This window comes from Salmo salar, unplaced genomic scaffold (assembly GCF_965601325.2).
Source record: "Salmo salar unplaced genomic scaffold, fSalSal1 ptg000221l, whole genome shotgun sequence".
Lineage (NCBI taxonomy): Eukaryota > Metazoa > Chordata > Actinopteri > Salmoniformes > Salmonidae > Salmo > Salmo salar.
In genome coordinates this window covers 2,298,579-2,370,667 of record NW_027675333.1, presented here as the reverse complement: position 1 = coordinate 2,370,667, position 72,089 = coordinate 2,298,579, and the positions used below count along the sequence as shown (strand labels likewise).

Genomic DNA, 72,089 nt, shown 5'->3' with positions numbered 1-72,089 from the left:
AAACAATCAGCTGTTTCCAGCTACAATAGTCATTTACAACATTAACAATGTCTACACTGTATTTCAGATCAATTTGATGTTATTTTAATGGACAAAAAAAGTGTTTTTCTTTCAAAAACAAGAACATTTCTAAGTGACCCCAAACTTTTGTTACACCATGTAGGAGCAGTATAGACCTAGTCTGTTCATTATATACATCTACATGATGTATTGTTACACCGTGTAGGAGCAGTATAGACCTAGTCTGTTCATTATATACATCTACATGATGTATTGTTACACCGTGTAGGAGCAGTATAGACCTAGTCTGTTCATTATATACATCTACATGATGTATTGTTACACCGTGTAGGAGCAGTATAGACCTAGTCTGTTCATTATATACATCTACACGATGTATTGTTACACCGTGTAGGAGCAGTATAGACCTAGTCTGTTCATTATATACATCTACACGATGTATTGTTACACCGTGTAGGAGCAGTATAGACCTAGTCTGTTCATTATATACATCTACACGATGTATTGTTACACCATGTAGGAGCAGTATAGACCTAGTCTGTTCATTATATACATCTACGTGATGTATTGTTACACCATGTAGGAGCAGTATAGACCTAGTCTGTTCATTATATACATCTACGTGATGTATTGTTACACCATGTAGGAGCAGTATAGACCTAGTCTGTTCATTATATACATCTACATGATGTTTTGCTACACCATTTAGGAGCAGTATAGACCTAGTCTGTTCATTATATACATCTACATGATGTATTGTTACACCATGTAGGAGCAGTATAGACCTAGTCTGTTCATTATATACATCTACATGATGTTTTGTTACACCATTTAGGAGCAGTATAGACCTAGTCTGTTCATTATATACATCTACATGATGTATTGTTACACCGTGTAGCAGCAGTATAGACCTAGTCTGTTCATTATATACATCTACATGATGTATTGTTACACCATGTAGGAGCAGTATAGACCTAGTCTGTTCATTATATACATCTACATGATGTATTGTTACACCATGTAGGAGCACTATAGACCTAGTCTGTTCATTATATACATCTACATTATGTATTGTTACACCATGTAGGAGCAGTATAGACCTAGTCTGTTCATTATATACATCCACATGATATATTGTTACACCATGTAGGAGCAGTATAGACCTAGTCTGTTCATTATATACATCTACATGATGTATTGTTACATCATGTAGCAGCAGTATGGAGGTCAGTGGGGGACAAAATTGTTGACACCCTTGATAAAGATGAGATAAACGACTCTATTAAATAAATAATTAAAATACTGAGCTATATTGTATGTAAAAAATAAAGAAATTATATTATTTTATACTAATAGAATTGCTCAGAGAAAGAGATTTAGTTTAACATGTAATTCTCAAAAGGCTGGGGTCTGAATTATTGCCTCCCATGTTTTCAATACTCCAGCACCCTCCCCTTGGGAGGATAACGACACTGAAATGTTTAATGAGATTAGAGAACACATTGGGTGGGATCTTAGACCCTTCCTCCAAACAGAATCTCTCCAGGTCTTTGATTTATTTAGTCTGTCTTATGGACTGCCCTGTTCAATTCAAACCACAGGTTTTCAATGGAGTTCAAGTCCGAAGACTGAGATGGCCATTAAAAATGTTGATTTTTGTGCCCAATTAACCATTTCTTTGTGGATGTTGATGTGTCTTGCTGGAAGATCCACTTATGGCCAAGTTTCAGCCTCCTAGCAGAGAGGTAACCAGGTTTTTGGCTAAAATATCCTGGTAGTGGGTAAAGTTAATTTATTTATTTCATACAGTAATTTTTGCTCATCATTATCAAGGGTACCAATAACTAGGTGCTAATTTTGATATCTAGTTATTTGACTGAATCAGAAATACAAATGTGGAGTAGATGTAGAGTTTGTTTTAAATTCTCATAAAAAATATGTACTAATCAAACAACACTTGTTGCTCTTTGTACGTGTTGATATAATATTAATATTTAATGGAGAGAACAAAACGTTTCCCTAAACTGCTTTATAATATTATAATTCAATGAAGAATAAAAATAGTTTTCCCTCCTCAACTGCGTTTCCTCCCTCCAGACAGCAGATGGCGATATGTGTCTTTCAGGCGATGTTTCTAGTGTGACGTATAATCTAGTGGACGGAACTCTTCAACAACTGCAGCCACCTCGGTAGCTCGCTAGCCGACAAAGTCTGAACATTCAAGTTCTTTAGACACTTTCCTGGTTTAACTGTAACTGTGATTTAAACATACTTATGTGTTAACAACTAGCTACCCCATTTAATTTCATATTTACGTTGTAAGTCAACTATCTGGCTGGTTAAGTTAGCACTAGCCTAGCTAGCTAACATCCCCGACCATGAGTTCACTAAGCTACTCTCCTCCTGCTAAAGAAGAGGTCTGTTGGACGGAGAAAGAAGCTCTGGTGAAAGAGGAGGCTGTTACAATACAAAAACAAGTAGAGGGTGAGGCTGTTACCGTGAAAAAAGAAGAGAAAGACGTTACAGTGAAAGAAGAGGAAGACGCCTTCAGAGTGAAAGAGGAGGAGGATGTTACTGTGAAAGAAAAGGAGGAAGATGCAGTTTTTGGAGTGAAAGATGAAGAGGGGGAGATTACTGTCACATTAGAGGAGGACGAAGAAGAGAAGACTGGAGAACTGATTAACACTAGTAAATACAGTGAGTACTATCTAATAAAACAGGGACATTGATCTGATTAACACCAGTAAATACAGTGAGTACTATCTAATAAAACAGGGACATTGATCTTTTATTTTATTTTTTTCACCTTTATTTAACCAGGTAGGCAAGTTGAGAACAAGTTCTCATTTACAATTGCGACCTGGCCAAGATAAAGCAAAGCAGTTCGACAACATACAACAACACAGAGTTACACATGGAGTAAAACAAACATACAGTCAATAATACATTAGAAAAATAAGTCTATATACAATGTGAGCAAATGAGGTGAGATAAGGGAGGTAAAGACAAAAAGACAGTGGTGGCAAAATAAATACAATATAGCAAGTAAAACACTGGAATGGTAGATTTGAAGTAGAAGAAAGTGCAAAGTAGAAATAGAAATAATGGGGTGCAAAGGAGCAAAATAAATAAATACAGTAGGGGAAGAGGTAGTTGTTTGGGCTAAATTATAGATGGGCTATGTACAGGTGCAGTGATCTGTGAGCTGCTCTGACAGCTGGTGCTTAAAGCTAGTGAGGAAGATAAGTGTTTCCAGTTTCAGAGATTTTTGTAGTTCGTTCCAGTCATTGGCAGCAGAGAACAGGAAGAAGAGGCGGCCGAAGGAGGAATTGGCTTTGGGAGTGACCAGAGAGAGAGATACCTGCTGTAGCGCGTGCTACAGGTGGGTGCTGCTATGGTGACCAGTGAGCGGAGATAAGGGGTGACTTTACCTAGCAGGGTCTTGTAGATGACCTGGAGCCAGTGGGTTTGGAGACGAGTATGAAGTGAGGGCCAGCCAACGAGAGCGTACAGGTCGCAGTGGTGGGTAGTATATGGGGCTTTGGTGACAAAATGGATGGCACTGTGATAGACTGCATCCAATTTATTGAGTAAGGTATTGGAGGCTATTTTGTAAATGACATCGCCGAAGACGAGGATCGGTAGGATGGTCAGTTTTATGAGGGTATGTTTGCAGCATGAGTGAAGGATGCTATGTTGCGAAATAGGAAGCCAATTCTAGATTTAATTTTGGATTGGAGATGTTTAACCTGTTAGGGCTAGGGGGCAGCATTGACACGGCTGGATAAAAAACATACCCGATTTAATCTGGTTACCACTCCTACTCAGTAACTAGAATATGCATATACTTATTTCATATGGATAGAAAACACCCTAAATTTTCTAAAACTGTTTGAATGGTGTCTGTGAGTATAACAGAACTCAAATGGCAGGTCAAAACCTGAGAGATTCCTTTACAGGAAGTGGCCTGTCTGACCATTTCTGGAACTTCTTTGCCATCTCTATCATTTACTAAGGATCTCTGCTCTAACGTGACACTTCCCACGTCGTCCATAGGCTCTCATAGCCCGGGAAAAAAGAGAATGTCGTCATTCCAGCCCCAGGCTGAAACACATTATCGCCTTTCTCAAGTGGCCCATCAAGAGACACTAGCTTATGCGCGTGACCCCGACCGCCCCCGCCTTTGGGATTTTTTCCTCTGTTTGCCGAAAAGGAGATTCCCTGTCGGAATTTTATCGCTTTTCTACGAGAAAAATGACGTAAAAATTGATTTTAAACAGCGGTTGACATGCTTCCACGTACGGCAATGGAATACTTTGAATTTTATTGTCAGGAATTGCGCCAAGCGCGCGACACTTCTTTACTATTTCGGATAGTGTCTGGAACGCACGAACAAAACGCCGCTATTCGGATATAACGATGGATTATTTTGGACCAAACCAACATTTGTTATTGAAGTAGACGTCCTGGGTGTGCATTCTGACGAAGACAACAAAAGGTAATGACATTTTTATAATAGTAAATATGATTATGGTGAGTGCTAAACTTGCCGGGTGTCTAAATAGCGAGCCCGTGATGCCTGGGCTATCTACTGAGAATATTGCAAAATGTGCTTTCACCAAAAAGCTATTTTAAAATCGGACATATCGAGTGCATAGAGGAGGTCTGTATCTATAATTCTTAAAATAATTGTTATGCTTTTTGTGAACGTTTATCGTGAGTAATTTAGTAAAATGTTAGCGAATTCCCCGTAAGTTTGCGGGGGGTATGCTAGTTCTGAACGTCACATGCTAATGTAAAAAGCTGGTTTTTGATATAAATATGAACTTGATTGAACAAAACATGCATGTATTGTATAACATAATGTCCTAGGGTTGTCATCTGATGAAGATCATCAAAGGTGAGTGCTGCATTTAGCTGTCTTCTGGGTTTTGGTGACATTATATGCTGGCTTGAAAAATGGGTGTCTGATTATTTCTGGCTTGGTACTCTGCTGACATAATCTAATGTTTTGCTTTCGTTGTAAAGCCTTTTTGAAATCGGACAGTGTGGTTAGATTAACGAGAGTCTTATCTTTAAATGGCTGTAAAATAGTCATATGTTTGAGAAATTGAAGTAATATGATTTTGAAGATTTTGAAAATCGCGCCACAGGATGGCAGTGGCTGTTACGTAGGTGGGACGAATTCGTCCCGCCGGTCCCATAGAGGTTAATATAAGTCTGGAAGGAGAGTTTACAGTCTAACCAGACACCTAGGTATTTGTAGTTGTCCACATATTCTAAGTCAGAACCGTCCGGAGTAGTGATGCTGGACGGGCGGGCAGGTGCAGGCAGCGATCGGTTGAGGAGCATGCATTTAGTTTTACTTGTATTTAAGAGCAGTTGGTGGCCACGGAAGGAGAGTTGTATGGCATTGAAGCTCGTCTGGAGGGTTGTTAACACAGTGTCCAAAGAAGGGCCAGAAGTTTACAGAATGGTGTCGTCTGCGTAGAGCTGGATCAGAGACTCACCAGCAGCAAGAGCGACATAATTGATGTATACAGAGAAGAGAGTCGGCCCAAGAATTGAACCCTGTGGCACCCCCATAGAGACTGCCAGAGGCCCGGACAACAGGCCCTCCGATTTGACACACTGAACTCTATCAGAGAAGTAGTTGGTGAACCAGGCGAGGCAATCATTTGAGAAACCAAGGCTATTGAGTCTGCCGATGAGGATGTGGTGATTGACAGTGTCGAAAGCCTTGGCCAGGTCAATGAATACGGCTGCACAGTATTGTTTCTTATCGATGGCGGTTAAGATATCGTTTAGGACCTTGAGCGTGGCTGAGGTGCACTTGCTGTTTGAGGTGAAGAAACATTTGCTTTGAGAACCTCCACAACTCATTAGTGGTGGTGCATTAAGACAATCAGAAATACTATCAGACATCCCCAAATGGGCACATTTATAGGCCTACATTTGCACACAGGCAAGGTAGACTAGTCCTACTTCTATATGCGTATTCAGGTGTGCGTCCTTACTCAACATTGACAGGAGTGTTTCAAACAAAAGACAATTAATAAATTGACAAAACTGGCACATCTTGCGGGGTCAGGTCTGGGTGGTCTGCCAGGGGCCGTTTCATTTAGTATCCGTTTGGGTCGGCATGGGGAATGATTGTATTGTCCCATAGTATGTTGTACAGAAGTTGACCGACTAAAAGGGAGTGTAACTTTATGACTATTGTTGGATTCTAAACTTTGATCATATTAAAGACATGATAGATCAGACACAGAGTATATAAAGGAGTGAGATCTGTAGAAAGACAGAGTGGCTGTGGAATGTGCTGGGTGGACGGGAGGAGATCACAGGATTGCTTTAGGGGAAGCGGATGGACATCTGTGGATTAGGCGAAGGAGGGGTTGAGGTCAGGAGGTCAGGTCAGATCCCCTGAAGGGAGTAATAAGGGTTTAGTATCCTGTTACCCTCTTCCTGTTGAACCAGAAGATGTAAGGATTGGAGAGAAGGAGTGTCCAAAGTGGGGTGTTTATACTTGTGATGGTGAGAACATGTTTTTGTCTGAATTACAGTTGTAACGACCCTTTGGGAAGAATTAAACTTGGTTAAGCTTCTCTAGTGTCCGTGAGTTATTTACTCTGAAAAATTAGAACCTAACACTATAATTACTGTTCCCTGAAGGAGGGAAATGAGGTGCAACACCTGTTTGGCCCCACCCCTTCCTGGGTCGATGAAGAGCGGTATTAAATTTAAGGAATAAATCCGAGCCTCACGCTCATCACCTGTGGAAGGCGGGGCTTCCAGCGAGGCGTGAATGAAAATGCACTCGACCTTCGTATCATTTAGTGTCTCCTTATGTTACGCTGGGAAAACAGTTTGTGGGCACAGAAATACTAAATCATTTGAGTTTGCTGTATCCAATGTTTTTTAACTGAGTCATCTTCTAATCCAAGATGGCGTAGCAGTATGACGTGATTGTTGTTGTAAATGTTGTTTTTTGTCTTTTTGTATATATTGCAAAATATTTCAATCTCTTTTTCCATGTTCAAATTAAATATACCTTCCGGCAACCCGCCTCACCCAATGTGATACGGATCTTCTATTTTTAGACCTTATAGCTAGAACCTCCATCAGAACCTAGCCATCAGGAGCTAACCAGCTAATTAGCTACTAGCTATTTAGTCATTTTTAGCCACTGCTTTACCTTTTTAGCTCAGACACCAGCCGCTTTTTGCCTGGATTATACCTGCCAGTCTGCACAGCACGTTATCAACCCTGAGCATATTGGACTTTTTTTCTCCACTACATCACCGTATTCCTGCCGTAAGCTCTGGACCATTACACCGGATAATCACGGCTAGCTAGCTGCTACCGAGTGGCCCAGCCTCGAAGCTAGCCTTGAGCCAGGCCCATCTCCCGGCCTGCTCAGTGGACCCTATGATCACTCAGCTACACAGCTGATGCCTCCCAGACTCTTCACTAAGACGACTAGAAGCCAATACATCACCGGATTCCTGCCGTAAGCTCTGGACATTTGCACCGGAGTGGCTATAGTGGCTAACGCCCTTGTCCCGAAGCTAGCACCAGTTAGCCTCGAGCCAGGTGCATCTCCCGGCTAGCAAACAAAATTACTCCAGCTACAATACCTCTTTTGCCAATTGGCCTGGACCCTTTGTAAACATGGAGCCCCAACGATCCATCACGACTGGTCTGCCAACGTAATTCCGTCCGATGTGCCCTCAACTGGCCTTTGCAGGATGTCGGTGACGCCCTTGTCCCGAAGCTAGCACCAGTTAGCCTCGAGCCAGGCGCGGAAGATGCTAGCGTAGTAACAACTACCTAACTGCTTCCATGTTTCATATATTCCTGTTCACTGGACCCTATGATCACTTGGCTACATAGCTGATGCCTGCTGGATTGTTCATTAATCACGGGTCTCCATTTTGTTTATCTGTCGGCCACAGCCTCGAACTCAGGCCCCGTGTGTAGTTAACTGACCCTCTCTGCCCATTCATCGCCATTTTACCTGTTATTGTCTTAGCTGATTAACTGTTGTTGTCTTACCCGTTGTTGTCTTAGCTAGCTATCCCAATCAACACCTGTGATTGCTTTATGCCTCGCTTTATGTCTCTCAACTGTCAATATGCCTTGTATACTGTTTCTTAGGGTAGTTATCATTGTTTTATTTTACTGCAGAGCCCCTAGTCCCACTCAACATGCCTCAGAGAACTCTTTTGTCCCAACTCCCACACATGCGGTGACCTCACCTAGCATAACTGGTGCCTCCGGAGATGCAACCTCTCTTATCGTCACTCAATGCCTAGGTTTACCTCCACTGTACCCGCACCCTACCATACCCCTGTCTGTACATTATGCCTTGAATCTATCCTACCACGCCCAGAAATCTGCTCCTTTTATTCTCTGTTCCCAACGCATTAGACGACCAATTCTGATAGCCTTTAGCCGTACCCTCATCCTACTCCTCTGTTCCTCGGGTGATGTAGAGGTTAACCCAGGCCCTGTGTGATGTCCTGGCCGTGTCTGAATCCTGGCTTAGGAAGGCAACCAGAAATTCTGAAATTTCCATCCCCAACCACAACATTTTCAGTCAAGATAGAATTGTCAAAAAGAGAGTAGTTGCAATCTACTGCAGAGATGTCCTGCAAAGTTCTGTCATACTTCCCAAGTCCATAGCCAAACAGTTCGAGCTTCTAATTTTAAAAATGAATCTCTCCAGAAATAAGTCTCTCACTGTTGCCGCCTGTTATAGACCCCCCTCAGCTCCCAGCTGTGCCCTGGACACCATGTGTGAATTGATTGCCCCCTATCTATCTTCAGATTTGGTTCTATTAGGTGACCTAACCTGGGATATGCTTAACACCCCGGCCGTCCTACAATCCAAGCTAGATGCCCTCAATCTCACACAAATTATCAAGGAACCCATCAGATACAACCCTAAATCCCTAAACATGGGCACCCTCATAGATATTATCCTGACCAACTTGCCCTCCAAATACACCTCTGCTGTTTTCAATCAGGATCTCAGCGATCGTTGCCTGCATCCGTTATGGGTCCGCGGTCAAACGACCACCCCTCATCACTGTCAAACGCTCCCTAAAACAATTCTGCAAGCAGGCCTTTCTAATCGACCTGGCCCGGGTATCCTGGAAGGATTTTGACCTCATCCCGTCAGTAGGGGATGCCTGGTTGTTCTTTAAAAGTAATTTCCTCACCACCTTAAATAAGCATGCCCCTTTCAAAAAATGTAGAACTAAGAACAGATGTAGGCCTTGGTTCACTCCAGACCTGACTGCCCTCGACCAGCACAAAAACATCCTGTGGCGTACTGCACTAGCATCGAATAGTCCCCGCGATATGCAACTTTTCAGAGAAGTCAGGAACCAATACACACAGTAAGTTAGGAAAGCAAAGGCTAGCTTTTTCAAACAGAAATTTGCATCCTGTAGCTCTAACTCCAAAAAGTTCTGGGACACTGTAAAGTCCATGGAGAATAAGAGCACCTCATCCCAGCTGCCCACTGCACTGAGGCTAGGAAACACTGTCACCACCGATAACTCCACGATAATCGCGAATTTCAAGAAGCATTTCTCTATGGCCGGCCATGCTTTCCTCCTGGCTTCCCCAACCCCGGCCAACAGCTCCGCAGCTACTTGCCCAAGCCTCCCCAGCTTCTCCTTCATCCAGATAGCTGATGTTCTGAAAGAGCTGCAAAACCTGGAACTGTACAAATCAGCTGGGCTAGACAATCTGGACCCTCTCTAAAATTATTTGCCGCCATTGTGGCAACCTCTATTACTAGTCTGTTCAACCTCTCTTTCGTATCGTCTGAGATCGCTAAAGACTGGAAAGCTGCCGCGGTCATCCCCCTTTTCAAAGGGGGTGTCACTCTAGACCCAAACTGTTACAGACCTATATCCATCCTGCCCTGCCTTTCTAAAGTCTTCAAAAGCCAAGTTAACAAACATCACTGACCATTTCAAATCCCACCGTATCTTCTCCGCTGTGCAATCCGGTTTCCGAGCTGGTCACGGGTGGACATCAGAAACGCTCAAGGTACTAAACAATATCATAACCGCCATCGATAAAAGACAGTACTGTGCAGCCGTCTTCATCGACCTGGCCAAGGCTTTCGACTCTGTCAATCACCGTATTCTTATTGGCAGACTCATCAGCTGATAAGAACAACCGATCAATCAACAACCGATCGCTGCCTACACCCGCCCGACTAGCATCACTACTCTGGATGGTTCTGACTTAGAATATGTGGACAGCTACAATACCTAGGTGTCTGGTTAGACTATAAACTCTCCTTCCAGACTAATATTAAGCATCTCCAATCCAAAATTAAATCTAGAACCAGCTTCCTATTTCGCAACAAAGCCTCTTTCATTCACTCTGCCAAACATACCCTCGTAAAACTGACTTTCCTACCGATCCTTAACTTTGGCGAAGTCATTTACAGAATAGCCTCCAACACTCTACTCAGCAAACTGGATGCAGTCTATCATAGTGCCATCCGTTTTGTCACTAAAGCCCCATATACCGCCCACCACTGCAACCTGTATGCTCTTGTCGACTGGCCCTCGATACATTTTCGTCGCCAAACCCACTGGCTCCAGGTCATCTGTAAGTCTTTGCTATTCCACCTTAACTCAGCTCACTGGTCACCATAGCAACACCCACCCATAGCACGCACTCCAGGAGGTATAGCTCACTGGTCATCCCCAAAGCCAACACCTCCTTTGGCCGCCTTTCCCTCCAGTTGTCTGCTGCCAATGACTGGAACGAATTGCAACAATCGCTGAAGTTGGAGACATACATCTCCCTCACTAACTTTAAGCATCAGCTATCTGAGCAGCTTACCGATCGCTGCAGCTGTACATAGCCCATCTGTAAATAGCACATCCAACTGCCTACCTCATCCCCATGTTTTTATTTACTTTTTCTGCTCTTTTGCACACCAGTATTTCTACTTGCATATCATCATCTGCACATCTATCTCTCCAGTGTTAATTTGCTAAATTAATAAATTATAATTACTTCGCTACTATGGCCTATTTATTGCCTTACTCCATTTGCACACACTGTATATAGACTTTTCTGTCGTGTTATTGACTGTTCGTTTGTTTATTCAACGTGTAACTGTTGTTTGTGTCGCACTGCTTTGCTTTATCTTGGCCAGGTCACAGTTGTAAATGAGAACTTGTTCTTAACTGGCCTACCTGGTTAAATAAAGGTAAAATATATATATATAGTAACTTTATTGACAACACCCAAATGGATACTGTCATTAATGTGGTTCTTCAATATTTACACATAATTCTTAATACTGTAGTTGTTTAGTTCCAGTCACATGTTCAACTATCATCAGCTGATCCAGGAAATCATTTTCTGAATGACAGTCACATGACAAACATCACGACATGCAACAACAACCAAAGTGCTTCTTTATTCATTACTCTGGTAAAGACTGTTATGCCGTGCTCCACGTTGGATCCAACATTCCTACTTTGGTCATAATGTGTAGAGAACTGTTTCTTGATGGATAGGCTATTGTACAACACGCAGAGCTATTTTCCTATATTTGTTGTTAGGTGAAGTTATGGGTCCTACAGTAGGTCTATGTTGTTAGGTGAAGTTATGGGCCAATTTTGCAACCAAACAGTGTACAAACCCTCATTGTCAGGCTGATGGAAAAGCCAAAGAGCATTTTTTCTGGTTGTAGTGTTTTTTTTAAGTGTAAAGCGGTTGATTTGCGACAATAACACAAACATATTAAGCAGGAGATTCAGATGAGCTTTACAATTATAATCCAAAGTAGTGTGAAATGCACTCATAAGCAACCTGGAAATGGAGGTTACTCCCCTGAATTTCCCCCATTCACATTCAGAATACATTGTGAAAAACGAAAATCTTTTCTCACCATTTTTGCTCCAGGCAGATATACTACATCCATAACTATCGGTTTCCTCATTAGCAGGGAGGAGTTTCTGCAATCAATTTGCATCGCCCTCATGCCGCAATTTTAGCAAACATAGAAAGGGGCCTATATTGGAGACCGAAAGTCGTCTGGCACACTGCTTAGGATTTCAACAACTTTAATAACTTATTTCTAGCCTACAATCATCGATGTTACTACTAATGTGAAAACAAGACAAAATAAGGCTATTGTTGCTCATTTTAAGACAAATGTCAAATAATCATTACATTCATTACAGACGTCAATTGTTGTCCAACATCATGGCTACGCTGTTGGCATCACCTTTTACAGTGGATTACCGCTGTTGTGGGCCTTTAATCATCTGTCTGACTTTGTTGTTCACACAGGAGAGAGGCGGGACTATCGTGGATCCTCTGGGGAGCCTCAACAACCTCATGATGCTGACGAGGCAGAGAAGAGTCTCTCCAGATCAGAACACCTCAAGAAACACCAGCAGAGATCCACAGGGAAGAGAACTCACTGCTGCTCTGACTGTGGGAAGAAATTCAACTCATCAGGCATTAAAATTCATCAGAGAAGCCACACAGTAGAGAAACCTTATTGCTGTACTCAATGTGGGAAGAGTTTTGATAAATCTAGCCATCTGAAGATGCACCAAAGAACACACACAGGAGAGAAACCTTATAGCTGTGATCAATGTGGGAAGAGTTTTACTCAGCTAAGCCACCTGATTTCACACCAGAGAATACACACAGGAGAGAAACCTTATAGCTGTGGTCAATGTGGGAAGAGTTTTGGTCAATCTGGCGATCTTACAGTGCACCAGAGAATACACACAGGAGAGAAACCTTATAGCTGTGGTCAATGTGGGAAGAGTTTTACAACATCTGGCTCTCTGACTCTACACCAGAGAACACACACAGAAGAGAAACCTTATAGCTGTGATAAATGTGGGAAGAGTTTTACTAGATCTGGCTCTCTGACTCTACACCAGAGAACACACACAGGAGAGAAACCTTATATCTGTGGTCAATGTGGGAAGAGTTTTGGTCAATCTTGCCATCTGACTCAACACCAGAGAATACACACAGGAGAGAAACCTTATATCTGTGGTCAATGTGGGAAGAGTTTTACTACTTCTGGCTCTCTGACTCAACACCAGAGAATACACACAGGAGAGAAATCTTATAGTCTTATAGCTGTGAACATTCTCCGATAAGACATCTGATCAAACACCAGAAAATACATGAAGGGGTTGTTTCACGATATCAATGATATGTCACAATGTAGAATGTTTTAACATTGTAGAAGGAGTATTTTAATGATGTCACAATGTAGAATGTTTAACATTGTAGTAGGAGTATTTTAATGATGTCACAATGTAGAATGTTTTAACATTGTAGTAGGAGTATTTTAATGATGTCACAATGTAGAACCCTAAACGTTTGTCCCCTGTTCTATTGATTTCAACATGATATGGATATTAGCCTCAGGGGGAAAATCCAGGCTCTGAATTGGAAGAGTTACTATTTATGAGATTTAATAAAAAGTGACTAACACAAAAGGAGTTATGTTACACTTACCACGTTGGTGACGCACAGGAATCACAATGCAACACTTCAAAATGTAGCTAGCTGTTTTCTACAAATTGTCCTCTAACCAGTGATGTACACATTATTCCCAGATTCCGTGTGGTTTTTGAGCTGTTAATTTTAACAGGACTTGCAACCTCATCTCCCTCCTCTCGGCACAATTGATTTCAACATGATATCGATGAGTTATGACAAATAAGTGTTGCGTTCCTTTGTTTAGGGACCCCTAAATTTAAATGCATCACTCCAAAATGTAGCTGACCGTCTTCTGCAGGTTGTCCTCTAACCAGTGAGGTAAAATACATCTCCATTTCCATGTGTTTTTTGTTTTGTTGTGTTAGTTTCAAGAGCAGGTTCAACCTGATTTCCCCCCTGATCGATATAAGATTTGTGTTTTGCGTTTAGCTAGTGCGTTGCTATGGATCTTTATTTATTTTGACTGCACGTTTTTCCGTATTGGAGATGAGTTTTGTTTGGGCTCGTTCCAAGGGGACGAGAGTTCTAGAAGCTAGTGGGATTTAGAAAGAGGAGAGTTCTAGAATCTAGTGAGTTTTAGGAAGACGAGTGTTCTAGAAGCTAGTGAGTTTTAGGAAGACGAGAGTTCTAGAAGCTAGTGGGATTTAGAAAGAGGAGAGTTCTAGAAGCTAGTGAGTTTTAGGAAGACGAGAGTTCTAGAAGCTAGTGAGTTTTAGGATTCTATAGAAAGAAAAAGGAGAAACAAATAATCCTATTGTATATTATTATTTAGAAATATGTGTTTTTTTTCTTGTTTTTAATTGTTGACATCCAGTAGACACCATGTTTCTATTGGTGAAGGTGAAGCATTGTAGTTGATTATAATGTGAAATGGAAGTTGTTTTCTGTTGGTGGTGAGCAAACTTGTCCATCAAAAATATAGGATATATTTGTTGTCTTAAGGTGTTACAGGCTTTGGTTTTTCCATTTATGTTTTGAGGTTGGACTTTAGCACGTCTAGCTCGTAGCGCGTCTAGCTCGTTAGCACGTCTAGCTCGTTAGCACGTCTAGCTCGTTAGCTCGTCTAGCTCGTTAGCACGTCTAGCTCGTTAGCACGTCTAGCTCGTTAGCTCGTCTAGCTCGTTAGCACGTCTAGCTCGTTAGCACGTCTAGCTCGTCAGCCCGTCTAGCTCGTTAGCCCGTCTAGCTCGTTAGCCCGTCTAGCTCGTTAGCTCGTCAGCCCGTCTAGCTCGTTAGCCCGTCTAGCTCGTTAGCACGTCTAGCTCGTTAGCACGTCTAGCTCGTTAGCCCGTCTAGCTCGTTAGCACGTAGGACGCACTGATTGGTGTCACCTCGTTAGTCAGTATGTGTTACACCTGTGCTGGCTTGTCCATCTCGTTAGTGGGAAGGTGTTTCACCTGAGCTGGTCCAGGTTCTATTTAAGAGTGTCTGGCCCAGTGCTCCAGTTGTCTTGATACATGTGGAGAGTCAACACCTTTAGTTGCTCCACCTTTTTGGTTTACTTCCTGTCTTTAAGTTTGGTGTGGGTTTTTCTTTTGTTTGTCACTTCTTGGGCAGATTTAGTGGGTCTCATGGTGGGTGTCTTTTAGGTCCCAGTTGTTGTTACTAGTCAACTTTCAGTGTCCCAAGCTTATATTTTGGGTTGGATATTGCATCCAATTAACATTTTAATCATTAGTTTTTCAGTTTAGTCTTCTGTTTTTTATCCTCTTATGTTTGTTGTGTACTAAATATTTCTGTTTATTTTCAATGTTTTTAAAAATATTTTTCCTGTGAAGCCATTTTGTTGCATCCATGTCTGAAATGTGCTGTATGAATCAAGCTTGATTTGATTTGACCATATAATAAAACAAATGAACCCAGTGACTGACCAATCAACAGACTGCTGAAGAGGTAAACACCACCCCCGGCTCTACCAGGGGCTTGAGGTGGTCTCCCACAGCTCTGCTTATGTCATGTTCTGTGGCCTTGCTGTTCCATTTCTTGACTGCACCTGCAACACAGAAACACATTTAGTCATATTATATAAACCACTCAAAGTAATGGATATGGAGCATCTATGGCCTCAGTTACACCTGGCACCTAAATGTGACTTCTGTCATCTGATCACTCCAAGCTGCATTAGGTTCAGATCTACCAGGATGGGCTTTTGATATAGTATGGATACAGTCAGGCCACCAAATATGCATCAGCAATGTAAAGAGATGTTGGGAAAAGTACATTATACACAAATGACCTTCGTAATATCAAAGAACAAATGTGTGTGCCTGAGGGGAAATTAACTTCATACAGCCAAGAGGGGTGAGAAATTACACCAATATCAGTGGACAATTTGCACTAATGTAAATAAACATAGATGGAACATATTCCCTTTTGCTGACGTGATGAACCGCTAAGGGGACATAAATATTTACCATCTAAACCATGTGTGACCTCTCACCTCTCTGGCTGTAGAAGTGTTCTTCCTAACCAGTCCCTCAACAGCTCTCTGACTGAGCTCCACCCTCACTGGGTCTTCAGAGGAGAGGAAGGCTGAGGAGGGATGGAAGGATGAATGGATCAGTCAGTCAATAAAGTGTAGAGCTGCTGTTTATGCTGTCTGACTAAATCACTATTTTAGTAGTTCATTAAAGTAAATAAGGCTTTATGACTGCTGAATACCAACTATCAATCACTTAGATCATGTATTTTCAGGTAGAGATACATCCTTGGGACGTCCCTAGCCCGTTGAAGTTGACATTTAAAATGGTTAAGGTAGGGGTTAAGGTTAGGGTTTAGGGTAGGATGTCCCAAGGATCCCAGATAGCATTGACCATTGTGCATTCTTCTGTCTATTTTACATAGCAGGTGATGGGTTCTGACTTCTGAACTTGAAAATATTAAATATCCTTATTATGTGAAATTGAATGAAACAATAATGTATGTTGATGGTCATATAATGTACAATATTCCATGATGTTTCTATATGATAACAATAGAGTAATATATTTAATATGATGTACAATATTCCATGATGTTTCTATATGATAACAATAGAGTAATATATTTAATATGATGTACAATATTCCATGATGTTTCTATATGATAACAATACAGTAATATATTTAATATGTCATATATTTTTTATGACACACCCCTCACTATTGTCATTGGTTGCACTAATTGCACTGTTTGTCTACATAAGCTGGTTCAAGTATTGATGACATCACCCTGAAGAAGGCACAGTGATGCTGAAACGTTGGTAAATACCCATTCAATTGCTGGGAGTTTATACATGGAGTGTGCGACTTTATTTATTTTGATAGTTTATAGTTTATTCGCCGTTAGTCAGCACCTCCTCACAAACTATTTTTCTGGGTGTGCGCCAGCTCATGTTTTTTAACCTGTTAGGGGTAGGGGGCAGTATTTACACGGCCGGATAAAAAACGTCCCTGATTTAATCTGGTTATTACTGCTGCCCAGAAACTAGAATATGCATATAATTTCCTTTGGAGAGAAAACACCCTCAAGTTTTTAAAACTGTTTGAATGGTGTCTGTGAGTATAACAGAACTCATATGGCAGGCAAAAACCTGAGAAGATTCTGTACAGGAAGTGCCCTCTCTGACCATTCCTTGGGCTTCTTGACTCTCTTTATTGAAAACTTAGGATCTTTGCTGTAACGTGACACTTCCTACGGCTCCCATAGGCTCTCAGAACTCGGGGAAAAAGCTGAATGATGTCTTTGCAGCCCCTGGCTGAAAAACATTAGCGCCTTTGGTAAGTGGTCTATCAGAGGACAATGAGACTGAGGCGCGTGCATGAGGCGACACCATGTTTTTTATTTTCTCTCTCTTTATACTAAAACACGATTTCCCGGTCGGAATATTATCGCTTTTTTACGAGAAAAATGGCATCAAAATTGATTTTAAACAGCGGTTGACATGCTTCGAAGTACGGTAATGGAATATTTAGAAATGTTTTGTCACGAAACGCGTCGGGCGCGTCACCCTTATTTACCCTTCGGATAGTGTCTTGAACGCACGAACAAAACAGAGGATATTTGAACATAACTATGGATTATTTTGAACCAAACCAACATTTGTTATTGAAGTAGAAGTCCTGGGAGTGCATTCTGACGAAGAACAGCAAAGGTAATAGCATTTTTCTTATAGTAAATCTGACTTTGGTGAGGGCTAAACTTGGTGGGTGTCTAAATAGCTAGCCCTGTGATGCTGGGCTATCTACTCAAAATATTGCAAAATGTGCTTTCACCGAAAAGCTATTTTAAAATCGGACATAGCGAGTGCATAAAGGAATTCTGTATCTATAATTCTTAAAATAATTGTTATGTTTTTTGTGAACGTTTATCGTGAGTAATTTAGTAAATTCACAGGAAGTGTTCGGTGGGAATGCTAGTTCTGAACGTCACATGCTAATGTAAAAAGCTGTTTTTTGATATAAATATGAACTTGATTGAACAAAACATGCATGTATTGTATAACATAATGTCCTAGGATTGTCATCTGATGAAGATCATCAAAGGTTAGTGCTGCATTTAGCTGTGGTTTGGGTTTATGTGACATTATATGCTAGCTTGAAAAATGGGTGTCTGATTATTTCTGGCTGGGTACTCCGCTGACATAATCTAATGTTTTGCTTTCGTTGTAAAGCCTTTTTGAAATCGGACAGTGTGGTTAGATTAACGAGAGTCTTGTCTTTAAAATGGTGTAAAATAGTCATATGTTTGAGAAATTGAAGTAATAGCATTTCTAAGGTATTTGAATATCGCGCCACGGGATTACACTGGCTGTTGCGTAGCCCAGAGAGGTTTTTTAAGGGTAGGTAATAACACACCCGCCACGCTGATCCTCAACACAGGGGCCCCTCTGGGGTGCTGCTCAGTCTCCTCCTGTACTCCCTGTTCACTCATGACTGCACGGCCAGGCACGACTCCAACACCATCATTAAGTTTGCCCATGCCACAATAGTGGTAGGCCTGATCACCAACAACGATGAGACAGCCTATAGGGAGGAGGTCAGAGACCTGGCCGTGTGGTGCAAGGAAAACAACCTCTCCCTCAACGTGATCAAGACAAAGGAGATGATTGTGGACTACAGGAAAAGGAAGACAGCACGCCCCCATTCTCATCGACGGGGCTGTAGTGGAGCAGGTTGAGAGCTTCAAGTTCCTTGGTGTCCACATCACTAACAAACTATCATGGTCCAAGCACACCAAGATAATCGTGAAGAGGGCACGACAAAACCTATTCCTCCTCAGGAGACTGAAAAGATTTAGCATGGGTCCTCAGATCCTCAAAAGCTTCTACAGCTGCACCATCGAGAGCATCCTGACTGGTTGCATCCCTGCCTGGTATGGCAACTGCTCTGCCTCCGACCGCAAGGCACTACAGAGGGTAGTGCGTACAGCCCAGTACATCACTGGGGCCAAGCTCCCTGCCATCCAAGACCTCTTTACCAGGCGGTGTCAGAGGAAGGCCCCCCCCCCCCACTCTCTGTTATCATCTATGCATAGTCACTTTAATAACTCTACCTACATGTACATATTCACCGTCTCACCTCATACTGTATTGGAGCAGCAGCAGCTGACTGCCCAGTTCAACATCAGTTCACCGTCTCACCTCATACTGTATTGGAGCAGCAGCAGCTGACTGCCCGGTTCAACATCAGTTTACCGTCTCACCTCATACTGTATTGGAGCAGCAGCAGCTGACTGCCCAGTTCAACATCAGTTCAACGTCTCACCTCATACTGTATTGGAGCAGCAGCAGCTGACTTGATCGTTGATACTAATCATCATGTTTGAATCTGAGAGTAAATAGAGCCGACTACACTCTAAAAATGAAGGGTTCAACTGGAGTTGTTCTCAGATCCCCTAAGAACCGTAGGGTTCTTGGTCAATGAAAAACATCCCCAAAAGGTTCTTCAAAGAACTTGTTAGAAGGTGGGTTCATCGAGGAACCTCCGTTGTTGCTGGACTTCTTCCGGGAACTTCGCAATTACAACTGAAAACGATGGTGACAAGTTTGGATGCGACAACAGTTAAAAAGGTTAAGTTGGGTTGATGTTTGGCTCTGAATATGTCTCGAAATAATTTATTCTAATAATATTACATACTAATAATGAATAACGAAGACAATGATGGTTTTCTGTGAATATCTTCCATAACGTTACTATAGTTAATGAACGTAAATATTAGAAAGCCGGGTTTGACCGTCGGCGTTGTATGAGCTACAGTACAGTACAGTACCGTTAGCTAGCTAGCTAACGTTATGTCCTAACTAGGCACAACTAGGTTTGGATTATTTCCTCAACTATATTCTTTCCCATATATTGTATATCGTTTCTATAAAGCCAACATGGCTTTACACTCATTAACGTAAGTTTCCAATCTAGAGCAGTTCTCACTTTTGTGATAATGAACTAGCTAACGTTAGCTTCGTTAACTAACTAACTAACTAACTAACTAACTAACTAACTAACTAAGGACGGTGACCTGTCCAGACCAGATGTTACAACGTACTGAATCGTCAATGGAGGTCTTCCTCTTTATATAGCCTGCTACAGCATGCAATACTATTAACTCACAAGGGGGCATAACGTTACATGTACAATACTATCCCATTTAGGAAACGTTACATGGACAATACTATGCCATTTTGGAAACGTTACATGTATAATACTATCCCATTTTGGAAACGTTACATGTACAATACTATCCCATTTTGGAAACGTTACATGTACAATACTATCCCATTTTGGTAACATTACATGTACAATACTATCCCATTTTGGAAACATTACATGTACAATACTATCCCATTTTGGAAACATTACATGTACAATACTATCCCATTTTGGTAACATTACATGTACAATACTATCCCATTTTGGTAACATTACATGTACAATACTATCCCATTTTGGAAACATTACATGTACAATACTATCCCATTTTGGTAACATTACATGTACAATACTATCCCATTTTGGTAACATTACATGTACAATACTATCCCATTTTGGAAACATTACATGTACAATACTATCCCATTTTGGTAACATTACATGTACAATACTATCCTATTTTGGAAACGTTACATGTACAATACTATCCCATTTTGGAAACGTTACATGTCCGCCCCCTTGTGGAGGGAAATTAATATCTTGATGGTAGCTGTAGATGGGATTCAAATGCATAATGGTATTAATACAGTGTCTAGACTACCTCTTTTGTATAAATGCCCTTCAGAATCCAAACACAGTATTGCCACGCAGCAAAATGTTGTGTATAATCTTTCAAGTCAGCCTGATAAAATATTGAACAATTTGTGTACAAAGATATCTTGAAATGTGATATTAGGGCTGTATGGCAGTACTGTTACTGTATGGCAGTACTGTATTGGCTAGTGCTTTCTCCAATATGTTATTCCATTTTACATTATATTATTTGTCGATGCCATTTATCTTTCAATATTTATTTAATATATATATATATATATATATTAATGCTTGTAAGACTATTCTTTGACACATTTTCTCTTCCTTTGAAATTGTTATAGGACAGAACATGGACACAATGCAATTGGGATCAAGAAGAAGGTACAGATATGTTGTAGGACAGCTGCATTTAAAGTGTACATTTAACCTACATAGCAGTCAATACAAACATAGAACATCACCCAAAACACAAAACAAACACTCCCTGCCACGCCCTGACCAAACTACAATAACAAATAACCCCTTTTACTGGTCAGGACGTGACAGCATCCTCCCCCCCCAAAGGTGCAGACCCCGAAATGCACCTCAAACAAAAAAAACCCACAAAAACAACCCCAAACTTAAAGGGAGGGTGGCCACCGTCAAGGACGGTTCCTGTGCTACACCCCCCCCTTCCCAATCCTCCCCCCACGGAGGTGGCTCTGGGCGTAGCTCCCATTCCGTAGACTCTAGGCTGGGGAGCGTCGCTGCAGACACCTGGCTGGGGAGCATCTCTGCCGGCTCCGGACTGTAGGCCGTCTCTGCCGGCTCCGGACTGTAGGCCGTCTCTGCCGGCTCCGGACTGTAGGCCGTCTCTGCCGGCTCCGGACTGTAGGCCGTCTCTGCAGGCTCCGGACTGTAAACTGTCGCCGGAAGCTCCGGGCGGGGAACTGTTGCCGGAAGCTCCGAACAGGGAACTATCGCCGGAAGCTCTGGACGGGGAACTGTCGCCGGAAGCTCTGGACGGGGAACTGTCGCGGGAAGCTCTGGACGGGGAACTGTCGCGGGAAGCTCTGGACGGGGAACTGTCATCGGAAGCTCTGGACGGGGAACTGTCGCCGGAAGCTCTGGACGGGGAATGCGCACTGGAGGCCTGATGCGTGGGGCTGGCTTTGGAGGCGCCAGACTAGTAACACGCACCACAGGGCTAGTGCGAGGAGCAGAAACAGGACGTACTGGACTGAGCAGGCGCACTGGAGGCCTGATGCGTGGGGCTGGCTTTGGAGGCGCCGGGCTAGTGCGAGGAGCAGGAACAGGACATACTGGACTGGGCAGGCGCACTGGAGGCCTGATGCGTGGGACTGGCATTGGAGGCGCCGGGCTAGTGCGAGGAGCAGGAACAGGACATACTGGACTGGGCAGGCGCACTGGAGGCCTGATGCGTGGGACTGGCTTTGGAGGCGCCAGACTAGTGACACGCACCTCAGGGCTAGTGCGAGGAGCAGGAACAGGACGTACTGGGCTATGGAGGCGTACCGGAGATCTGGAGCTCAGGGCTGGCACACACCGTCCTGGCTGGATGGTCACTATAGCCCGGCACGGGCAGAGCGCTGGCACAGGGCGAACTGGGCTGTGCTGGGGAATGATGGCTGCCGTGCGTAGAGCAGGCGCAGGGTAGGCTGGACCTAGGAGACGCACTGGTGGCCAGATGTGCTGTGCCGGCGCACTTCTCCCTGGCTGAGTGCCAACTCTAGCACGGCAATGCTGAGGAGCCCGTATCGACCGCACCGGGCTATAGCTGCGCACTGGCGACACAGTGCGTAACTCAGCATAACAGGGTGCCTGCTTGATCCGTCGCTCCCCATAATAAGCACGAGGAGTTGGCTCAGGTCTCCAACCTGACTTACCCCAACTCCCTGTGTGCCCCCCCCCCCCATTTTTTGGGGGGGCTGCCTCTCAGGCTCCTGTAGCTCCCTTAATTTGTCCTCCCAGAATCATCGTTCCTCCTTCCATGTCGATCCTTCTCCCCGGTGCTCCAGTCCACGCTGCTTGGTCTTCTTGTGGTGGGTGGTTCTGTAACGGCCGTCGAAGGGAGTAGACCAAGGCGCAGCGGGTTGAGTGCTCATATTTAAATATTTATTCGAACATTTAAACAAAACAAGAAAAACGACAGCCAAACAGTACTGTCAGGTACACTAAACACTAAACAGAAAATAATCACCCACAAAACACAATGAGAAAACCCCCTACTTAAATATGGTCTCTAATCAGAGGCAACAAGATTCATCTGCCTCCAATTAGAGACCAACCCCAAATAGTTCCAACATAGACAACCTAGATTAAACATAGAAATAGAATAACATAGAACATCACCCAAAACCCCCAAAACACACAAAACAAACACCCCCTGCCACGCCCTGACCAAACTACAATAACAAATAACCCCTTTTACTGGTCAGGACGTGAAAATACACACTAAAGCTGAAGAAATCTGTATTTAGCATCAAGTCTACAATATTGTTAGTTTACCTATGATTCATCTTTAATGTTGTTTTTATTGTACATCATTAGTTGTATTTTTTAAATGTCATGTCATGTATTCCCCTGTGGCTCAGTTGGTAGAGGATGGTGTTTGCAACGCCAGGGTTGTGGGTTTGATTCCCACGGGGGGCCAGTACAACAACAACAAAAATGCATGAAATGAAATGTATGCATTCACTACTGTAAGTCGCTCTGGATAAGAGCGTCTGCTAAATAACTCAAATGTAAAATGTAAAAAAAATGTCATGAAAAGCACTATACAAAGTAAATGTATTATGGTCTGACATGCCTGCAGAAATGTTGCAATTTTGTAATGTGTTTTGTTAATATGAATTTACATTTGTGGTGCCACTAAATAAACAATGAATTATTTAAATCAATACTGTCAATATTGCTATTATTAATATTAAAATATGTTTTTATAATGGAGGGAGGGTGGACAGGGAGTTTAAAAAATGAACCCCAAAAGGTTCTTTGAGGAACCATGATAAGGGGTTCTTCAAAGAACTTAGAGGTTCCCACAAAAGGTTCTTCAAATAACTTTTAGGGGTTCCCCCACAGTTTCAATTTGAAGAACCCCTACAGGATACTCCAGGAACCTTTACTTTTTAGAGTGTATATTGATAAAAGTCACCTTGTCCGAGAGACATTTACATAGTTATACACAGCCCAAATTGGGATGATTATTTTAGGGCGAAATAGCGGCCACAACAGACAGACCTGATATCGACCATAATTCAACATCCTTGGACGTCACGTGCTGAGTAGGTATGACCAAAGTTATTCTATTTGTCTACACTTGTAGTACATTTTTACACTATAATAAATGTTTATGATGCCACATCATCCGTTTTCAAAGGGAGTCGTTGGTTTTTAGTGGCAGTCGCTTTTGAGCTTTTTGTCTGAAAGTATTTTCTCAACTGCGATACCAACTCCAGTCAGCAGATGGCGATGTGCGTCTTTCAGGTGATTCTGCCACTGTGACGTATAATCTAGTGGACAGGACGCTTGTTCAGCATCAACAGCTAGTCAGCCACCTTGGTTCACTCTAACTTTATGGAAAAAGGTTTATTCAATAAATCTAGCAACTCCTCTCATACTGGGAAGAACCCCCCCCCCCCCCCCCCCCCCACAGGCCTTAAGGGCAGTTTTATTTCAAATGTAGTACCTGGATGGAGAAAATCCAATTAGCGTTTTATAGTTACATCGTTAGGGTAACTTAACCTAAAGTGGACACACTCCCATCAGTTTCTGAGACAACTGCCCAGACTTTGTAGACAGTTTAATAATGCTTAAAACTCATCTTTATCAAATGATCCATTAAAGATACCAACTCAAAACCTACGTTCGTCTACATATGGATTGTTTAAATTGAATCTAATTATATTCCCAGTATTACTTCATCAAATCTCTAGTAATCATTATACACGCATACAATTCATCATATTTTCATATATTCACAGAATCCATATAAAACGTAAGAAATTCTCAGGTACTCACAACAACCATTCCATTTGCTTTTTCAAGGACTCTCCAAACATACTCCCAGCAGAACAAAAAATTAACTTTTGTTTCCCGAACAATGACCATGGGATCCTCAACGGTTCTCTAACCTCCCAGAGACCACGGCAAAATCAAGCCTCCCAGGAACTATAGACCTTCCACTGCTTTCTAAAATATCATCCCGCTTATTATCCACATTTCAATCATCTGATTAAGCATATTTCTATGTTACTATCCAAACGTCAGATTAAGACTCATATCACAGTCACACAACTCTCATATCAGTCACACAACTCCCATATCACAGTCACACAACTCTCATATCACAGTCACACAACTCTCATATCACAGTCACACAACTCTCATATCACAGTCACAACTCTCATATCACAGTCACACAACTCTCATACCAGTCACACAACTCTATCACAGTCACACAACTCTCATATCACAGTCACACAATGCTATTCCCAAACATACCTAATCAATTAGTTGTTTTTCAACAATATTTTAACCTGCAGGAATATTTTCACATTTCTATCTCATGGTTAGTTCCTAGGATAATGTAAGTCATACATTTACATCTCTCAATACTTCTAAAATGGGGTCCAGGTTTAAAACAATTACAGGTGCACCTTACTATCTTATACTATATCATAAATGGTCTTAACTAGTAAACACAGATTCTAGTTTTCATCCAGTTCACACCTCCACACAGGAATACACACAGAGCCTACGAGGATTTTCTAAAATCTCCACTTTGCGTGTTTCGCTCACCTCATTCTTTTTTAAAAATTAGGTTTGAGTTGTGGTATCCACTCAGATCAAAGGTGGGTTCATCTGCTCCGTTCCCGAAGTCTCCCTGAGATCCCAAGTTAGAGGGATCCCTCGTGCACCATTTACCCAGGTCGTCAGGAGTCAGGTAATTTATCCAGGTCGTCAGGAGCCAGGTCATTTACCCAGGTCGTCAGGAGCCAGGTCATTTACCCAGGTCATCAGGAGTCAGGTCATTTACCCAGGTCATCAGGAGTCAGGTCATTTACCCAGGTCGTCAGGAGACAGGTCATTTACCCAGGTCATCAGGAGTCAGGTCATTTACCCAGGTCGTCAGGAGTCAGGTCATTTACCCAGGTCATCAGGAGCCAGGTCATTTACCCAGGTCATCAGGAGACAGGTCATTTACCCAGGTCGTCAGGAGTCAGGTCATTTACCCAGGTCATCAGGAGTCAGGTCATTTACCCAGGTCATCAGGAGTCAGGTCATTTACCCAGGTCATCAGGAGTCAGGTCATTTACCCAGGTCGTCAGGAGTCAGGTCATTTACCCAGGATCGTCAGGAGTCAGGTCATTTACCCAGGTCATCAGGAGCCAGGTCATTTACCCAGGTCATCAGGAGCCAGGTCATTTACCCAGGTCATCAGGTCATTTACCCAGGTCATCAGGAGCCAGGTCATTTACCCAGGTCGTCAGGAGTCAGGTCATTGACCCAGGTCGTCAGGAGTCAGGTCAAGATTCACATCCCCATCGCCAAATGTGGAGGTTAATTTCTTTAATATCAATTGAGGAAACAAACTTATCACACAAGTCAGCGTTATTCTAAAACTAAATCTTTATTCACTTATTAATACGGGAGCAGGTCAATACAACACACATATAAAGTGAATCAATTGAGTGTTCTACGAAAATGATGGCTGGTCGACAAATCACCCCCAGATGATTCGTTGAGAGATGAATCACCCCCAGATGATTCGTTGAGAGATGAATCACCCCCAGATGATTCGTTGAGAGCCACGATACAAAAGTACAAAGGTCTTTTACAGCCAAGATACACCCCTTTCAACCTACATGACCAACAACAGATGTATAGAACGGGTCACAAGGTTAAGATTTGTATGAAAGATACTTATAATTCTCAGCAGACAGTATCTGCTGTAAAAACAGTACTCTTTATGTAGAGACCAGGGTCTGGCCCTGAGGTCATCTCTCCCTGGTACCATATAGAACAGAAACATTAACTCATGTTCTGGAATGCAGTCTCTTTAGGTTTTATCACCCAAAAGACATTGTAAATCTCCTGTCAGTGTTTTCTCCCAGAGGCCCATCCTCAGTAGAACACACAGACACAATAGTTCTAAGAACCCTCTATTCAGTTGCATAAAACAACCATTTGATGCAATAAAAGTATTATAACAATGTTGCAGTTTTGCTCTCTCAGTGTCCACTGAAAGTTGACTGGTAACAACAACTGGGACCTAAAAGACACCCACCATGAGACCCACTAAATCTGCCCAAGAAGAGTAAAACAAAATAAAAACCCACACCAAACTTAAAGACAGGAAGCAAACCAAAAAGGTGGAGCAACTAAAGGTGTTGACTCTCCACATGTATCAAGACAACTGGAGCACTGGGCCAGACACTCTTAAATAGAACCTGGACCAGCTCAGGTGAAACACCTTCCCACTAACGAGATGGACAAGCCAGCACAGGTGTAACACATACTGACTAACGAGGTGACACCAATCAGTGCGCCCAACGAGCTAACGAGCTAGACGGGCTAGACGTGCTAGACGTGCTAACGAGCTAGACGGGCTAACGGGCTAGACATGCTAACGAGCTAGACGAGCTAACGAGCTAGACGTGCTAACGAGCTAGACGTGCTAAAGTCCAACCTCAAAACATAAATGGAAAAACCAAAGCCTGTAACACCTTAAGACAACAAATATATCCTATATTTCTTTTGGAAAAGTTTGCTCACCACCAACAGAAAACAACTTCCATTTCACATTATAATCAACCACAATGATTCACCTTCTACAATATAAACATGGTGTCTACTGGCTGTCAACAATTAAAAACAAGAAAAAAACACGTATTTCTAAATAATAATATACAATAGGATTATTTGTTTCTCCTTTTTCTTTCTATAGAATCCTAAATCCCACTAGCTTCTAGAACTCTCGTCTTCCTACAACTCACTAGCTTCTAGAACTCTCGTCTTCCTAAAACTCACTAGCTTCTAGAACTCTCGTCTTTCTAAATCCCACTAGCTTCTAGAACTCTCGTCTTCCTAAAACTCACTAGCTTCTAGAACACTCATCTTCCTAAAACTCACTAGATTCTAGAACTCTCCTCTTCCTAAAACTCACTAGATTCTAGAACTCTCATCTTCCTAAAACCCACTAGCTTCTAGAACTCTCGTCCCCTTGGAACGAGCCCAAACAAAACTCATCTCCAATACGGAAAAACGTGCAGTCAAAATAAATTCTGATCCATGGCAACGCACTGCCTAAACACAAAACACAAATCTTATATCCATTTGGGGGGAAATCAGGTTGAACCTGCTCCTGAAACTAACACAACAAAACACATGGAAATGGAGATATATTTTACCTCACTGGTTAGAGGACAACCTGCAGAAGACAGTCAGCTACATTTTGGAGTGATGCATTTAAATGTAGGGGTCACTAAACAAAGGAACATAACACTTATTTGTCATCACTCATCGATATCATGTTGAAATCAATTGTGCGAGAGGAGGGAGATGAGGTTGCACGTCCTGTTAAAACTAACAGCTCAAAAACCACACGGAATCTGGGAATAATGTGTACATCCCTGGTTAGAGGACAACTGGTAGAAAACAGCTGGCTACATTTTGATTCAAGTGGGTCACCAATGCTGTAAATGTAACACAGCTCTTTTTTTGTTAGTCACTTTTTGTTAAATCACATAAATAGTAACTCTTCCATTTCAGAGCCTGGATTTTCCCCCTGAGGCTAATATCCATATCATGTTGAAATCAATAGAACAGGGGACAAACGTTTAGGGTTCTACATTGTGACATCATTAAAATACTCCTACTACAATGTTAAAACATTCTACATTGTGACATCATTAAAATATATTGATATCATTTAACAACTCCTTCATGTATTTTCTGATATTTGATCAGAGGTCTTTTATCAGATTATCTCTGGTCACAGCTATAAGGCTGTGTGTGTTCTCTTGTGTACTGTCAGCTCTCCAGATCGACCAAAACTCTTCCCACAATGATTACAGCTAAAAGGTTTCTCTCCTGTGTGTATTCTCTGGTGCACTGTCAGCTCTCCAGATCGACCAAAACTCTTCCCACATTGATCACAGCTATAAGGTTTCTCTCCTGTGTGTATTCTCTGGTGCACTGTCAGCTCTCCAGATCGACCAAAACTCTTCCCACACTGATCACAGCTAAAAGGTTTCTCTCCTGTGTGTGTTCTCTGGTGTAAAGTCAGAGAGCCAGACTTACTAAAACTCTTCCCACATTGATCACAGCTATAAGGTTTCTCTCCTGTGTGTATTCTCTGGTGCACTGTCAGCTCTCCAGATCGACCATAACTCTTTCCACACTGATCACAGCTAAAAGATTTCTCTCCTGTGTGTGTTCTCTGGTGTAAAGTCAGAGAGCCAGACTTACTAAAACTCTTCCCACATTGATCACAGCTATAAGGTTTCTCTCCTGTGTGTATTCTCTGGTGCACTGTCAGCTCTCCAGATCGACCATAACTCTTCCCACACTGATCACAGCTATAAGGTTTCTCTCCTGTGTGTATTCTCTGGTGTAGAGTCAGCGTGCTAGATGCAGCAAAACTCTTCCCACATTGACCACAGCTATAAGGTTTCTCTCCTGTGTGTGTTCTCTGGTGTAAAGTCAGAGAGCCAGACATACTAAAACCCTTCCCACATTGATCACAGCTATAAGGTTTCTCTCCTGTGTGTGTTCTCTGGTGTGATATCAGGCTGGTTGACTGAGTAAACCTCTTCCCACATTGACCACAGCTATAAGATTTCTCTCCTGTGTGGGTTCTCTGGTGTAAAGTCAGAGAGCCAGACTTACTAAAACTCTTCCCACATTGATCACAGCTATAAGGTTTCTCTCCTGTGTGTGTTCTCTGGTGCACTGTCAGATCTCCAGATCGACCAAAACGCTTCCCACACTGATCACAGCTATAAGGTTTCTCTCCTGTGTGCGTTCTCTGGTGTCGAGTGAGAGTGCTAGGTGCAGCAAAACTTTTCCCACATTGACCACAGCTATATGGTTTCTCTCCTGTGTGTGTTCTCTGGTGTAAAGTCAGAGAGCCAGACTTACTAAAACTCTTCCCACATTGATCACAGATATAAGATTTCTCTCCTGTGTGTGTTCTCTGGTGTAATGTCAGCTGGCCAGATTGAACAAAACTCTTCCCACATTGACCACAGCTATAAGATGTCTCTCCTGTGTGGATTCTCTGATGAATTTTAATGCCTGATGAGGTGAATCTCTTCCCACAGTCAGAGCAGCAGTGAGTTCTCTTCCCTGTGGATGTCTGCAGGTGTTTATTGAGGTGTTCTGATCTGGAGAGACTCTTCTCTGCCTCGTCAGCATCACGAGGTTGTTGAGGCTCCCCAGAGGATCCAAGATAGTGAAGTATCTCTCCTGTGTGAACAACAAAGTCAGACAGATGATTTAAAGGCCCACAACAGCGGTAATCCACTGTAAAAGGTGATGCCAACAGCGTAGCCATGATGTTATACAACAATTGATATCTGTAATGAATGTTAAAATGATTTAACAATTGTCTTAAAATGAGCAAGAACAGTCATATTTTGTCTTGTTTTCACATTAGTAGTAACATCTAAGATTGTAGGCTAGAAATAAGTTATTCATGTTGTTGAAACTCTAAGCAGTGTGCCAGACGACTTTTGGTCTCCAATATAGGCCCCTTTCTGTGTTTGCTAAAATTGCGGCACGAGGGCGATGCACATGCAATTTGGTTGTAGAAACTCCTCCCTGCTAATGAGGAAACCGATAGTTATGGATGTAGTGTATCTGCTAATGAGGAAACCACTAGTTATGGATGTAGTATATCTGCTAATGAGGAAACCGATAGTTATGGATGTAGTATATCTGCCTGGAGCAAAAATGGTGAGCAAAGATTTTCGTTTTTCACAATGTATTCTGAATGTGAACGGGGAAAAACTCAGGGAAGTAACTTCCATTTCCAGGTTGCTTATGAGTGCATTTCACGCTACTTTGGATTATAATTGTAAAGCTCGCTTGAATGTCCTGCTTAATATAATGTTTGCTACATTATTAAGAATCGAGTTAATGACCGTATCCATTTGGGTGTTGTCAATAAAGTTATGATTTTTTAAATGTATTTTTAATTACATTTTGTTTTTCACCTTTATTTAAGCAGGTAGGCCAGTTGAGAACAAGTTCTCATTTACAACTGCGACCTGGCCAAGATAAAGCAAAGCAGTGCGACACAAACAATACAGAGTTACACATGGAATAAACAAACGTACAGTCAATAACACAATAGAAAAATCTATATACAGTGTGTGCAAATATCTATATACAGTGTGTGCAAATGGAGTACGGAGGTAAGGCAATAAATAGGCCATAGTAGCGAAGTAATTACAATTTAACAAATGAACACTGGAGTGATAGATGTGCAGATGATGATGTGCAAGTAGAAATACTGGTGTGCAAAAGAGCAAAAAAGTAAATAAAAACATGGGGATGAGGTAGGCAGTTGGATGGACTATTTACAGATGGACTGTGTACAGCTGCAGCGATCGGTAAGCTGCTCAGATAGCTGATGCTTAAAGTTAGTGAGGAAGATATATGTCTCCAACTTCAGCGATTTTTGCAATTCGTTCAAGTCATTGGCAGCAGAGAACTGGAAAGAAATGTGTCCAAAGTAGGTGTTGGCTTTGGTGATGACCAGTGAGATATACCTCTTTGAGTGCGTGCTATGGGTGGGTGTTGCTATGGTGACCTGTGAGCTGAGTGAAGGTGGCCTAGCAAAGACCTATAGATGACCTGGAGCCAGTGGGTTTGGCGACGAATATGTAGAGAAGGCCAGCCAACGAGAGCATACAGGTCGCAGTGGTGGGTGGTATATGGGGATTTGGTGACAAAACGGATGGCACTGTGATAGACTGCATCCAGTTTGCTGAGTAGAGTGTTGGAGGCTATTTTGAAAATGACATCGCCGAAGTCAAGGATCGGCAAGAAAGTCAGTTTAACGAGGGTATGTTTGGCAGCGTGAGTGAAGGAGGCTTTGTTGCGAAATATGAAGCTGATTCTAGATTTCATTTTGGATTGGAAATGCTTAACTTCATCGGGGTAGGGGGCAGTATTTTCATGTCCGGATGAAAAGCATGCCCAGAGTAAACTGCCTGCTACTCAGGCCCAAAAGCTAGAATATGCATATAATTAGTAGATTTGGATAGAAAACACTGAAGTGTCTAAAACGGTTTGAATAATGTCTGTGAGTATAACAGAACTCATATGTCAGGCAAAACCTTAGAAAAATCCAACCAGGAAGTGTGGAAATCTGAGGTTTGTAGTTTTTCAAGTGATTGCCTATCTAACACACAATATACATCCAATATACAGTGTCTATGGGGTCATATTGCACTTCCTAAGGCTTCCACTAGATGTCAACAGTCTTTAGAATGTTGTTTCAGGCTTCTACTGTGAATGGGGAGAGAATAAGAGCTGATTGAGTCAGGTGTCTGGCCGTCAGCCATTATTTTAGTTACGCACGCAGCCATGAGCACAAGCTCAGTTCTCTTTCCTTTATGAAGACAAAGGAATTATCCGGTTGGAATATTTTTGAAGATTTATGATAAAAACATCCTAAAGATTGATTCTACACATCGTTTGACGTGTTTCTACAAACTGTAATATAACTTTTTTGACTTTTCGTCTGGACTTTAGTGCGCGCGCCTTCTGCATTTGGAATAGTGAACCTAACGCGCGAACAAAATGGAGGTATTTGGACATAAACATGAACTTTATCGAACAAAACGTACATGTATTGTGGAACTGGGATTCCTGGGAGTGCATTCCGATGAAAATCATCAAAGGTAAGTGAATATTTATAATGGTATTTCTGACTTCTGTTGACTCCACAACATGGCGGGTATCTGTATGGCTTGTTTTGGTGTCTGAGCGCTGTACTCAGATTATTGCAAAGTGTGCTTTCGCCGTAAAGCTTTTTTGAAATCTGACACAGCGGTTGCATTAAGGAGAAGTATATCTTTAATTCTATGCATAACAGTTGTATATTTTATCAACGTTTATGATGAGTATTTCTGTAAATTGATGTGCTCATTCATCGGGGGTTTTGGAGGCAAAACATTTCTGAACATTACATACCAATGTAAAATGGGGTTTTTGGATATAAATATGAACTTTATCGAGCAAAACATACATATATTGTGTAACATGAAGTCCTATGAGTGCCATCTGATGAAGATCATCAAAGGTTAGTGATTAATTTTAGCTATATTTCTGGTTTTTGTGACGCCTCTCCTTGCTTGGAAAATGGCTGTGTGGTTTTTCTTGTCTAGGTGGTGTCCTAACATAATCTTTCGCCGTAAAGTGTTTTTGAAATCGGACACTGTGGTTGGATTAATGAGAAGTGTACCTTTACAATGGTGTATAATACTTGTATGTGTGAGAAATTTGAATTATGAGATTTTTGTTGTTTTGAATTTGGCGCCCTGCTATTTCAATGGCTGTTGGCGAGGTGTGACGGTAGCGTCCCACCTACCCCAGAGAGGTTTTAACATGCCGGTACATACTGCTGTAATAACATGCAAGCAAATTGTCAGCCAAAATATCGTGTAAGGTAACTTACTTGAAAAGAAATGTCTTTATTACATTGCTTAACATGTTCTTAACATTTGTCATAATTAGTTAAAGCAATGAATTTGTATCGGCTCTCGTTGGACTTCGGCTGCATATTTTCCGCCATTTTCTTCAAATCTGAAAATGATGTGAAGCTACGTCCATTTCCTGAAGAATTGCATTATGGGCCCTAAAGTACTGCGTGTATACGTCATATTTTGGCGAATTTAGTACGACATCCGGGAACTTTTGGCATACTAACTACATCAACGACATCATAACCGCCATCGATAAGAGACATTACTGTGCAGCCGTATTCATCGACCTGGCCAAGGCTTTCGACTCTGTCAATCACCACATTCTTATTGGCAAACTCGACAGCCTTGGTTTCTCAAATGATTGCCTCGCCTGGTTTACCTACTACTTCTCTGATAGAGTTCAGTGTGTCAAATCGGAGGGCCTGTTGTCCGGGCCTCTGGCAGTCTATGGGGGTGCCACAGGGTTCAATTCTCAGGCCGACTCTCTTCTCTGTATACATCAATGATGTCGCTCTTGCTGCTGGTGAGTCTCTGATCCACCTCTACGCAGATGACACCATTCTGTATACTTCTGGCCCCTCTTTGGACACTGTGTTAACCTGTTAGGGCTAGGGGGCAGTATTTACACGGCCGGATAAAAAACGTACCCGATTTAATCTGGTTATTACTACTGCCCAGAAACTAGAATATGCATATAATTATTGGCTTTGGATAGAAAACACCCTACAGTTTCTAAAACTGTTTGAATGGTGTCTGTGAGTATAACAGAACTCATATGGCAGGCAAAAACCTGAGAAGATTCCAAACAGGAAGTACCCTCTCTGACCATTCCTTGGGCTTCTTGGCTCTGTTTAAAGAAAATTTAGGATATTTGCTGTAACGTGACACTTCCTACGGCTCCCATAGGCTCTCAGAACCCGGGAAAAAGCTGAATGATGTAATTCCAGCCGCTGGCTGAAAAACTTTAGCGCGTTTGGATGGAAGTCGATCAGAGGGCCATCAGACTGAGGCTCGTGCACGAGGGGATCCCATGCTTTTACTTTCTCTCTCTTTGAACGTAAACACGCTTTCCCTGTCGGAATATTATCGCTTTTTTACGAGAAAAATTGCATAAAAATTGATTTTAAACAGCGGTTGACATGCTTCGAAGTACGGTAATGGAATATTTAGAATTTTTTTGTCACAAAACGCGTCGGGCGCGTAACCCTTATTTACCCTTTCAGATAGTGTCTTGAACGCACGAACAAAACGCCGCTATTTGGATATAACTATGGATTATTTGGGACCAAACCAACATTTGTTATTGAAGTAGAAGTCCTGGGAGTGCATTCTGACGAAGAACAGCAAAGGTAATAACATTTTTCTTATAGTAAATCTGAGTTTGGTGAGTGCTAAACTTGCTGGGTGTCTAAATAGCTAGCCCTGTGATGCCGGGCTATCTACTTAGAATATTGCAAAATGTGCTTTCACCGAAAAGCTATTTTAAAATCGGACATATCGAGTGCATAGAGGAGTTCTGTATCTATAATTCTTAAAATAATTGTTATGCTTTTTGTGAACGTTTATCGTGAGTAATTTAGTACATTTTTAGTAAATTCACCGGAAGTTTGCGGGGGGTATGCTAGTTCTGAACGTCACATGCTAATGTAAAAAGCTGTTTTTTGATATAAATATGAACTTGATTGAACAAAACATGCATGTATTGTATAACATAATGTCCTAGGGTTGTCATCTGATGAAGATCATCAAAGGTTAGTGCTGCATTTAGCTGTCTTTTGGGTTTATGTGACATTATATGCTAGCTTGAAAAATGGGTGTCTGATTATTTCTGGCTGGGTACTCTGCTGACATAATCTAATGTTTTGCTTTCGTTGTAAAGCCTTTTTGAAATCGGACAGTGTGGTTAGATTAACAAGAGTCTTGTCTTTAAAATGGTGTAAAATAGTCATATGTTTGAGAAATTGAAGTAATAGCATTTCTAAGGTATTTGAATAACGCGCCACTGGCTGTTACGTAGGTGGGACGAAATCGTCCCACTGGCCCTAGAGAAGTTAACTAACCTCCAAACGAGCTTCAATGCCATACAACTCTCCTTCCGTGGCCTCCAACTGCTCTTAAACGCAGGTAAAACTAAATGCATGCTATTCAATCGATCACTGCCCGCACCTGCTCGCCCGTCCAGCATCACTACTTTGAACGGCTCTGACTTAGAATACGTGGACAACTACAAATACCTGGGTGTCTGGTTAGACTGTAAACTCTCCTTCCAGACTCACATTAAGCATCTTCAATCCAAAATTAAATCTAGAATCGGCTTCCTATATCTCAACAAAGCATCCTTCATACCCTCGTAAAACTGACCATCCTACCGATCCTCGACTTCGGTGATGTCATCTATAAAATAGCCTCCAAATCTCTACTCAACAAACTGGATGCAGTCTATCACAGTGCCATCCGTTTTGTCACCAAAGTCCCATATACCACCCACCATTGCGACCTGTACGCTCTCGTTGGTTGGCCCTCGTTTCATACTCGTCGCCAAACCCACTGGCTACAGGTTATCTACAAGTCTCTGCTAGGTAAAGCCCCGTCTTATCTCAACTCACTGGTCACCATAGCACCACCCACTCGTAGCATGCGCTCCAGCAGGTATATCTCACTGGTCACCCCCAAAGCCAACACCTCCTTTGGTCGTCTTTCCTTACAGTTCTCTGCTGCCAATGACTGGAACGAACTGCAAAAATCTCTGAAGCTGGAGACTCATATCTCCCTCACTAGCTTTAAGCACCAGCTGTCAGAGCAGCTCACAGATCACTGCACCTGTACATAGCCCATCTGTAAACAGCCCATCTATCTACCTACCTCATCCCCATACTGTATTTATTTATCTTGCTCCTTTGCACCCCAGTATCTCTACTTGCACATTCGTCTTCTGCACATCTACCATTCCAGTGTTTAATTGCTTTATTGTAATTATTTGACCACCATGGTCTATTTATTGCCTTAACTTACCTCATTTCCACTCACTGTATATAGACCTTTTGTTTTCTTTTGTTCTACTGTATTATTGACTGTATGTTTTGTTTATTCCATGTGTTGTTGTATGTGTCGAATTGCTACGCTTTATCTTGGCCAGGTCGCAGTTGCAGTTGCAAATGAGAACTTGTTCTCAACTAGCCTACCTGGTTAACAATTTGACCCCCACAGGAAATCTTCACTGGCAGTTATAGAAAGACCCATTTACTATATAACCATTGATTCTTGAAGAATATAAATTATAAATGCCTCAAACTGTATTACCCCACCAGAAACCAAAACATAAGCTTGTATAACGCCACTGTTTGTAAACAAGCACTGTATAGCTGTGAAATCTGGTTAAAACTATCATTTTGACCTTATGGATGGCCAGTCCTTGTATTTATAGTGTAGTCAATTCAGGGGGTAGCCCTAAGCTGGACTCAGGTCCAGCGACTGTCAAGCCAACACCTTATATCAGCCTCTGGGCTGATAATTGTTTGCTATTTAAATCCTAGGTTATCCCTATAAAATAGCCACACATCTATCAACCAATCTGCAGTTGAAACAATAACAAAGCTGTCATTCCACCACTAGTTTGGTAATAAGATGATTATGGGGCTGGAGAAATGTAACTAATCTCAAATTCATAGACAGACCTGCGGATGCAAGGACTGACCATCCATGATATCAACATTATAGTTTTAACCATGTTGAGGCTATACAGTGTTGATTTACATTGTTTCTAAACATTGGAGTAAAAAAAGCTTATTTAGGGTTATGATGGGGTACAACAGTTGAACTAAGCTCATGAGGCATGTGTTATATTCTTCAAGAATCAATGGCTATAAATAAATAATGTAAAAAGTCTAAATATGGATGTAGCTATTGCATATTTCCCCTTTAACACCAAACATCAGTTCAACAACTGCAGAGTTTGTGCCTCTGTATTTAAGACAGTACTTACTAGTGTTAATCAGGGAACGGTTTCTCAAAACCATCTTATGGCTAAGTTCACCGTTAGAACCATTGGACGCCTTAAGATGCGTTTGGGAAACCGGGCCCAGATGTCCAGTTTCCTCCTCTTCATCTTCTTCCAATGTGACAGTCATCTCCCCCTCCTCCTCTTTCACCCCATAAACTGCATCCTCCTCTTTCTCTTCCTCCTCGTCTTTTACAGTAGCATCCTCCTCCTCTTTCACTCTGAACGGGTCTTCCTCTTCTTTCACTGAAACGTCTTTCTCCTCTTTCACTCTGAACGCGACTTCCTCTTCTTTCACTGAAACGTCTTTCTCTTCTTCTTTCACAGTTACAGCCTCACCCTCTACTTGTTTTTGTATTGAAACAGCCTCCTCTTCCTTCTCCTCTTTCACGAAAACGTTCAGCCACAGTCCCTCTTTCTCCGTCCAGCAGACCTCTTCTTTAGCAGGAGGAGAGTAGCTTAGTGAGCACATGGTCGGGGATGTTAGCTAGGCTAATGCTAACTTAACCAGCCCGCTAGCTGATCAATAACAAAAACACCGTAAATATGAAATTAAAACGGATAACTAACTAGACGACAGAAGTGGGTTTAAAACACAGTGGCTAATATACACTAAAGCATCTAAAGAGCTTTATTGGTTCGGCTATTTTGTCTAGCAAGCTACCGAGGTGGCTGAATAACTGTTGCTGCTGTTGAAAGAAGAGTTCCGTCCACTACATTATACGTCACACCAACAGCATTACCTTAAATTCCCAGACCGCCATCTGCTGACTGGAGTGGGTAACGCAGTTGAGTAAAATGTATACTTTATTTTCAGACAAGTTTGATTGTAGGAAGATTTTTTTACTCACCAGTGTAACAACACAGTGTGGTTAAAGACTTAGTAAGCTAGTTGTAGTCACGATCTGGTTCCCTATAAGGACAAACAGTTATGTTTTTGCATTATTACAAATGTATGAACTTATTTCTGGAAATCTTCTAAACTACCCACAATGCACTATTTCCCAACGTCATATGTATTATCAACTCTATGCTACCGAGTTTGTATGCCAGTGTAACGGTGTAATGAAGTTACATTTAAAACATTTATTTAACCTTTATTTAACAAGGCAAACCAGCTAAGGACAAATTCTTATTTACAATAACAGACCCGTGTCTGTAGTTTTGATCCCGGGTCTGTAGTGATGCCTCTACCACTGAGATGCAGGACCTTAGACTGCTGCTCGTGTGTTTACATTACATTCAGTGATAAAGGTATGGGATTCTGGGTAATCCACAGCAGATTTATGGAGAATTTGAAAATTGGGTGGTCCTGGGATAGAAATGTATAAAGTTGACATTACATCATAAAATCCACCTTTTACATCATAAATTAGCAATTTATGTTTTAGTAACTTCTGTTGTTGGTTTGGCCTCTCTTTATATGTTATTTGCCGAATCTCAGTTTTCCATGTGGGTTTTATGCTAAAGTTCCCTCTATCAAGTTGGTAGCAAACTGGAAAATGCATCTTCTTCAGGAGTGCTATTTATATCCTGATCATTCATCCACACTGCATCTTCTTTAGGAGTGCTATTTATATCCTGATCATTCATCCACACTGCATCTTCTTTAGGAGTGCTATTTATATCCTGTCACTACTGATCATTCATCCACACTGTGTGTCTCATCAATGCAGGTAATTTATGACATGTATAAAGTATGTGTTTTATAAACTCATGAACTCCAGCCAGTTTATCAGCCCGGTTCTGTTAGTTTAGGTGGATTATACTTCTTCACCACCAGAGGGGGACATCGAGTAATATTTCAGGTTAATTTGATATATTTTGATACTAAAATGGATGACAGTTTATTCTGATGTTGTGAATATGAGATTACACATGGAAACTATGTATTTATTTTATTATAGTAAATTAGGAATTATTAGGAATTGTTAAATCCACTATATGATCACAATAACTTTGACAGACATCTTGATAGTTTTTTGTTAGTATATTATAGGGCAGATTTATGGAGAATTGCTGTGGGAGTGCTATTTATATCCCGTCACTACTGATCATTCATCCATACTGTGTGTGTCCCATCATTGCAGCTTTGGAAATAAATGAACTATCCATTCATTGCTCCTTCCTGTGTTGACTCACTGACTTGAGAGACGGGACCAGGAAGGTCACACTAGGTTGATATCTAGCTCAAGCTTGTAAACGTTAGTCACACCTCATGCTTTTCATGAACTGTGTGGTTGTGTTATCTAGAGGGAACCCGTTAGCAAGACAAGTAGGCACGCATTTTTTTTGGTCCAAAAAGAGGACATGTCCGGGAAAAAGAGGACGTATGGTCACCCTACATAATTAGATGCTATTTTTAAACTACAATGACCATAATGCACTGCGTGCCTACTTGTCTTGTCTGTGTTTATTTTACACCTGCTATGTAAAAGAGACAGAATAATGCACGATGGTCAATGCTTTCTGGGATCCTTGGGACATCCCTATCCTAAACCCTAACCTTATCCCCTACCTTAACCATTTTAAATGTCAACTTCAACGGGCTAGGGACGTCCCAAGGATGTATCTCTACCTGGAAATACATGATCTAAGTGATTGATAGTTGGTATTCAGCAGTCATAAAGCCTTATTTACTTTAATGAACTACTAAAATAGTGATTTTGTCAGACAGCAGCTCTACACTTTATTGAGTGACTGATCCATTCATCCTTCCATCCCTCCTCAGCCTTCCTCTCCTCTGAAGACCCAGTGAGGGTGGAGCTCAGTCAGAGAGCTGTTGAGGGACTGGTTAGGAAGAACACTTCTACAGCCAGAGAGGTGAGAGGTCACACATGGTTTAGATGTTAAATATTTATGTCCCCTTAGCGGTTCATCACGTCAGCAAAAGGTAATATGTTCCATCATCTATGTTTATTTACATTAGTGCAAATTGTTCACTGATATTGGTGTAATTTCTCACCCCTTTTGGCTGTATGAAGTTAATTTCCCCTCAGACACACATTTGTTCTTTGATATTATGAAGGTCATTTGTGTCAAATGTACTTTTCCCCTCATTCACCCCATCTCTATACATTGCTTATGCATATTCAGTGGCCTGACTGCATCCAGACTATGTCAAAGGCCCATCCTGGTAGATCTGAACCTAATGCAACTTGGAGTGATCAGATGACAGAAGTCACATTTAGGTGCCAGGTGTAACTGAGGCCATAGATGCTCCATATCCATTACTTTGAGTGTTTTATATAATATGACTAAATGTGTTTCTGTGTTGCAGGTGCAGTCAAGAAATGGAACAGCAAGGCCACAGAACATGACATAAGCAGAGCTGTGGGAGACCACCTCAAGCCCCTGGTAGAGCCGGGGGTGGTGTTTACCACTCCACCACGCCTTCAGCAGGCTGGAAACGTGGGATTGATAGTTTTTCATACTAAGGTGGACCAATAGTTTGTTGATTGGTCAGTCATTGGGTTCATTAGTTTTGCAATATGTTCAAATCAAATCAAGCTTTATTTATACAGCACATTTCAGACATGGATGCTTCACAGGAAAAAAAATAAAACAATGAAAATAAACAGAAATATTTACCACAACAAACATAAGATTAACAACTGAAAGACAGATTAGCATTCTAAGGAAAATCCATTGATTAAAATATTAATTGGATGCAACATCCAACCCAAAATATAAGCTTGTTTTTTAGGAGGGGTTCTGAAAGACACTATGGGGGTGTCCACTAAAAGTTGACTAGTAACAACAACTGGGACCTAAAAGACACCCACCATGAGAACCACTAAATCTGCCCAAGAAGAGGCAAACAAAAGACATATCCACATCGAACTTAAAGACAGGAAGCAAACCAAAAAGGTGGAGCAACTAAAGGTGTTGACTCTCCACATGTATCAAGACAACTGGAGCACTGGGCCAGACACTCTTAAATAGAACCTGGACCAGCTCAGGTGAAACACCTTCCCACTAACGAGATGGACAAGCCAGCACAGGTGTAACACATACTGACTAACCAGGCGACACCAATATGTACCCAAGACACATTTCAGTTGAATGCATTCAGTTGTACAATCAATCAATCAATCAATCAAATCAAATGTATTTATAAAGCCCTTCTTACATCAGCTGATATCTCAAAGTGCTGTACAGAAACCCAGCCTAAAACCCCAAACAGCAAGCAATGCAGGTGTAGAAGCACGGTGGCTAGGAAAAACTCCCTAGAAAGGCCAGAACCTAGGAAGAAACCTAGAGAGGAACCAGGCTATGAGGGGTGGCCAGTCCTCTTCTGGCTGTACTGGGTAGAGAGGAACCAGGCTATGAGGGGTGGCCAGTCCTCTTCTGGCTGTGCCGGGTAGAGAGGAACCAGGCTATGAGGGGTGGCCAGTCCTCTTCTGGCTGTGCCGGGTGGAGATTAGAACACAACATGGCCAAGATGTTCAAATGTTCATAGATGACCAGCAGGGTCAAATTATAATAATCACAGTGGTTGTCGAGGGTGCAACAGGTCAGCACCTCAGGAGTAAATGTCAGTTGGCTTTTCATAGCCGATCATTCAGAGTATCTCTACAACTTCCATTTCACTTAATCATCTACAATGCTTCACCTTCTACAATATAAACATGGTGTCTACTGGCTGTCAACAATTAAAAACAAGAAAAAACACGTATTTCTAAATAATAATATACAATCAACAAATAAAAACAAGAAAACAAAATAATAATTATTTATTACACGTATAATTTTTTTAATCCTTTTTCTTTCTATAGAATCCTAAAATTCTAGCTTCTAGAACTCTCGTCTTCCTAAAACTCACTAGCTTCTAGAACTCTCGTCTTCCTAAATCCCACTAGCTTCTAGAACTCTCGTCTTCCTAAAACCCACTAGCTTCTAGAACTCTCGTCTTCCTAAAACTCACTAGCTTCTAGAACTCTCGTCTTCCTAAAACTCACTAGCTTCTAGAACTCTCGTCTTCCTTGGAACGAGCCCAAACAAAACTCATCTCCAATACGGAAAAACGTGCAGTCAAAATAAATTGGGATCCATGGCAACGCAATGGCTAAACACAAAACATTTTTGACTGCCCACCCTTGAGACAATCAGCAACCAAGTTGTCCTCACCACAGACATGTCTGATTTCAAGAGGAAACTCCTGCAATATCCATAGTAACTTTCCACACCTCACTGCGGAGCTTCTCTCTCTTTTCAGGGTTCACTAGATAGGCATGTTGTTGGATCGGGGCCCAGTCCCCAATGTCATGCTCTAGTACATTTGGGTTGGCACATCTGAGAATGATCCCTGATATTATAAAATTACATTATAAAATTATCCCTGATATTCCGTCAATATAATTGTACCCAAAAATTGTCAGTTGGTTGCATAAATCATTGATTACTAAATGTTACATTAATTGTAAATATGAAATATCAAACCAAATGTACACCCCTTTGTTAATATGTATTGGCAATAATTAACTTAATGGTGACGCATGGAATAATAAAACACGTATCTTTTGTCAGGCTGAATGTTTGAAATATGAGGTGATTTGAGTCATGCTTCTTCAGTAGTGGAATAAAGACAATTAGAATTTGAATGTTGTCAATAAATGCTGGAGTGATGTAGGATTGTTAATACAATTGATTATAGACCAATTTATTATACTGAGTCAATGTGTATAGGCTGCAAGGACGTTGAATTTAAGTTGTTTTCAAGTCAATGAAAAAAACTACATCTTCTCAACTTTCACTTTCAACTAAAACTGAATGTGTATTGGATGTTGGGCATAGTCTTATTTTCAACATCTTTTCAATTACATTTTGCTGGGTGGGATATTTTCCATGCATGGAAAGGGGTTGGAGGCAAAGGACAAATAAATAAGTGCTACCAAACATAACAAGCATTTCACAAACACTACAGTGTATAAATAAGACGCATTAAATAAAACCACAATGAGGACAAGTTTTCATTAATCATTGGGTACATCGTACGAAAAGCATCAGAATTATCTTAAATAGGGAAATAATTCAAGTTCAGAATCACAACATAAAATACATAGGCATTTCATCATTAAGTCCTTTAGGAAATAATGTCTGGTGGGCTGTCTAAATCAATAACCAATTTGCAGAAACAGTTTGTGATAAATTGAAAACCTAAACATAACATGTGCTATATACACAAACATCTGCCACAATAATCATATTACTTGTATTTTTTAAACAAGCACCTTATAAACTGTACAAGCACCAGAAACACTGTTGTTTTGACAAGTAGCAATAAATCACTGATATCGATTAGGGGGGAAATCAGGTTGTACGTGCTGTTGAAACTAACACAACTAAAAAAACACATGGAAATGGGAGATATATTTTACCTCACTGATTAGAGGACAACCTGCAGAAGACAGTCAGCTACATTTTGGAGTGACGCATTTAAATGTAGGGGTCCCAAAACAAAGGAACACAACACTTATTCATCGATATCATGCTAAAATCATTTGTGTGACAGGAGGGAGATGAAGTTGCACGTCCTGTTAAACTAACAGCTCAAAAACCACACGGAATCTGGGAATAATGTGTACATCCCTGGTTAGAGGACAATTTGTAGAAAACAGCTATCTACATTTTGAAGTGTTGCATTTTGATTCAAGTGGGTCACCAACGTGGTAAGTGTAACAACCCTTTCAGAGCCTGGATTTTCCCCAAGGCTAATATCCATATCATGTTGAAATCAATTGTTGAAGGGGCAAACGTTTAGGTGTCTACATTGTCCTACTACAATGTGTTAACATTCTACATTGTGAAGTTTATTTATTGATATCATGAAACAACTCCATGTATTTTCTGATATTTGATCAGAGATCTTTTATCAGATTATCTCTGGGCAGAGCTAAGAGGTTTCTCTCCTCTATGTGTTCTCTTGTGTACAGTCAGATTCCCAGAATGAACAAAACTCTTCCCACATTGATCACAGCTATAAGGTTTCTCTCCTGTGTGTATTCTCTGGTGTAGAGTCAGATTGTTAGATGCAGCAAAACTCTTCCCACACTGATCACATGTATAAGGCTTCTCCCCTGTGTGTATTCTCTGGTGTAATGTCAGTTTGCTAGATCTTATAAAACTCTTCCCACATTGATCACAGCAATAGGGTTTCTCTCCTGTGTGTATTCTCTGGTGTCTTGTCAGATTGCCAGATTCTGTAAAACTCTTCCCACATTGATCACAGCTATAAGGTTTCTCTCCTGTGTGTATTCTCTGGTGTTGAGTCAGATTGCTAGATGCAGAAAAACTCTTCCCACATTGATCACAGCTATAAGGCTTCTCTCCTGTGTGTATTCTCTGGTGTCTTGTCAGACTGCCAGATTCTGTAAAACTCTTCCCACATTGATCACAGCTATAAGGTTTCTCTCCTGTGTGTATTCTCTGGTGTAGAGTAAGATTGCTAGATGCAGCAAAACTCTTCCCACATTGATCACAGCTATAAGGCTTCTCTCCTGTGTGTATTCTCTGGTGTACAGTCAGCTGCCCAAATTGACCAAAACTCTTCCCACATTGATCACAGCTATAGGGTTTCTCTCCTGTGTGTATTCTCTGGTGTAGAGTCAGATTGTTAGATGCAGCAAAACTCTTCCCACATTGATCACAGATAAAAGGTTTCTCTCCTGTGTGTGTTCTCTGGTGTAATGTCAGCTGGCGAGATTGAACAAATGTCTTCCCACATTGATCACAGCTATAAGGTTTCTCTCCTGTGTGTGTTCGCTGGTGTACAGTCAGCTGCCCAAATCGACCAAAACTCTTCCCACATTGATCACAGCTATAAGATTTCTCTCCTGTGTGTATTCTCTGGTGAAGAGTCAGATTGCTAGATGCAGCAAAACTCTTCCCACATTGATCACAGCTAAAAGGTTTCTCTCCTGTGTGTATTCTCTGGTGTAATGTCAGTTTGCTAGATCTTGTAAAACTCTTCCCACATTGATCACAGCTAAAGGGTTTCTCTCCTGTGTGTATTCTCTGGTGTAGAGTCAGATTGCTAGATGAAGCAAAACGTTTCCCACATTGATCACAGCTAAAAGGTTTCTCTCCTGTGTGTGTTCTCTGGTGTAATGTCAGCTGGTGAGATTGAACAAATGTCTTCCCACATTGACCACAGCTATAAGGTTTCTCTCCTGTGTGTGTTCTCTGGTGTACAGTCAGATTGCTAGATGCAGCAAAACTCTTCCCACATTGATCACAGCTATACGATTTCTCTCCTGTGTGTATTCTCTGGTGTAATGTCAGCTGGTGAGATTGAACAAATGTCTTCCCACACTGATCACAGGTATAAGGCTTCTCTGTGTGTATTCTCCTGTGTACAGTCAGCTTCCCAGAATGAACAAAACTCTTCCCACAATGATCACACCTATAAGGTTTCTCTCCTGTATGTATTCTCTCATGTTTTTTAAGGTCTGATGACTGGGTGCATCTCTTCCCACATTGAGCACAGCTATAAGGTTTCTCCCCCGTGTGTATTCTCTCGTGTGATTTTAAATGTCCTGGAGAAACAAACCTCTTCCCACAGTCAGAGCAGCAGTGAGTTCTCTTCCCTGTGGATCTCTGCAGGTGTTTCTTGAGGTGTTCTGATCTGGAGAGACTCTTCTCTGCCTCGTCAGCATCATGATGTTGTTGAGGCTCCCCAGAGGATCCAAGATAGTCCCATATCTCTCCTGTGTGAACAACAAAGTCATACAGATGGTTAAAGGCCCACAACAGCGGTAATCCACTGTAAAAGGTGATGCCAACAGCGTAGCCATGATGTTGTACAACAACTGACATCTGTAATGAATGTAAAAATTTGACATTTGCCTTAAAATGAGCAAGAACAGTCATATTTTGTCTTGTTTTCACATTAGTAGTAACATCGATGATTGTAGGCTAGAAATAAGATATTAATGTTGTTGAAACTCTAAGCAGTGTGCCAGACAACTTTTGGTCTCCAATATAGGCCCCTTTCTGTATTTGCTAAAATTGCAGCACGAGGGCAATTTGATTGCAGAAACTCCTCCCTGCTAATGAGGAAAGCGATAGTTATGGATGTACTATATCTGCCTGGAGCAAAAATGGTGAGCAAAGATTTTAGTTTTTCACAATGTATTCTGAATGTGAATGGGGAAAATTCAGGGGAGTAACATCCATTTCCAGGTTGCTTATGAGTTCATTTCACACTACCTTGGATTATAATTGTAAGGATATTTGAATGTCCTGTTTAATATGTTTGCTAAAGCATTAAGAATTATGTGTAATTATTGAAGAACCGCGTTAATGACAGTATCCATTTGGGTGTTGTCAATAAAGTTAAGATTTTAGTTATTTACTTAACCAGGTAGGCCAGTTGAGAACAAGTTCTCATTTACAACTGTGACCTGGCCAAGATAAAGCAAAGCAGTTCGACACAAACACAGAGTTACACGTGGGATAAACAAATGTACAGTCAATAACACAACAGAAAAATCTATATACAGTGTGTGCAAATGGAGTAAGGAGGTAAGGCAATAAATAGGCCATAGTAGCAGAGTAATTACAATGTAGCAAATTAACACTGGAGTGATGGATGTGCAGATGATGATGTGCAAGTAGAGATACTGGGGTGGAAAAGAGCAAAAGAAGTATATAAAAACATGGGGATGAGGTAGGCAGTTGGATGGGCTATTTACAGATGGGCTGTGTACAGCTGCAGCGATCGGTAAGCTGCTCAGATAGCTGATGCTTAAAGTTAGTGAGGGAGATATAAGTCTCCAAAGTCAGCAATTTTTGCAATTCGTTCCAGTGATTGGCAGCAGAGAACTGGAAGGAAAGTCAGCCAAAATAGGTGTTGGCTTTGGGGATGACCAGTGAGATATACCTCCTGGAGTGCGTGCTATGGATGGGTGTTGCTATGGTGACCAGTGAGCTGAGTTAAGGCGACCTTAGCAAAGACTTGTAGATGACCTGGAGCCAGTGGGTTTGGCGACGAATATGTAGCGAGGGCCAGCCGACGAGAGCATACAGGTCGCAGTGGTGGGTGCTATATGGGGCTTTGGTGACAAAACGGTTGGCACTGTGATAGACTGCATCCAGTTTGCTGATTGGAGTGTTGGAGGCTATTTTGAAACTGACATCACCGAAGTCAAGGATGGGTAGGATAGTCAGTTTTACGAGGGTATGTTTGGCAGTGTGAGTGAAGGAGGGTTTGTTGTGAAATAGGAAGCCGATTCTAGATTTAATTTTGGATTGGAGATGCTTAATATGAGTCTGGAAGGAGAGTTTACAGTCTAACCAGACACCTAGGTATTTGTAGTTGTCCACATATTCTAGGTCAGAACCGTCCAGAGTAGTGATGCTAGTCGGGCGGGTTGGTACGGGCAGCGATCGGTTGAAGAGCATGCATTTTGTTTTACTAGCATTTAATAGCAGTTGGAGGCCACCGAAAGAGTGCTGTATTGCATTGAAGCTCGTTTGGAGGTTTGTTAAAACCTCTTAGGGATAGGGGGCAGTATTTTCACGTTCGGATGAAAAACGTACCCAAATTAAACTGCCTCCTACTCAGACTCAGAAGGTAGGATATGCATACTATTAGTAGATTTGGATAGAAAACACTCTGAAGTTTCTAAAACTGTTTGAATGATGTCTGTGAGTATAACAGAACTCGTACTGTATCTACATACTGTATCTACTAAATCCTGAGAAAAATTCAAACAGGAGGTGGGAAATCTGAGAATTGTAGTTTTTCTTTTGAATTCCTATCAAAACTACAGTGTCTAAGGGGTCATGTTGCACTTCCTAAGGCTTCCATTGGCTGTCAACAGTCTTTAGAAACTGGTTTAAATTTACATTTACATTTTAGTCATTTAGCAGACGCTCTTATCCAGAGCGACTTACAGTAGTGAATACATACATTTGTTTTGTACTGGCCCCCCGTGGGAATCGAACCCACAACCCTGGCGTTGCACACACCATGCTGGCATTGCAAACACCATGCTCTACCAACTGAGCCACGGGGAAGGCCAGTATGTATAACACACCATGCTGGCATTGCAAACACCATGCTCTACCAACTGAGCCACAGGGGGGCCTGCAGAGGGGTTTCATCCTTCTCCTGTTACTAGGCAGAAAACAGGAGCTCAGTCAATGAGTGGCCTGTCTGAGGACATGGGACTTGGTGATGCGCGCCTTTCCTTCTTTTCCTTCTGGAATGAATACGCTATTGTCCGGTTGGAAAATTATCGCATTTTTACATTAAAAATACCCCAAAGATTGATTGTAAACATCGTTTGACATGTTTCTACAAACTGTAATGGAACTTTTGAGCTTTTCGTCTATTTATTTGCGCCCCCGTCTCGTGCCTTTGGAATAGTGTTCTGGACGCGCCAACAAAACGGAGGTATTTGGACATAAATTATGGACTTTATCGAACAAATGAACATTTGTTGTGGAAGTGGGAATCCTTCAAGTGCATTCTGCCGAAGATCAGCAAAGGTAAGGAAAGATTTATAACACTATTTTGGAGTTTTGCAGACGCCATGACTTGGCGGGTAACTGTATAGCTTGCTTTGATGGCTGAGCTCTGTACTCAGAATATTGAACAATGTGCTTTCCCCGTAAAGTTGTTTTGAAATCTGACACAGCGGTTGCATTAAAAGTAGTATATCTATAATTCTTTAAATAATTGTTATGTAATTTGTCAACGTTTATGACGAGTATTTCTGTAATATGTGTGCACATTGTGTGTGAACATTTTCTGAACATCACGGGCCAATGTAAAATGCTGTTTTTGGATATAAATATGAACTTGATCGAACAAAACATACATGTATTTTGTAACATGATGTACTATGAGTGTCATCTGATGAAGATCGTCAAAGGTTAGTGCTTAATTTTAGCTGTATTTCGGGTTTTTGTGACGCATCTCCTTGCTAGGAAAATGGCTGTGTGGCTTTTCTTGTTTTGGTGGTGTCCTATCATAATGTAATGTATTGCTTTCGCTGTAAAGCCTTTTTGAAATCGAACAATGTGGTTGCATTAACGAGAAGTGTATCTTTAAAATGGTGTAAAATAGTTGTATGTTTTAAAAAATTGAAATTATTAGAATTTAGTTGTTTTAAAATTTCATGCCATGCTATTTTGTCAAACAATCCCGTTAACGGGATCCTATCTCGAAGCAAGAGGTTAACACAGTCTCCAAAGAAGGGCCAGATGTATACAGAATGGTGTCGTCTGCGGAGAGGTGAATCAAGGAATCACCCGCAGCAAGAGCGACATCGCTGATATATGCAGAGAAAAGAGTCGGCCCGAGATTTGAATCCTGTGGTACCCCCATAGAGACTGCCAGAGGTTCGGACAACAGGCCAGGTCAATGAAGACGGCTGCACAGTACTGTCTTTTAACGATCGCGGTTATGATATCGTTTAGTACCTTGAGCGTGGATGAGGTGCAACAATGATCAGTTCGGAAACCGGATTGCACAGCGGAGAAGGTACGGTGGGATTCGAAATAATCAGTGATCTGTTTATTAACTTGGCTTTCGAAGACTTTAGAAAGGCAGGACAGGATGGATATAGGTCTGTAACAGTTTGGGTCTAGAGTGTCACCCCCTTTGAAGAGGGGGTTGACCACGGAAGCTTTCTGATTTTTAGGAATCTCGAACTATACGAAAGAAAGGTTGAACAGTCTAGTAATAGGGGTTGCAACAATGGCGGCAGATAATTTTAGAAAGAGGATCCAGCTTGTCTAGCCCAGCTGATTTGTACGGGTCCAGGTTTTACAGCTCTTTCAGAACATCACCTATCTGGATTTTGATGAAGGAGAAGCTGGGGAGGCTTGGGCAAGTAGCTTCGGGGGGTGCGGAGCTGTTGACCGGGGTTGGGGTAGCCAGGAGGAAAGCATCTCCAGCCGTAGAGAAAAGCTTATTGAAATTCTCCATTATTGTGGATTTATCGGTGGTGACAGTGTTTCCTAGCCTCAGTGCAGATTGGCAGCTGGGAGGAGGTGCTCTTAGTCTCCATGGACTTTACAGTGTCCCAAAATTTTTTGGAGTTAGAGCTACGGGATGCACATTTCTGTTTGAAAAAGCCTTTGCTTTCCTAACTGACTGTGTGTATTGGTTCCGGACTTCTCTGAAAAGTTGCATATCGCGGAGACTATTCGATGCTAGTGCAGTACGCCAGAGGATGTTTTTGTAATGGTCGAGGGCAGTCAGGTCTGGAGTGAACCAAGGGCTATATCTGTTCTTAGTTATACATTTTTTAAAGGGGCATGCTAATTTAAGAAAATCCTTATTTAGGAAATTTCTTTTAAAGAACAACCAGGCATCCTATACTGATGGGATGAGGTCAATGTCCTTCCAGGATACCCGGGCAAGGTCGATTAGAAAGGCCTGCTCGCAGGAGTGTTTAACAGTGATGAGGGGTGGTCGTTTGACCACGAACACATAACAGATGCAGGCAATGAGGCAGTGATCGCTGAGATCCTGATTGAAAACAGCAGAGGTGTATTTGGAGGGCAAGTTGGTCAGGATAATATCTATGAGGGTGCCCATCTAGCTTGGATTGTAGGACGGCCGGGGTGTTAAGCATATCCCAGTTTAGGTCACCTAACAGAACAAACTCTGAAGATAGATGGGGGGCAATCGATTCACATATGGTGTCCAGGGCACAGCTGGGAGCTGAGGTGGGTCTATAACAGCTGGCAACAGTGAGAGACTTGTTTCTGGAGAGATTCATTTTTAAAATTAGAAGCTCGAACTGTTTGGGCATAGACCTGGAAAGTATGACAGAACTTTGCAAGCCATCTCTGCAGTAGATTGCAACTCCTCCCCCTTTGGCAGTTCTATCTTGACGGAAAATGTTGTAGTTGGGGATGGAAATTTCAGAATTTTGGTGGCCTTCCAAAGGCAGGATTCAGACACGGCAAGGACATCAAGGTTGGCGGAGTGTGCTAAAGCAGTGAGTCAAACAAACTTAGGGAGGAGGCTTCTGATGTTAACATGCATGAAACCAAGGCTTTTACGGTTACAGAAGTCAACAAATGAGAGCGCCTGGGGACACACAGGGCCTGGGTTAACCTCTACATCACCCGAGGAACAGAGGAGTAGGATGAGGGTACGGCTAAAGGCTATCAGAACTGCTCATCTAGTGCGTTGTGAACAGAAAATAAAAGGAGCAGAATGCTGGGTAGTATAGATTCAAGGCCTAATGTACAGACAGGGGTATGGTAGGGTGCGGGTACAGTGGAGGTAAACCTAGGCGTTGAGTGACGATAAGAGAGGTTGCATCTCTGGAGGCACCAGTTATGCTAGGTGAGGTCACCGCATGTGTGGGAGGTGGGACAAAAGAGTTCTCTGAGGCATGTTCAGTGGGACTAGGGGCTCCGCAGTAAAATAAAACAATGATAACTACCCTAAACAACAGTATACAAGGCATATTGACATTAGAGAGACATAAAGCGAGGCAAAAAGCAATCACAGGTGTTGATTGGGAGAGCTAGCTAAGACAACAACGGGTAAGACAACAACAACAGGTAAAGTGGTGATGAATGGGCAGAGGGTCAGTTAACTACACACAGGGCCTGAGTTCGAGGCTGGGGCCAACAGATAAACAAAACAGAGTACCGTGATTAATGAACAGTCCAGCAGGCATCAGCTATGTAGCCAAGTGATCATAGGGTCCAGTGAACAGGAATATATGAACCAGGGAAGCCGTTAGGTAGTCATTACTACGCTAGCCGGGAGATGCGCCTGGCTCGAGGCTAACTGGTGCTAGCTTCGGGACAAGGGCATCACCGACATCTGGCAAAGGCCAGTTGAAGGCACATCAGACGGAAATGCGTCGACAGACCAGTCGTGATGGATCGTTGGGGCTCCGTGTCGACAAAGGGTCCAGGCCAATTGGCAAAAGAGGTATTGTAGCTGGAGTAATTTTGTTTGCTAGCCGGGAGATACACCCGGCTCGAGGCTAACTGGTGCTAGCTTCGGGACAAGGGCGTTAGCCACTATAGCCACTCCGGTGCAAAGGTCCAGAGCTTACGGCAGGAATCCGGTGATGTAGTGGCTTCTAGTCGTCTTAGTGAAGAGTCCGGGAGGCATCAGCTGTGTAGCTGAGTGATCCTAGGGTCCACTGAGCAGGCCGGGAGATGGGCCTGGCTCAAGGCTAGCTTGAGGCTAGGTCACTCGGTAGCAGCTAGCTAGCTGCGATTATCCGGTGTAATGGTCCAGAGCTTACGGCAGGAATACGGTGATGTAGTGGAGAAAAACAGTTCGATATGCTCAGGGTTGATATCGCGCTGTGCAGACTGGCAGGTATTATCCAGGCTAAAAGCGGCTGGTATCTGAGCTAAAAAGGTAAAGACATCTAGCAGTGGTTAACAATGACTAAATAGCTGCCAGCTAATTAGCTGGTTAGCTGCTGATGGAGGTTCTAGCTATAAGGCCTAAAAAATAGCAGATCCGTATTATAATGGGTGAGGCGGGTTGCCGGAAGGTGTATTTAATTTAAAAATGGAAAAAAAAGATTGAAATATATTGCAATATATTTTAAAAAAGACGAAAAAAACATAACATTTACAACACGCCATTGGATTACAAGATGAATCTCAGTTAAAAACCATTGGATTTAGCAAACTCTGAAATTATTCAGTATTTCTGTGCCCACGAAAACTGTTTTCCCAGCATAACATAAGGAGCCACTAAATGATACGTAATTCGAGTGCATTTCAGAATTTAAAAAAAACTGTCCGACAGCAAGATCCAGTATTTAAGTTGAAGTTCATCATATGACAAGCGTAACGTTATGACTATAACTACTGTTCCCTTTCATTCGGTCAACTTCGGTACAACATACTATAGACAATCAATTCCCATGCCGACCCAAACGGACACTAAATGAAACGGCCCCTGGCAGACCACCCAGATCCGACCTCGCAATTTATTAATTGTCTTTGCTTGAAACACTCCTGTCAATGTTGAGTAAGGACGCACACCTAATTACGCATATAGAAGTAGGACTAGTCTACCTGGCCTGCACGCAAATGTAGGTCTATAAATGTGCCCATTTGGGAATGTCTGATAGTATTTCTGATTGTCTTAATGCACAACCACTAATGACTTGTGGAGCTTCTCAAAGTAATTTTTCCTTCACCTCAAACAGCAAGTAAACAAAGTCTAATCAAAATCAATTGCGTACGACAATAGTTCCTCTAAGTATTTTCGTAAAATATTTCCACTCGGCATGAAAGGGAAAAATGTTATGCTCTGATCCAGTGGAAATGTCATAAAATACCTGATTACTTCTTTTCCTTTGCACAAATAGCCGACAGCTGTGTCTGTCCTGAACTCACTGGCGCCGGGAAACTGAGGGCCGAGAATATTTTATACAATGTTGCAAGCTTGCTATCACAAGTTTCGGAGGACCCAATTGATAGTTGATACAATGTTTCAAGTTTATTTTTACATAGTTGGCAATGGCAATAAAAGTTACTTTTAGATTTGTATAATTTTCATTTAGATTTAGATAGAATGTAGATTAATCACAGACAATGATTTTGAGATACTATTATGAATTAAATTAAACTGTTCCAGTAAAATATGCATATGAAAATCCTAACTGGCACGCAAATCGGTAGAAATGGTAAGATACATTGTCACTCTAAATGGAAAAGTTTTACGACCTCTGGTGTAGTCAATTACTGAAAAAAACTTCAGGAGCAAAACGGCAGAATTTACGAAGTCCAGCAGCAGCGGGGGGAGGAGGAGGGAAGAGTTTTTCTTGGTTAAATTGGTGACTGGCTCCCTGAGTAACTTGTGTATCTGTAATTATTTAATCAAACAGCATGCTTACAGCATCAGACAAGTTACGTACATATAGTTGATTTTATAAAAACACATGGGGCGATTTGTAGAAAGAACAGATGACTCTTGGTTGACCAAGATGTATTTTAGTTGGGGACAGCACTAGAACATGATTTTGGGGCTCCCGAGTGGCACAGCGGTCTAAGACACTGCATCTCAGTGCTTGAGGCGTCACTACAGGCTGTATCACAACCGGCCGTGATTGGGAGTCCCATAGGGTGGTGCACAATTGGCCCAGCGTTGTCCGGGGTAGGCCATCATTGGAAATAAGAATTTGTTCTTAACTGACTTGCCCAGTTAACTTGTTGGGGATAGGGGGCAGTATTTTCACGGCCGGATAAAAAACGTACCCGATTTAAACTGGTTACTACTCTTACCCACAAACAAGAATATGCAGATAATTAGTAGATTTGGATAGAAAACACCGAAGTTTCTAAAACTGTTTGAATGGTGTCTGTGAGTATAACAGAACTCATATGGCAGTCAAAACCCTGAGACAAACCCTAACAGGAAGTGGAAATCTGATTTGTGGAATCACTTTCAACCCTTTGCCTATGAAACACACCGTGAGTTAGGATTCATTTAGCACTTCCTAAGGCTTCCACTAGATGTCAACAGTCTTTACAAAGTGGTTTGAGTCTTCTCCGGTAAAAACTGACCGAACGAGAGGCCTGGAAAGTTTGTCATAGAGGGAGGGCCATTACTACTATGATGCGCGTGCCCGTGGGTACTCTCTCGCTCCGAAACGTTTAGTAAGACAATGCAATCGTCCGCCTTGAATATTTTTGAAGTTCTGATTGAAAAAGGCCCTAAAGATTTATGTTATACAACGTTTGACATGTTTGAACGAACGTAAATACATTTTTTTTTGCACATTCGTGAGGACAAGTCCGCGCGCGCTTCGTAAATTATGAGTAGCCTTCGGAACGCGCTAACAAGAAGGAGCTATTGGGACATAAATTAACAACTTTTTCGAACAAAACTACATTTGTTGTGGACCTGGGATTCCTGGAAGTGCCTTCTGATGAAGATAATCAAAGGTAAGTGAATATTTACAATAGTATATTTGATTTTAGATGGTTCCAAGATGGCGCTAACCTGTATCGCCTAGCCTATTTTTCTGAGCATAGCACCTCGTTTATTGCAAAGTGTGATTTCCCAGTAAAGTTACTTTTAAATCTGGCAATGCGGTTGCATTCACGAGATGTTAATCTATAATTCTTTGAATGACAATATTATATTTGATTCACCGGAAGCATTTGAGGGAAAATATTTTCTGAACGTCACGCGCCGATGTAAAATGCTGTTTTTATATATAAATATGAACTTTATCGAACAAAAAATGCATATATTGTGTAACATGATGTCCTAGGAGTGTCATCTGATGAAGATTGTCAAAGGTTAGCGCTGCATTTAGCTGTGTTTTGGGGTATTTGTGATGCATGCTAGTTGCTTTGAAAATGGCAGTGTGATTATTTTTGGCAGGGTACTCTCCTAACATAATCTGTTTTGCTTTTGCTGTAAAGCCTTTTTGAAATTGGACAACGTGGTTCGATTCAGGAGAGGTGTATCTATAAAATGGTGTAAAATAGTCATATATTTGAGAAATTGAAGTGATAGCATTTATGAGGTATTTGTATTTTGCGCGACATGATTCCACTGGCTGTTGACTAGGGTGGGACGCAAATGTCCCACGTTGCCCAGACAGGTTAAATAAAGGTAACATTTAAATAAGTGTTTTTTGACAAACCGTCTTTCACAAATCCGTCAAGGCACCAACTTTGAGAAGGGTTTAAAACAAAGGTTTCAAACCAATTCATGAATGTTATTGAATCTAGGAATGTTTCGCCTTTTATGTAATGGCATGAAAAAATTGTCTGAATATTATACAATGACTTATCAACAGCTGTAATAATTTGACCCCCACAGGAAATCTACACTGGTAATTCTAGAATATACTATATAGTCTAGAAACCTGGTTAAACTATCATTATGACATCATGGATGAATTCTAGAATATACTATAAAGCCTAGAAACCTGGTTAAACTATCATTATGACATCATGGATGAATTCTAGAATATACTATTTAGCCTAGAAACCTGGTTAAACTATCATTATGACATCATGAACAGCCAGTCTTTGTATTCATAGTGTAGTGAATTCAGGGGATAGCCTGAAGGTTGCTACAATAGCTTTCTCTTTCAATTTGAGAGTGATTACATTTCTCCTTCCCCCATCCCTCAGCTGTTTACCAAACCAAGTCTCTAGGCAGCCATTTTGTTACTGTTGAAAAAAACTCACACAGCAATCACTCAACCAATCTGCGGTTCAAACACTGTTTTGGTAATAAGATGATGGGTTTGGAGAAATGTAACTACTTTCAAATGCATAGACAGACCTATGGATGCAATGACTGACCATCCATGATATCAACATTACAGTTTTAACCATGTTGAGGCTGTACAGTGTTGATTTACATTGTTTCTAGATGTTGGAGTAAAAAAAAGCTTATTTGGGGATCTGATGGGGTAAACTAAGCTCATGAGGCATGTGTTATATTCTTCAAGAATCAATGGCTATATATAAATCATTTAAAAGTCCAAATATGGATGTAGAAATTTTATATTTCCCCTTTAACACCAAACATCAGTTCAACAACTGCAGAGTTTGTGCCTCTGTTAAGACAGTACTTACTAGTGTTAATCGGGGAACGGTTTCTCAAAACCATCTTATGGCTAAGTTCACCGTTAGAACCATTGGATGCCTTAAGTTGCGTTTGGGAAACCGGGCCCAGATGTCCAGTTTCCTCCTCTATCGATGTAACAGTCATCTCCCCCTCTTCCTCTTTCACTCCATAAACTGCATCCTCCTCTTCTTTTACTGTGACATCCTCCTCCTCTTTCACTCTGAACGCGTCTTTTTCTTCTTTCACAGTAACGGCCTCACCCTCTACTTCTTGTTTTACTGTGATGTCCTCTTCTTTAGCAGGAGAGTAGCTCAGTGAACGCATGGTCGGAGATGTTAGCTAGGCTAATGCTAACTTAACCAGCCTGCTAGTGTGGTGGAAAATTGTCTTAAGAATAACACTTCTTACAAGAACTTGTAAATTTAATATAGTCTTTAATACAGAGTAGTAAAGCCGAGCCGGTCCGCGGAACAACGACTCCCTTCCTTAGGCCCCGGCTCTGCTTTTATGCACATACAATACATAGGTCCACCCTTTATGTAAATGAAGTAAAACCATGCGTTCTGCCACCATTTTCTTTCAACCCAATGGATAACGCCCTCATCTGCTTTTAGCTCTAACATAGTAGTGGCTGGATAACGCCCTCATCTGCTTTTAGCTCTAACATTTTGGTGGCTAGATTCTCCTCATATGGATATGAAAATAAGGCATGCTTTGCATGCTTACGCTTGGCATATATTTAGTCATGGCCATACATTCAGCTTGCCTGGCCGTTGCGTGGTTCCTACTTGGGGATGTATGGCCACCTGTTATCTCCACTCAGGGCCAGCTGCCAGTCTCCTCTTTCGCTAGCTAATGTATTTATATTTCTTTCCCTCAGCAGTCTCCCACATAAATCCCTCCTCTGGGACTAATTAGTCCCACATCAAACCTGATTAAACTAGAGACAATAAGGATGGAAGCAAAATAATAGATACATAGAATAATAAGTGTGTTGAACGAAATGTGAACAGATAAAACATAATCATATACTGGACCAAACATCTCCAATCCAATAACATGGGTAGGAGTAAAAGATCCAGTCAGGCTTAAAATAGTAAATGAGGATACACATAACAAATTAGTATACTATGAAGAAGCATGAGCATGTAGTACATAGCCTTGCCTGAGGTTATCTCAGTTATGTAGAGTATAGAATATAACAAGAATTTAAAAGAATAATAAACATAATAGACCTAATTAAAGTTAATATTCTTACTATGAATCTGAACAAGCCCTGAGTGAGCAAAAATAAAAGTTACAGACAACATTCCAAATTGAGACACGATTCTTCCTCGCGGACCCCTTTCTAACAGAAATTAAGCATACATCACTCATTACTGCTAGAAGATTAAGGGCATGGTCCGTAGACACTTGTAACCGGAATACCTTCTGTTACCTAGCGTGTAATAAATGATCCTCATTTTAGGAAGGCAAAACTGGCTTAAATTTAAAAGAAAATGCATACATTTATATATGTATGAAAACCATAAAACAAACATAAAATACGACATACACTTAAGGTTTGTTCAAAGTCATACCAGAATTTACATCATAGGGGCACATTCCTTATTTCCACATATAGGGCAATCCTCTCTTTGACACATTGCACAGAATAAGGGTTCAGGATGATGGTAATGTCCATCATTGTCCTCTTGGGAGCACCACTTGCAACGCCTGGGTTGCAGACATTTTTTGTGTACATGGACAAGCACTATCTCATCCGAATCAGGGTCTTTGGCATACACAGGAAACCCACCAGGACGCCAATCATGGCACTCATAACCTCCCCCAAGAATTACCCCATGACGACAGTTAGGATTACCAAAAGGGCAATCAAGGGGTCCTCCAACAGCATTGCAAGGTTTTCCATACTTGTCCGTATAATGTCCAGGGTTACCAGGGACAGGATTGATTATGAGAGGTGGATCCAGTATATGTTCCTTAAACTTCTTTCTTGACCCCCCTCTTATGTCTAGGGTCTGCTCCATGTACTGCCATCTGTTTTTAAACAGTGGTTTTGACCACAAGTGATTTAACCAAAGGCACCACACAGCAAAATACAATGCCCAATGCTACTAGACCTCCACCCATCATAATGGCCAGCCTAGTAAACATAGCACCCCATTTTCCCAAAGCCAGGTCCAACCAATCCCAGACATGAGAATCAAACCCCGCATTCACCTTTACTTCTGCTCTTAACCCTTTAAGTTTATTCATAGCTAGGGAAAATGTTCCATTAGGTGCAGTGTTGTTGGGAATAAAAGTACAACAAGCATCTCCATACATTACACAAACTCCCCCCTTTTCTGCCAATCGCCAGTTGAGAGCTTCCCTATTCTGCCATGTCATCTGGCTTGTGGCCTTTACCTGTTCTCCTAAGGCTGTCAAGGCAGAGTCAGTATAATTAATACATCTTTGTTGGTTATAGTATATATAATTAATCCACTCTAAATTCTTATTGGGTGTTACCCACAAAAATATAGATTCAAATCCAGATTTAATCTCATCTCTGGCCTTAAACTCGTTGGGCACACCTCTGGATTGTCCAATTGAATCAAGGTACACTCTAGGATCTGATTCATACTCCCTCCTAGTTCTAGTGTTAACATGCCCCTCCTGTGGTGTTTTGATGACGGTAACCTGTTGGACTGCTCTGACTAAAGCACACAATCCAGTCCATTCTTCAGGAAGAACATTCAGAAGTTTGTTTTTCCCACACATCCAAAAGCTATCAGCAATACCTCTATCTTGGGTTTTTAACATAGTAAGAGACGGTGCAACCTGAGTGATGTGGCCACACGAACCCCTCCTATTGGTAGTTAATCCTTTCTCATCAAATTTGCGAATCCCCGCAATCTCTAACACCCAGATAGTGTCACATTTAACAGTTGTGTTTCCTACGTTAATCCGACCAATACCATAGTTATAGAAACATTCATATTTTCCCTTAACCACAGTACTTTTTTCTATCTGAGGTCTAGTTAAATCAGTTTTAATGTTGTATGCAGCACATTCCTTATTAGCCAGTACAGTCTCATTTAACATAGTTTTACCCCTAGTACTACCCAAGGCCATTCTGCATTCAATGTCACAAAGGAATATGGTACTTTCCCGGTTTACAATTAGCATTTTTCCAATTAGCACAACTGTCAAATGATGCAGGTTCAGGTACTATTAACACTTCAGACAAGGGTGATTTGCTGCACAAGATACAATCGTCCATTCTATGTCTGTCCGCCGTATACCTAGCCCATTTATACCAATCATTCTTTACCGCTTCTTCCAATGTTTTGTCCTTGAGCGGTTCTGGTTCTAACATATTTGCTGTTTCATCCGCGTCGTCCTCTTGAGGTGGACTGTTGGGTTTTGTCAACAAGTTCCAAATGTCAGTAAAGAACCCTGCTGTTTCTGATGCTTTTGGTTTTGTTGTAGGTATAGTGGATTTTTCACCCAGAGTAGTAGTTGGTACTCTGGTGGTGACCACTGTGGTGTGTACAGCAGCTGCCACAGTCGTCGTGGTTCTAGTCGTTGTAAGCACCTCTAGATTGGGTGCCGGTGTGAATTCGATTTTCATGGTGGTTGAACTGCTCCCTTCAGTCAGTCCTGTACGTGCCAGTTCAACTATAAATTATTCTCCTTCAACGGGTTCAATGTTTTTTATGCTGAGCACCCATTCATTTTCTTCTTTGGTTATTGTTGTCACATCCTTTCGGATCCCAAATCACTTCTCCCTTCGTCTGATGATGAGTCCATCCACAGTACGCGACATCAGGTAGGGGTTTTACCCTGTATATCGTGACCGATCTTTGTTCTCCTGTTTCCGTTATGATCTGAGGTGGGACTGGAATGCTAACCTTGTTTTTCCCACCCGGTTGTTCGGCAGGTTCCTCTCTTTTTTTCCTATTCAATTGTTCATCAAGGGGACCGGGTGAGTGTCGAGAAGTCAATTGTGGGAAAAGTCCCTTGCCCTTCGGCCCTTGGAACGTCTCCCTCTTTTCTCCATTGGGAAGTTTCTCCTCCTGCTGTTTGAGTAGTTTCTCCTTCGGCAGCTCCTGTTGGGCTCGTCTCTCCTTCAGTAGCTTCTGTTGGGATATTTCCTTCTTCAGTGGCTCCTGTAGGGGTATTTCCTTCTTTAGCTTGTGGATCTCCCTCCTCTGACCCACCTGGCTCCCCATCTGGGTAGTCATTAATTCCAGGGAAGAATTGTTCCCATTCTCTGGGGTGTACTTCTGGGTCCCATTGTATTGGGCTTTCGCCATAGATATCTGCCACAGCAGGCATATCACCAGGAGTATCAGGCATATCGTTTCCCCCCCCTTGGAGTCTCTGGTCCCACAGGTTTGAATATTGTTGGTTGGCAGGTTTCTTCTCCCGCCCTGTTTCTTCGTTTACTTCTTCTGAGAGCAGTTGGTGGTGTATCAGTTGTTTCTTGGCTTCCACTTGGCCTGTTAGCTTCCTGGCTTCCTTTTGGAGCCACAATTTCTTCCGCTGCTTCTTCTCCTGTCGCGCCCCCGTTTGGTGTATCAGCATCCTCTTTTCTATCCGGTTGTTTCTTCCTTTCTGTTGGGACTCTGGTGCAGTGGTTGAGATGATACCACGTCTTGCTTCCTTTCACCTGGACGGCTGTTGATGTTGCTTCGGCCACCTCCTTCTCTCCTTGGTTGATCCCACTTTCTCCGGAACACCAGAATGTAGACCAGATCCCCTGGTATCACCTGGCGTGGCCCCTCTGGTCTCTATTCCGGTTCCTTCTTTTTCTCCTGTGAATATATAACTTCATGTATCTTGGTTAGATGCTTTACATATGATTTTAGTTCTGTTTCTAGTATGTCTAAAGAGGGACCTTTGTACAGTCCCCCTAGTGATGGCACAGGCATGGGTCGACCCGTAAGCATTTCATGCGGTGACAAGTGCGTGTTTCTGTTAGTTTCCATGCGACTGCTCATTAGTGCAAGCGGCAAAGCATCTACCCAGTTATCCTCTTACATCTAGACGTTCCGCTAGCGGAACACCTGCTCCAATATCCAATGATAAGCATGGCGCGAATTACAAATTCCTCAAAAATACAAAAACTTCAATTTTTCAAACATATGACTATTTCCCAGCATTTTAAAGACAAGACTCTCCTTTATCTAACCACACTGTCCGATTTCAAAAAGGCTTTACAGCGAAAGCAAAACATTAGATTATGTCAGCAGAGTACCAAGCCAGAAATAATCAGACACCCATTTTTCAAGCTAGCATATAATGTCACAAAAAACAAAACCACAGCTAAATGCAGCACTAACCTTTGATGATCTTCATCAGATGACACACCTAGGACATTATGTTATACAATACATGCATGTTTTGTTCAATCAAGTTCATATTTATATCAAAAAACAGCTTTTTACATTAGCATGTGATGTTCAGAACTAGCATACCCCCCGCAAACTTCCGGGGAATTTGCTAACAATTTACTAAATTACTCACGATAAACGTTCACAAAAAGCATAACAATTATTTAAAGAATTATAGATACAGAACTCTATGCACTCGATATGTCCGATTTTAAAATAGCTTTTTGGTGAAAGCACATTTTGCAATATTCTAAGTACATAGCACAGCCATCACGGGCTAGCTATTTAGACACCCGGCAAGTTTAGCCTTCACCAAAATCAGATTTACTATTATAAAAGTTTGATTACCTTTTGTTGTCTTCGTCAGAATGCACTCCCAGGACTGCTACTTCAATAACAAATGTTGGTTTGGTCCAAAATAATCCATCGTTATATCCGAATAGCGGAGTTTTGTTCGTGCGTCCCAGACACTATCCGAAATGGTAAATCAGGGTCGTGCGCATGGCGCAATTCGTGACAAAAAATGTCTAAATATTCCATTACCGTACTTCGAAGCATGTCAACCGCTGTTTAAAATAAATTTTTATGCAATTTATCTCGTAAAAAAAGCGATAATATTCCGACCGGGAATCTCCTTTTCGGCAAACAGAGGAAAAATCACAAAGACGGGGGCCGCCAGGGCACGCGCCTAAGCCCACAGTCCCTTGATCGGCCACTTGAGAAAGGCGATAATGTGTTTCAGCCTGGGGCTGGGATGACGACATTCTGTTTTTCCCGGGCTCTGAGCGCCCATGGAAGACGTAGGAAGTGTCACGTTAGAGCAGAGATCCTTTGTAAAAGATAGAGATGGCAAAGAAGTTCAAGAAATGGTCAGACAGGCCACTTCCTGTAAAGGAATCTCTCAGGTTTTGACCTGCCATTTGAGTTCTGTTATACTCATAGACATCATTCAAACAGTTTTAGAAACTTCGGAGTGTTTTCTATCCAAAGCCAATAATTATATGCATATTCTAGTTACTGGGCAGGAGTAGTAACCAGATTAAATCGGGTACGTTTTTTATCCAGCCGTGAAAATACTGCCCCCTAGCCATAACAGGTTAAGCCCTGTGAATAGGCAAATCTTTAATGCAAGGCTGCCAATCCCTGATAACAGGGTGGGTAGCCTTGGGCTACTGGATCTAATTTAGTACTGTAGCACGCAATAGGCTGTTTCTTCCTACCACTACATGTTTCCTGCATGAGAATAGCAGCCGCATAGTTGTCACACCTATTTGCTACGTATAACAAAAATGGTTTAGTGTAGTCGGGGGCCGCTAGGGCCGGTGCTGTCTGCATCTCTTTTTTAAGTGTTTCAAACGCAACTACAGCATCCGCGTTCCACTCCAGCGGTGCTCTTAGATTAAGCTGTCCTGCTTCCTTCATTATTTCTCTCAGAGGAGCTGTCTTGACTACATACTCCTTTGTCCAGTCAGGTTAAGTCCTGTCATTCCTAAAAAGGTCATCATTTGCGCTACCGTTTGTGGTAATGGTGCTTTGCTAATTCCCTCTAGCTGTCCTGGAGCTATGGCTTTGGTTCCATGGGCTATTGTTCTGCCTAAGTACTCAACCTGGGGTTGACAGTACTGTCATTTTGTTTTAGAGACCTTGTGTCCTCCGTCTGCTAACCGCTGCAGTACTTTTAGTGAGTCTGAGTGGCACTGTTCTACTGTGGAGGCACAGATTAACAGGTCATCTACATATTGGATCAGAGTGCCGTCAAGCATTAATTCTTCTAGATCTGCTCTCAATATTTGATTGAACAAGTGCGGGCTATTTTTAAATCCTTGGGGGAGACGAGAGTAAGACAGAGTTTTTCCTCTGTACCTAAATGCAAACAAGTACCTACATTCCTCCGCCAGGGGGACACTAAAAAATGCTCCACATAGATCAATCACGGTGAAGTATTTGGCATCTGGGGGAACGTTAGTCAACAGCGTGTGAGGATTGGGAACTTCCGCTGGACAATCTTGTGCTATATCATTAATAGCCCTTAAGTCATGTACCAATCTCCATTTTTTACCATCGGCTTTAAGCACAGGTAGCAAAGGTGTATTGCAAACACTTGGCATCTCAATCAATACTCCTGTCTTGATCAATCCTTCAATTGTTGAATTTATTCCTTCTTCAGCTTCAGGCTTCATAGGATACTGGGCTTTCCAGGGGAGTTTGGCGTCTGGTTTTACTTTTATGTTGATCGGACTTGCTGATTTGACAAGCCCCACGTCGGTGTCATGTTGTGACCATACTTCTGATGGTATGTTTTTTTTCCATTTCTTCTCTAAGCTCACTAAGTAGCCCTATCCCTTCACCTAACACTACTTGTTGGCCTGCACTGACCTCTATCTCCCTAGAATCGCCAATCATCATTGTAGTGGTTACTATCTTGATAAATGCTTTATCTTCGGAATGGAAGATCAATGGATTGTCTGTTTTGTCCCATATTGTCTTTTTAGCTTTCCTCATCATGGGTCCTAGATCTTTTGATGTGAAACCTTGATTCACCAGCAATGTGATGTGAGGGATAGAGTCAGAAACATTGAACCATTTTTGTACAAATTCAGATCCATCTTCGTCCATCACATCCATGGCTGCTCCCTGTTCTCCAATGATTATATATTGGGACATAATTGGTGCTTTCCTACCATTTGCCCCCATAACCCAGAGCTGTTCTAATAATGGGTCCTGATGTGGGTCAAATTGCATTGTGCAGTGATATTCAGCTTTTGCTCTAACGGCTTTAGGTATTTGGGCCTGAATAAATTTACCCCATCTCCTCGCTGTTCTGTCTACATCTGTCTCAATTCCTCCTAACCAATATACGTTGGCCATGACTCCTGTGCTTACCACTGGTAATTGTAGTCCTATTTTTTCTATTATCACCCCTTCGGGGGAACATTTAATTTGTATACCCATTTTGCATAGGGCATCTCTTCCTAAAAGATTAACTGGTGTTTGATCTGATACCAGTATTGGGATTGTGGCTGATTTACCATTGGCAGTAAGATGAACTGGAGCGGTCATTGGAATTAGCTGCGTATTTCCCGAGAATCCTATTGTTTTGGCATATTTACCAGACATGGGGAGATGAGAGGCATAATTTGAACTCACACATGTGTAAGTGGCTCCAGTATATATCATCATGGGTATGTGAATAAAATAACTTGGCTTTATTTAACTCTGTAGTTTATATTTTATTCTTTACTAGTGTTTCTACTGCGCTATGCTATAACTTTATATCGCGGTTGGGTGTTTTAGCTAGAATAAAATAACTTGGCTTTATTTAACTCTGTAGTTTATATTTTATTCTTTACTAGTGTTTCTACTGCGCTATGCTATAACTTTATATCGCGGTTGGGTGTTTTAGCTAGAATAAAATAACTTGGCTTTATTTAACTCTGTAGTTTATATTTTATTCGTATGTTTTTCCTGCCTACACACTATGTGTATGCGTTTACTGCTTTTTATTGTATCCTATGTATTTCCCAGTTTTATCAGTTTAACATACTTTATTATATCAATGTTCTATTTTTACATATAGCTTTCCTTATCCGTTATCTATTGGTTTTGTCGCCTTTTCCCCAACGAGAGTTTAACCCCACTCTCCCTCCTATATCATATATCAAGCGGCTGTTACAGCGCCTCACAGTTCCTCCTATGTCCCGAAATAGCTCACACACACACACACACACACACACACACACTATTTCTTCTTCTTGCTCCACATTTCTGGCTCGCTTGGATATACCTCCTCAGCCTAGAGAAACTTTCACTCATCAGCCTGAAACTGAGGGTTTGTACATTAAGTGTTTAACAAATTGGCCCATAACTTCACCTAGCAACAACATAGACCTACTGTAGGACCCATAACTTCACCTAACAACAACATAGACCTACTGTAGGACCCATAACTTCACCTAACAATAACATAGACCTACTGTAGGACCCATAACTTCACCTAACAACAACATAGACCTACTGTAGGACCCATAACTTCACCTAACAATAACATAGACCTACTGTAGGACCCATAACTTCACCTAACAACAACAACAACATAGACCTAGGACTATAAATCATTTAATATTTCAGGTGAAACATGGACACTAAAATGTCTTTGTTGTGACATTTCATAACCTGATCACCAGATAATTTTGTGAATAATCCCACTAGGCTACTCTGTAATGTGTTGTCATTCTAAATGTCCTGAAAAAAGGAAAATAGCTCTGTGTGTTGTACAATAGCCTATCCACCAAGGAACAGTTCTCTACACATTATGAGCTAAGTATCTCTGTGTCCAAACAGACTAACGAGACCCTACAGTAAATCAACCAGACAATAACACATTATAAACATCAATTTGTTAGGGATGTTGGATCCAACATGGAGCACGGAATAACTGTCTTTACCAGAGTAATGAATGAAGAAGCACTTTGGTAAAGATTTTTATTTCACCTTTATTTAACCAGGTAGGCTAGTTGAGAACAAGTTCTCATTTACAACTGCGACCTGGCCAAGATAAAGCAAGGCAGTGCGACAAAAAAACAACAACACATGGGATAAACAAAAGTAGTCAATAACAATAGAAAAGTCTATATACAGTGTGTTTTCAAATGGAGTAAGGAGGTAAGGCAATAAATAGGCCATAGTAGTGAAGTAATTACAATTTAGCAAATTAACACTGGAGTGATAGATGTGCAGATGATGATGTGTAAGTAGAAATACTGGTGTGCAAAAGGGAGAAAAAAATATAAATAAAAACAATATGGGGATATGGTAGGTAGTTGGATGGGCTATTTACAGATGGGCTATGTACAGCTGCAGTGATCGGTAAGCTGCTCAGATAGCTGATGTTTAAAGTTAGTGAGGGAAATATAAGTCTCCAGCTTCGGCAATTTTTGCAATTCGTTCCAGTCACTGGCAGCAGAGAACTGGAAGGAAAGGCGGCCAAAGGAGGTGTTGGCTTTGGGGATGACCAGTGAGATATACCTGCTGGAGCGCGTGCTATGGGTGGGTGTTGCTATGGTGACCAGTGAGCTGAGATAAGGTGGAGCTTTTACTAGCAAAGACATATAGATGACCTGGAGCAAATGGGTCTCGCGACGAATATGTAGCGAGGGTCAGCCGACGAGAGCATACAGGTCGCAGTGGTGGGTGGTATATGGGGCTTTGGTGACAAAACGGATGGCACTGTGATAGACTGCATCCAGTTTGCTGAGTAGTGTTGGAAGCTATTTTGTAAATGACATCGCCGAAGTCGAGGATCAGTAGGATAGTCAGTTTTAGGAGGGTATGTTTGGCGGCGTGAGTGAAGGAGGCTTTGTTCCTCTGAGGAGATGGGAGAACCTTCCAGAAGGACAACCATCTCTGCAGCACTCCACCAATCAGACCTTTATGGTAGTGGCCAGACAGAAGCCACTCCTCAGTAAAAGGCACATGATAGCCTGCTTGGAGTTTGACAAAAGGCACCTTAAGACTCTAAGACTATGAGAAACAAGATTCTCTGTCTTGATGAAACAAAGATTGAACTCTTTGGTCTGACTGCCAAGAGTCATGTCTGGAGGAAACCTGGCACCATCCCTACGGTGAAGCATGGTGGTGGCAGCATCATGCTGTGAGGATGTTTTTCAGCAGCAGGGACTGGGAGACTAGTCAGGATCCAGGGAAATATTAACAGAGCAAAGTGCAGAGAGATCCTTGATGAAAGACCTGCTCCAGAGTGCTCAGGACCTCAGACTGGGGTGAAGGTTCACCGTCCAACAGGACAATGACCTTAAGCACACAGCAAAGACAACGCAGGAGTGGCTTCGGGATAAGTCTCTATGTCCTTGAGTGGCCCAGCCAGAGCCCGGACTGGAACCTGATCTAACATCTCTGGAGAAACCTGAAAATAGCTGTGCAGTGACGTTCCCCATCCAACCTGACAGAGGGGTCTGAATACTTTCCGAATGCACTGTATACAGCAACACCTCCCCCATAGGCATTCCTGTCTTTTCTGTAGTTGTTATATTCCTGTATTGCTACTGCTGTATCAAAGGAATTATCTAAGTGAGTTTCAGAGATGAGCACTACAGCGCATTCCAAATTCAATAGGCAGGCTAGTAAACAAAAGTTTCCAAAGAAAAACTTTTCCAGAAAATGTCAAAACGTGTAATGCCCGTCCAAGAGACTGTCGACCAATCGCATTTCACATTGTGATGCTGTGACACACAGTTCCTAAGCTAATTGTCACAAAATCTCTTTTAAAAGCCCGGGGAACACAAGTAAGCTTCATTCACCAGAAGTTATGCATGCTAGCCAACGTTAGTCAGGAGGCTCTTTAGTCTAGCTAGACTAGGTAGGGCTGGGCGATATGGACAACATTTTCACTATTTTTTATTCAAAAAGTTGGTGAAGCAGCAACTGTACTGGAATGAGAACAATATAGATGCTACTTCGAGAACACAAACTCTCATCTTTCACAGCAAAGAGCAGGGAGTCCAGGGGATCACTGGAGGAGCAATGGAGGAAGCATTGTGGGATTCTATTGGTGTGAGTACAGTTGTGCAGACTGAGTGGACGATGGTGAAGAACATTGACTCTGTACAGTTGTGCAGACTGAGTGGACGATGGTGAAGAACAGTGACTCTGTACAGTTGGTGAGACTGAGTGGACGATGGTGAAGAACAGTGACTCTGTACAGTTGGTGAGACTGAGTGGACGATGGTGAAGAACAGTGACTCTGTACAGTTGTTGAGACTGAGTGGACGATGGTGAATAACAGTGGAGTGAAAGGGGTTAAAGTTGGTAATGAACAGCAGTTTATGGTTGGAGTGGGAATCATCAGCAAGGATGTTTTTTAGGGTGACCTGTTAGCGGTCTCAAAGATGGTGAAGGATGAATTGGGTAAAGTGGAATCGGTTCGAGTGACCAGGAGCGGTATGATGCTCATTTCGTGTGTCAACAGCACAAAAGAAGAAGCTCTGTGACTCAACAAGATGTGGACGTACGATGTGGAAGGCTATGACTTTCAGAGTAGGGCACCGGTTAAAAGTGTCATCTCTGGTGTTGCGTTGGACATAGAGGCTGGGTGGTTTAGGGAAAACATTCCAGGTATACGCACGTCAATAAAATGAATGATAGCAGGAAGGTTTTACTGTCATTTGGTGAACTGATTCTCCCATCTTATGTAAAACCTGGGTATGTGAGATATGCGGTGAGACCCTATGTACAGAAGCCGCTGCGGTGTTACAATCGTAAAAGTTTGGACACGCGTCAAGTGTTTGTCCAAGGAATAAATATGTCGTAGTTGAAGAGTCAGATGAAGCATGTTGTTGTAATTGTGATGGGAATCACGTTCCCAAGATCCTGGAGTGCCCTGTACGGATGAAGGATGTCACAGTAGCTAGGATCAGGCCCATCCAGCAGGTGTCCTATGTGCAGGCAGTGAAAATAGCTGAAGGAGTGAGTAGAGAGAAGGTAGTGGATGTCCCACAGTCTGCAGTGAAGCCATGCAGGAGAAGGATCCCAACACACTAATAGTGTAGAAGGTGGACTGAGTTGTGTTTATAGCGCAAGTGAGAAATTGCACTAGTCAAACTGTTTATTTTGTATTCTATCATTTTAATTAGAATGATTTGTTCTTTAAAAAAAAAAATTGGGGGGTATTTTTTACAACCCCGTACAGTAGGTGGCAGCAATACACCTGATGAGTGTAGACTGACAATAAACCTCAGCGAAGAAGAAGACATGGTAAGAACCAAAGTGTTGGTCAGTGTTTCCAGATGACCCTAATTAGATGTTACATTACATGTTTTCTTACTTCATGTAGCCGGCTAGCTAGCCAACATATTCAAACTTCTTATTCCTCTCTGACAAGATACCGCTGCACAAACATGCTTATCTATGCCTACACCAGCACTGGCACCAGGCAGTATTAGCCAGCTACGTTTGACTCTTAATACATTTAGCAAGCTAGCTAGCGATTAGCATTAGCAGCTAACATTATTTTAGCAACACCTTGCTAAGAAAAGACAAATGTTCGCCTTCAATGTAATGGCATGAAAATAATTGCCAGAATATTATACGATGACTTATCAACAGCTCTAACAATTTGACCCCCACAGGAAATCTTCACTGGCAGTTATAGAAAGACCCATTTACCATCTAGCCATTGATTCTTGAAGAATATAACTTATAAATGCCTCAAATGATTCAACTGTATTACCCCATCAGAAACCAAAACATGAGCTCGTATAAGGCCACTGTTTGTAAACCAATACTATATGGCTGAGGAGTAGGGTCGAGCCAAGCGTTCTGACCTCACAAAGACAGTAAAGCAAAGACTAAGCGAACTGGCTACCGTTGGATAGCTTGCTAGACACAAATGAGAAAAAACCTCACTCTTACCATTTTTTTTGCCCTAGCAGAGCTGGTTAGGCTGTTTTCATGTTATCCAGAGCGTTGGTGACTAACTGTGCTGCTCGCAACAATTTAATTTGAGCTTTTTTTTTACGTTTACTGACACCTGGACATATTCAACGGGTGTTGAGCGCTAGTAAATTCTTCAGTTATTCTAAGCTCCGGTACACTCAGACGAGAGTGCTCTGAAATCGGAGTAGAGAGCCAGAGCGAATTTAGGAACGCACCCGAATTAACAATGTCCACTGAGAAAGCACACGACCCCTTGGCTAAGAATGATGTGAATAATCAAGTCAATAAACGTTGGGTAGTTAGTTAGAATATAGTTAATATACTGGTAAGTTTGATGTATAAGTAGCCAACTAATGTTAGGTAGCTACAGTTGAAGTCAGAAGTTTACATACACTTTAGCCAACTACATTTAACCTCTATGGGCTAGGCGGGACGAATTCGTCCCACCTACGCAACAGCCAGTCTAATCCAGTGGCGCGATTTTCAAAACGTTTGAAATGCTATTACTTCAATTTCTCAAACATATGACTATTTTACAGCTATTTAAAGACAAGACTCTCGTTAATCTAACCACACTGTCCGATTTCAAAAAGGCTTTACAACGAAAGCAAAACATTAGATTATGTCAGCAGACTACCCAGCCAGAAATAATCAGACACCCATTTTTCAAGCTAGCATATAATGTCACAAAAACCCAGAAGACAGCTAAATGCAGCACAAACCTTTGATCTTCATCAGATGACAACCCTAGGACATTATGTTATACAATACATGCATGTTTTGTTCAATCAAGTTCATATTTATATAAAAAAACAGCTTTTTACATTAGCATGTGACGTTCAGAACTAGCATACCCCCCGCAAACTTCCGGGAATTTACTAACCATTTACTAAATTACTCACGATAAACGTTCAAATAAAGCATAACAATTATTTTAAGAATTATAGATACAGAACACCTCTATGCACTCGATATGTCCGATTTTAAAATAGCTTTTCGGATGAAGCACATTTTGCAATATTCTAAGTACATAGCCCGGCATCACAGGGCTAGCTATTTAGACACCCAGCAAGTTTAGCCTTCACCAAAATCACATTTACTATAAGAAAAATGGTCTTACCTTTCCTGTTCTTCGTCAGAATGCACTCCCAGGACTTCTACTTCAATAACAAATGTTGGTTTGGTCCCAAATAATCCATCGTTATATCCGAATAGCGTCGTTTTGTCCGT

General features: G+C 41.7%; 2 protein-coding genes across 5 annotated transcripts in view; one reads left to right on the top strand and one right to left on the bottom strand.

Moving 5' to 3' along the window:
- The window catches only part of LOC145867205 (uncharacterized), a 39,809-nt gene extending 24,401 nt beyond the window's left edge, over positions 1–15,408 (top strand). For all 4 annotated transcript variants that reach the window (XM_082971261.1, XM_082971259.1, XM_082971260.1 and 1 more), the window contains one exon: positions 12,364–15,408. The gene's annotated coding sequence lies outside the window, so the exon portion shown is untranslated. The remainder of the gene's footprint in view (positions 1–12,363) is intronic.
- A 12,196-nt stretch (positions 15,409–27,604) lies between these two features.
- Positions 27,605–61,602, bottom strand: LOC145867188 (uncharacterized). The gene is made up of 4 exons (XM_082971239.1): positions 61,465–61,602; positions 61,040–61,337; positions 44,399–46,123; positions 27,605–29,873 (listed from the first exon to the last, which is right to left on the bottom strand). The coding sequence occupies exons 1-4, from the start codon at positions 61,600–61,602 to the stop codon at positions 28,768–28,770; spliced, it is 3,267 nt and encodes a 1,088-aa protein (XP_082827365.1). The 3' UTR covers positions 27,605–28,767.
- Between the last annotated feature and the right edge of the window lie 10,487 nt (positions 61,603–72,089).

Excerpts from the sequence above, each read along its gene's own strand:
- LOC145867188 (XM_082971239.1), bottom strand. The coding sequence starts at position 61,602 with ATGCTGATACACCAAACGGGGGCGCGACAGGAGAAGAAGCAGCGGAAG. Across the intron at positions 46,124-61,039 it reads GACGTTCCAAGGGCCGAAGG|AGAAGAGTCTCTCCAGATCA; the intron begins GCAAGGGACTTT and ends CTGACGAGGCAG. Across the intron at positions 29,874-44,398 it reads GACTGTACACAAGAGAACAC|ACACAGGAGAGAAACCATAT; the intron begins ATAGAGGAGAGA and ends ACCAGAGAACAC.